The sequence below is a fragment of the Arachis hypogaea genome, chromosome 18, assembly GCF_003086295.3.
Source record: "Arachis hypogaea cultivar Tifrunner chromosome 18, arahy.Tifrunner.gnm2.J5K5, whole genome shotgun sequence".
NCBI classification, from domain to species: domain Eukaryota; kingdom Viridiplantae; phylum Streptophyta; class Magnoliopsida; order Fabales; family Fabaceae; genus Arachis; species Arachis hypogaea.
In genome coordinates this window covers 104,993,104-105,065,192 of record NC_092053.1, presented here as the reverse complement: position 1 = coordinate 105,065,192, position 72,089 = coordinate 104,993,104, and the positions used below count along the sequence as shown (strand labels likewise).

The 72,089-nt window shown below is 37.3% G+C and overlaps 1 protein-coding gene across 1 annotated transcript; it reads left to right on the top strand.

Annotated features, from left to right (window-relative positions):
- The first annotated feature begins 31,419 nt into the window (after nucleotides 1-31,419).
- LOC112770229 (uncharacterized) lies at nucleotides 31,420-38,839 on the top strand. Its single transcript, XM_025814623.1, has 7 exons — nucleotides 31,420-31,713; nucleotides 35,198-35,283; nucleotides 35,704-37,051; nucleotides 37,133-37,330; nucleotides 37,427-37,500; nucleotides 37,781-37,870; nucleotides 38,167-38,839. The coding sequence occupies exons 1-7, from the start codon at nucleotides 31,420-31,422 to the stop codon at nucleotides 38,837-38,839; spliced, it is 2,763 nt and encodes a 920-aa protein (XP_025670408.1).
- Nucleotides 38,840-72,089: the final 33,250 nt, after the last annotated feature.

Below are 72,089 nucleotides of genomic sequence, written 5' to 3'. Positions count from 1 at the left end.
TGAAAATCTACTCAATTAGCTTGCTTGTAGCTCAAGAAAGTGCATAATTCTAATGAAAACTAAAGAAAAAGATTAGCTAAAATGGGCTAAGATGACTTGTCATCACAACACCAAACTTAAAGCTTGCTTGTCCCCAAGCAAGAAATGAATTATTGAGAAGAAAGAATGAAATGGAAGAGAATGTTCATGCTAGCAGAGTATTATTGACAGTTCATGGGGTTTTGTGTGGAAAAGCAAATACTCACTTCTTATTGACTCCTAGGCCAGAAAGTCTCCTACAAGCTTCAAGTGACATAATGCTATGACCTCTCATTATTCCTTTATCCTTGGCTTTTACTTTATTCAAAAGCTTTAATTGAGTGTCATGTGTAGCAAGTTCATTTTCTTTTCTTTCTACTTGACACATTATTCACCATAGACACTTGGCTCACATTCCTTCTTGAAACATTGATGCCCAGCACCTCTTTGGGCTACTAAATGCTTTGTAGTTAGGTTGCCCTTGATAGTGGATTTTCAGCTGATGATCCCGGGTTAGTTAACCCAAGTCATCAAGTGTTGAGGCACTCCTAAGAGCTTACTAATCCAAGCAGATCCTAGTACAAAAACATCACAGGCATATATTTCAGAGTTCAAGCTATTGGTGTCCAGCTTTGTTTCTTTTTGTTTTTCTTTGTTTTGCCACTTTTTGGCTTTCTTTATTCTTTCTTTCTTTTTGTTTTTCTTTCTAACCAAGGAATCTTATTCAATTGAGATTCATAGACAGTAGGCCACTCTCTACTTAGAAGGAGATATCCTAGCTATTTATTCACTAAAAGTGAGCTATTATACAATCACACACACACCACCACTTACTTTTATTCTACTTCTAACTAACAGAGGCCATTATTCTTCACATTCAAACTGTTCTTTTATTGAATTAAAAGATGCAGGGGACAACATATGCTTCTTGTCAAGTGAAAATGAACACACAAGCCAACATAAAAAAAAACAGCCTACCTATAAAAAAATAAAAACATAATTGATGCATACTACACTAACAGTTTCTGTAAAATGGGCATATTCATACTTCCAAATCAGAGCAATTTACTACTGATGGAGTTAAGTGACAATACAACCTCTTGGTGGCTTCTTCTTCTTTCATCTCAGCTAATGGTGAGTAGTCCTCCCAGAAGAGTGATTGATTTTCTGCAGTGTTAATGGAAGTTGCTTGTTTCTCAAGCCCTTATGTGATTTGTTAGTGTGCAAGACTTTCTTGTAGGCGTTTGAACTTACTTTGGTGTGTGAACACCAAACTTAGTCTCTTGCCATGTTTCTTATCCATAACCATATGTGAAAGCCTAAATCTTTGCTAAAGGTAATAAAACTGAAAACTAGAAACAGACAATGCTTAAATGATTTGTCAGATTGCTTGGAGCTGGTAACTCTTTATATAGAAAGTGAGAATGTGCTTTTAAGTAAGATTTTGGTGGAACACCAAACTTAGAATCCTTCATTCTCCCTTAATATGTTTTGGTGTGAAACACCAAACTTAGCTCCTTGCAATACATACCACTCATTTAACCTTTTTATTGAACTAACTATGAAAAGAAACTACCTCAGGTTGGGTTGCCTCCCAACAAGCGCTCTTTTATTGTCACTAGCTTGACATCTTTCAATTCTTTTTAAGAGGGCTGTAGGTGTTGAACCTCTTTTTCCTTAACCCATTGTCCTCCCAAGTACAACTTTGCTCTGTGACCATTTACAGTGAATTGATTCTTTGTTGCCTCATCTAGCAGTTCAATATTCCCATAGGGAAAAATCTTTGTCACCAAGTATGGGCCAGTCCACTTAGACTTCAGTTTGCCAGGGAAGATTTTAAGCCTCGAATTATACAGGAGCACTTGTTGTCCTGGCTTGAATTCCTTCTTTGTGATCTTCTTGTCATGCCACTTCTTAGCTTTCTCCTTGTATATCTTCGCATTTTCATAAGCTTCCAGTCTGAATTCATCCAGTTCATTTAGTTGTAACAACCTTTTTTCTCCTGCAGCTTGGGGATCAAGGTTGAGGAGTTTAGTGGCCCAAAAAGCTCTGTGTTCAAGCTCTACAGGGAGGTGGCAGGATTTGCCATATAATAGCTGAAAGGGTGACTTGCCAATAGGAGTTTTAAAAGCTGTCCTATACGCCCACAATGCATCCTCTAGCTTTCTAGCCCAATCTTTTCTTGTGATTCCCACTGTTTTCTCTAGGATCTTCTTTAATTCTCTATTTGCAAGTTCAGCTTGGCCGTTCGTCTGAGGATGGTAAGGTGTGGCTACTTTGTGAATTACTCCATATTTGTGAAGGAGTTTCTCCATTTGTTTGTTGCAAAAGTGACCACCACCATCACTGATAAGACCTTTGGGCACTCCAAACCTAGTGAAGATGTGCTTTTTGAGGAATTGGAGGACGATCTGTGCATCACAGTGGTTGTGGCTATGGCTTCTACCCATTTTGAAACATATTCCACTGCTACCAGGATGTATCTAAAAGAATAGGAAGGAGGAAAAGGTCCCATGAAATCAATTCCCCACAGATCGAACAATTCTAATTCCAAGATAAAATTTTGAGGCATCTCATTCCTTCTTGTTAATCCTCCTGCTTTCTGGCATTCATTACATTGGTGTACATATTCTCTGGCATCTTTGAAAATAGTTGGCCAATAGAAGCCACTCTGCAGTATTTTTGCGGCTGTTTTTTCTGGGCCAAAGTGTCCACCATAAGCTGAACCATGACAATGCCACAAGATGTCCCTCACTTCACTTTCAGGAATACACCTCCTGATCACTCCATCAGAGCATCTCTTGAATAAGAAGGGTTCATCCCATGAAAATTTCCTTGCTTCTTTAATCAACTTCTTCACTTGTTGCTTAGAGAATTCTTGCGGTATCTTCCTTCCCACTTTGTAATTTGCTATGTCAGCAAACCAAGGTGCTTGCTGGATCTGCAGAAGGTGCTCATCTGGGAAGCTTTCATTTATGGGCTGGGATGCTTTTTGATTTGTTTCATGTGGTAGTCTTGACAGATGATCAGCGACCTGATTTTCAGTGCCCTTCCTATCTCTTATTTCAATGTCAAATTCTTGTAGGAGCAGTATCCACCTGATGAGTCTTGGTTTAGCATCCTGTTTTGACATCAAATACTTAAGTGCAGCATGATCAGTGTAAACTACAACCTTAGATTCTATCAGATATGATCTAAACTTATCAAATGCATAGACTACAGCTAGCAACTCTTTTTCTGTTGTAGTGTAATTTCTTTGGGCCTCATTCAACACTTTACTTGCATAATATATGACATGATGCAAATTCCCCTTCTTTTGCCCAAGTACAGCACCAATTGCAATGTCACTTGCATCACACATGAGTTCAAAAGGTAATCCCCAATCTGGGGGTGTGATTATTGGTGCTGTTGTGAGTTTATTTTTTAAAGTTTCAAATGCATGCTGACAGTTTTCATCAAAAACAAAAGGGTTATCAAGCATTAACAGATTACTTAAAGGTTTGGCTATTTTTGAAAAGTCCTTGATAAACCTTCTGTAAAATCCGGCATGCCCCAAGAAACTTCTAACAGATTTCACATTAATTGGTGGAGGGAGTTTTTCTATAATCTCAACCTTTGCCTTATCAACCTCTATCCCTTTTCTTGAGACTTTATGGCCAAGAACAATTCCTTCGGGTACCATAAAATGGCATTTCTCCCAGTTTAAAACCAAATTAGTTTCTTGGCACCGTTTCAAGACAAGAGTTAAATGGTTTAGGCAAGCATTGAAATTATCACCAAAAACCGAGAAGTCATCCATGAAGACTTCTAAAAATTTTTCGACCATATCAGAAAAAATGGAGAGCATACACCTTTGAAATGTGGCAGGGGCGTTGCAGAGCCCAAAAGGCATCCTTCTATACGCAAAAACTCCAAATGGACATGTGAAGGCAGTTTTCTCTTGGTCCTTGGGGTCTACCACGATTTGATTATACCCAGAATATCCGTCCAAAAAACAGTAATAAGCATGGCCGGCTAACCTTTCCAGCATCTGATCAATGAATGGGAGAGGGAAATGATCCTTCCTGGTGGCATCATTCAATCTTCTATAATCTATGCACATTCTCCACCCAGTCACTGTTCTAGTAGGGATCAACTCATTCTTCTCATTAGTGATGACTGTCATCCCTCCCTTCTTTGGTACAACTTGAACCGGGCTTACCCATGGGCTGTCAGATATTGGGAATATTATCCCTGCATTCCACAACTTCATTACTTCCTTCTGGACAACTTCCTTCATTGTAGGATTTAGCCTTCTTTGTGGTTGAACCACTGGTTTGGAATTATCTTCCAAGAGGATCTTATGCATACATACTGCAGGGCTGATTCCCTTCAGATCATCAATGGTCCATCCTAAAGCATCTTTGTGAGCTTTGAGTACATCAAGAAGTTCTCCTTCTTCCTTCTTTGACAGGGATGAATTAATGATTACTGGGAAGCTCTCCGATGTGCCAAGGAATGCATATTTGAGATGGGTGGGTAAAGGTTTCAATTCTTGTCTTCGTACATCTTCTTTCTTATCTTGCCTTTCATATTGCTCAGTAAAGGTCTCAACCACTTGTTCCTCTGTTGTTTCTTGATTTCCTTCTTGCTCTTGAAAATTCTCTTCCAAAGTTTCTTCCACCAAACTATCTATCATATCCAATCTCACATAATCTTCTTGCTCAGGAGCGTTTTGCATTGATTTGAACACATTTATAATCATTTGTTCATTATGGACCCTGAAGGTCATTTCTCCTTTTTCAACATCAATGATGGCCCTTGCTGTGTGTAGAAATGGCCTTCCCAAAATGATTGAGTCGTTTCCTTCTTCTTCAGTATCCAAAATTACAAAATCTGCTGGGAAGATAAACTCCCCAATCTTTACTAACAGATTCTCCACAATTCCATTAGGTGTCTTGATTGATCTGTCAGCCATGACTAGTGACATCCTGGTGGGTTTAAGTTCTTCTATGGCAAGTTTTCTCATCATTGAGAGAGGCATTAAGTTGATGCTGGCACCCAGGTCACAGAGGGCCTTGTTGAGAATTATCTTGCCAATAGTGCATGAGACTACAAAGCTTCCCGGATCCTTAAGTTTTGGTGGAATACCCCGTTGGATCACAGCACTGCATTCCTCTGTGAGTAATATGGTTTACCTTTCAAGCCAACTTCTTTTCTTGTTGATAAGATCCTTCAGAAACTTGGAATACAGAGGCATTTGCTCAAGTGCTTCAGCCAAGGGAATGTTGATTTCCAGCTTCTTAAAAATCTCAAGGAATTTGTGAAAATGCTTGTCATTAATTTCTTTGTTGAACCTCTGAGGGTAAGGCAGTGGAGGTGTGACACTTTTTCCTCTTTGTTGCTGCCCCTGAGTTACTTCCCTTGAGCTATGTGGCTGGTTGTTCTTCTCCTTGAGTTTCTCAGTGTCTTTGTTTGGCATCACATCTTGCTCCTTATCCTCATCTGCCTTTGTTTGCTTTTCATCCTCTGTTGGTTCTTTGATGTTTTCTGCTTGCTTCCTTGTAGTGTCATTGTTGCTTGTCAATGCTCTTCCACTCCTTAGTTGTATTGCCTTGCATTCTTCCTTGGGATTTGGAATTGTATCACTGGGCAGTGAGTTTGAAGGTCTCTCAACAGATACTTGCTTGGAGAGTTGCCCCATCTGTCTCTCTAGGCTCTTTATAGAGGCTTCCTGATTTTTGGCTACCATTTCTTGGTGTTTCAACATTTTGTCTATCATGGCCTCCAAGTGAGTGAGTCTTTGGGCTTCAGGTGATACTTGAGGTGGGTTATGAGATGTGGGTGGTGGATAGTAGGCATTTTGGTTGGTGGATTGGTTATTGGATTGGTATTGGTTGATGTTGGGGTAGTTGTTTTGAGGTTTTCTGAAGGAGTTTTGGTTAGTCTGCTGCTGGTTGTGATTTTGGTTGTTTCTTGGGTTGTGTTGGTTTGAGTTCCTCTGCCAAGGTTGTTGGTTTTGGGTATGGTTATCTCCCCATCTGAGGTTTGGGTGGTTCTTCCAGGATGGATTGTATGTATCACCATACACCTCATTTGGTCCTTGGTTGTGCATGTACTGGACTTGCTCTTGTTGTTGTTCTTCTTGAGTTTCTTCACTCTGTCCCCATGTGGTCGATGGTTGGCTGGTGTTGACTGCTGCAACTTGGAGACTATCAATCCTTTTGGCCATTTGCTCAAATTGTTGTTGAATTTGCTGCTGCATCATCTTGTTTTGAGCTAGGATTGAATCCACTCCTTCTAGTTCCATTACTCCTCTTCTTTGTGATGGTTGGTGGCTTCTTTGATGAGCAAAGAAATATTGGTTGTTGGCCACCATATCCACAAGATTCTGAGCTTCCTCAGCAGTTTTCATTAGTTGTAGTGAACCTCCAGCAGAATGATCTAATGCCTCCTGAGATTTCAATGTCAGGCCTTCATAGAAATTTTGCAGCACGTCCCATTCATTGAACATCTCTGGAGGACACTTTCTGATTAAGGCTTTGTACCTCTCCCATGCTTCATACAAGGATTCAGCATCTAATTGTGTGAATGTCTGCACCTCGGTTTTTAGCCTGATGACTCTCTGGGGTGGATAGAATTTGGCTAGAAATTTAGTCACCAAGTCATCCCAACTAGTGATACTTGCTTGGGGAAAAGTTTCAAGCCATTGTGCAGCCTTATCCCTTAATGAGAACGGGAATAGCAGAAGCTTGTAGGTTTCAGGATTCACACCATTGGATTTGACAGTGTCACAGATCCTCAAGAAGGTAGATAGATGTTGATTTGGATCCTCCAATGGTCCTCCTCCAAATGAGCAGTTGTTCTGGACCAATGTGATGAGTTGTGGCTTTAGTTCAAAGTTATTTGCATTGACATTAGGGGTGAGAATGCTGCTTCCACAATGTCTAGCATTTGCAAAAGTATAGGAAGCCAATACTCTTCTCTGTTGTGGTGGATTATTAACTCCTCCTCCTGGATTAGATGTATCTCCTTCCATCTCGTGGAATTCTTCGTCTGATTCTTCTTCTCCAACAATACTTTTCCCTCTTTCGGCTCTTCTTAACCTCCTGAGAGTTCTTTCGTCTTGTTCATGAAAATTGGGTATGACTCTTCTTGTACCTGACATACAAGCAGAACATAAGAGCACACAAACCAGTAGCACTTCAATCTATTGCTAGAATGAAGTTTTAGTTAGCTTAAGCAAAAAATCAAACAGTTAGTGGGTTAATCAAAATTAAAGAAAAAGTGCTTGATCTAGATTACCACCTCACTTAATCATTGTCAATCTAATCAATCCCCGGCAACGGCGCCAAAAACTTGATGAGATATTTTGGTGAGAAACGAATCTCTCCCAAAACACCCAAAACTAACCGGCAAGTGTACCGGGTCGTATCAAGTAATAAAAACTCACGGGAGTGAGGTCGATCCCACAGGGATTGAAGGATTGAGCAATTTTAGCTTAGTGGTTGATTTAGTCAAGCGAATCAAGTTTTGGTTGGGTGATTTGTGAATTGCAGAATGTAAATTGCATGAAATTAAAGAGAGCGGGAAAGTAAATTGCTGAAACTTAAAGAACAAGAAATTAAATGGCAGAAACTTAAAGTGCAAGAAATGTAAATTGCGGAATCTTAAAGTGCAAGAAATGTAAATTGCTTGAAATGTAAAGGGGATTGGGATGTGGATTTGCAGAATTTAAACAAGGAACAGTTGAATTGCATTAAACAGAAGAGGAAAAGGGAATTGGGGTTGAACCGGATCTTGAAGCAGTAAAGTAAATGAACATTAAAAGTAAGGAACAGAGAATTGAAATGAGAAATTCAGATCTCAGGACCCAGAGACTAGAAAACCAAGTCTAGATCTCAATGCCTTCCTAGATCCAATAAGAACAGTAGCAAGGAAATTGTAAATTGCAAAGAAAAGAGATGAAGAACAATGAACCGGAAATGAAATTCAATTAACAGTAAAGTAAAGAAACAGAGAGATCCAAGATTGAGATTGAAACAGAATTTCTTCAATTCTCCAATCCAAGATTCAAGACAAAAGTAAAATGAAATTGCAAGTAAAAGGAAACAAAGAAATTCAAGTTCACTCAGTAACAAAAGCTTCCCAAAAACTATTATGAAAATTCTGAAAGGAAAGCTCCCTCAATAACTTGAATTCTATCCTATTTATACACTTTCCAAAATGATCTTCAAGCCTTGAGTTGGGCCTTTGTTCTTGGTGGAATTGGGTTGAAAGAGGCCTTGGTTGATTGCTCTTGAAGATTGAAGAAGAACCGAAGTGAACCAATTGAACCGGTTTTTGAAGTTAGCCAAAGTTAGTCTCAACGTTAGGGTCAAAGTTAGGGGTCTAACTTTGACCCTAACTTTTCATATCAGCAAGCTAAATTCCCTGGTTTGGACGTTGGTGCCAACGTTAGGGGTCTAACTTTGACCCTAACGTTGGCAATGCTTGGTGCTAGTGGTGCCAACGTTAGCCTCCAAGTTAGGGGGCTAACGTTGGCGCAAACGTTGGCCTTCCTCCTTTGTGATTCAAGTGCCAACGTTAGCCTCCAAGTTAGGGGGCTAACGTTGGCGCAAACGTTGGTGCCCAGGGGAGAAACTCTCAAGTTCCAACGTTAGCCTCCAAGTTAGGGGGCTAACGTTGGAGCTAACGTTGGCCACTTCCAGGGAGTGATTTACATGCCCAACGTTAGCCTCCAAGTTAGGGGGCTAACGTTGGGGCTAACTTCATGCAACCCGGTTCAATTTTCACTTATTCCATTGTCCTTTCTTCACTCCTAGCCATTCCTCTTTGCTTCAACCTTTCTCCAAGCCTTCTTCACCTATCATTGATCAACCAAACTAATCAAAGCTTTGCTCAAAATCATGAGGTATTCAATCTTCCACAATATGCAACAAATATAGCTCAAAACCTCATGAAATGGCATGAATTCACATATGGTTGGTTCAATCAAAGGAAACATGAAAATCTACTCAATTAGCTTGCTTGTAGCTCAAGAAAGTGCATAATTCTAATGAAAACTAAAGAAAAAGATTAGCTAAAATGGGCTAAGATGACTTGTCATCAAGCCCACTGTCAAGCTATTGACATTAAAGAAGCGCTTGTTGGGAGGCAACCCAATTTTTATTTATCTAACTATATTTTTCTTAATTATATGTCTTTATAGGTTCATGATCATGTGGAGTCACAAAATAAATATAAAAATTGAAAACGGAATCAAAAACAGCAGAAGAAAAAAATCACACCCTGGAGGAGCATCTGTCTGGCGTTCAGCGCCAGAACAGAGCATGGTTCTGGCGCTGAACGCCCAAAATGGGCAGCTTCTGGGCGCTGAACGCCAGAACAGGCATGGTTCTGGCATTCAACGCCAGAAATGGCACACAAATGGGCGTTGAACGCCCAAAATGGCCACCAACCTGGCGCTGAACGCCCAGAGTTGGGTGCAAAGGCATTTTTTACATGCCTAATGGGTGCAGGGATGTAAATCCTTGAACACCTCAGGATCTGTGGACCCCACAAGATCCACTCAGGATCTGTGGACCCCAAAGGATCCACTCAGGATCTGTGGACCCCACAGGATCCCCACCCACCTCAAACTCTCTTCCCCATCACCTCTTCACCACTCACATCCATCCACTCTTCCCCATAAACCTACCTCATAAACTCCACCTACCTTCAAAATTCAAAACCAATTTCCCACCCAAACCCACCCATATGACCGAAACCTTTCCCCCCTCCCTTCACTATATAAAGACCTCCATTCTTCATCAAATTCACACAACACATCCCTCTACACTCCTCTTGGCCGAAACCACATCTCCCTCTCCCTCTCCATATTTCTTCTTCTTCTTCTTCTTCTATTCTTTTGTTTATTGCTCGAGGGCGAGCAATATTCTAAGTTTGGTGTGGTAAAAGCATAAGCTTTTTGTTTTTCCATTACCATTGATGGCACCTAAGACCGGAGAATCCTCTAGAAAGGGGAAAGGGAAGATAAAAGCTTCCACATCCGAGTCATGGGAGATGGAAAGGTTCATCTCCAAAGCCCATCAAGACCACTTCTATGATGTTGTGGCCAAGAAGAAGGTGATCCCCGAGGTCCCTTTCAAACTCAAAAGAAATGAGTATCCGGAGATCCGACATGAAATTCAAAGAAGAGGTTGGGAAGTTCTAACAAATCCCATCCAACAAGTCGGCATCCTAATGGTTCAAGAGTTCTATGCTAATGCATGGATCACCAAGAACCATGATCAAAGTAAGAACCCGGATCCAAAGAACTATGTTACAATGGTTCGGGAGAAATACTTAGATTTTAGTCCGGAGAATGTGAGGTTGGCGTTCAACTTGCCAAACATGGAAGAGAACGCACGCCCCTACACAAGGAGAGTCAAATTTGATCAAAGGTTGGACCAAGTCCTTATGGACATATGTGTAGAAGGAGCTCAATGGAAGATTGACTCCAAAGGCAAGCCGGTTCAACTAAGAAGATTGGGCCTCAAGCCTATAGATAGAGGATGGTTGGAGTTCATTCAATGCTCAATCATTCCCACTAGCAACCGGTCTGAAGTTACTATAGACCGGGCCATCATGATCTATAGCATCATGATTGGAGAAGAGGTGGAAGTTCATGAGATTATACCTCAAGAACTCTACAAGGTGGCTGACAAGTCCTCTACTATAGCAAGGTTAGCCTTTCCTCACCTCATCTGCCACCTATGCAATTCGGCTGGAATTGACATAAAGGGAGATATCCTCATTAAAGAGGACAAGCCCATCACTAAGAAAAAGATGGAGCAAGCAAGAGAGCCCATTTATGGAGCTCAAGAGGCGTATGAAGCTCATCACCATGAGATCCCGGAAATGCCTCAAATGCACTTTCCTCCACAAAACTACTGGGAGCAAATCAACACCTCCCTAGGAGAATTGAGTTCCAATATGGGACAACTAAGGGTGGAGCATCAAGAGCACTCCATCATGCTTCATGAAATAAGAGAAGATCAAAAAGCAATGAGGGAGGAGCAACAAAGACAAGGAAGAGACATAGAAGAGCTCAAGGACATCATGGGTTCCTCAAGAAGGAAACGCCACCATCACTAAGGTGGATTCATTCCTTGTTCTTGCTTTCTCTGTTTTTCGTTTTCTATGTTATGTGCTTATCTATGTTTGTGTCTTCATTACATGATCATTAGTAGTAGTAACTATGTCTTAAAGTTATGAATGTCCTATGAATCCATCACCTCTCTTAAATGAAAAATGTTTTAATTCAAAAGAACAAGAAGTACATGAGTTTCGAATTTATCCTTGAACTTAGCTTAATTATATTGATGTGGTGACAATGCTTCTTGTTTTCTGAATGTATGCTTGAACAGCGCATATGTCTTTTGAAGTTGTTGTTTAAGAATGTTAAATATGTTGGCTCTTGAAAGAATGATGACTAGGAGACATGTTATTTGATAATCTGAAAAATCATAAAAATGATTCTTGAAGCACGAAAAAGCAGCAAAGAACAAAGCTTGCAGAAAAAAAAATATAGAAAGAAAAAGAAAAAGCAAGCAGAAAAAGCCAAAAGCTCTTAAAACCAAGAGGCAAGAGCAAAAAGCCAATAACCCTTAAAACCAAAAGGCAAGGGCAAATAAAAAGGATCCCAAGGCTTTGAGCATCAGTGGATAGGAGGGCCTAAAGGAATAAAATCCTGGTCTAAGCGGCTAAACCAAAGCTGTCCCTAACCATGTGCTTGTGGCGTGTAGGTGTCAAGTGAAAACTTGAGACTGAGCGGTTAAAGTCAAGGTCCAAAGCAAAAAAAAGAGTGTGCTTAAGAACCATGGACACCTCTAATTGGGGACTTTAGCAAAGCTGAGTCACAATCTGAAAAGGTTCACCCAATTATGTGTCTGTGGCATTTATGTATCCGGTGGTAATACTGGTAAACAAAGTGCTTAGGGCCACGGCCAAGACTCATAAAGAAGCTATGTTCAAGAATCATCATACTGAACTAGGAGAATCAATAACACTATCTGAACTCTGAGTTCCTATAGATGCCAATCATTCTAAACCTCAATGGATAAAGTGAGATGCCAAAACTATTCAAGAGGCAAAAAGCTATAAGTCCCGCTCATATGATTGAAGCTATGTTTCATTGATAGTTTGGAATTTATAGTATATTCTCTTCTTTTTATCCTACTTGATTTTCAGTTGCTTGGGGACAAGCAACAATTTAAGTTTGGTGTTGTGATGAGCGGATAATTTATATGCTTTTTGACATTGTTTTTAGTATGTTTTTAGTACGATCTAGTTACTTTTAGGGATGTTTTCATTAGTTTTTATGTTAAATTCACATTTCTGGACTTTACTATGCGTTTGTGTGTTTTTCTGTGATTTCAGGTACTTTCTGGCTGAAATTGAGGGACTTGAGCAGAAATCAGATTCAGAGGTTGAAGAAGGACTGCTGATGCTGTTGGATTCTGACCTCCCTGCACTCAAAGTGGATTTTTTGGAGCTACAGAACTCGAAATGGCGCGCTTCCAATTGCGTTGGAAAGTAGACATCCAAAGCTTTCCAGAAATATTTAATAGTCTATACTTTGGCCAAGAATAGATGACGTAAACTGGCGTTCAATGCCAGCTTTCTGCCCAAATCTGGCGTCCAGCGCCAGAAAAGGAGCCAAAACCAGAGTTGAACGCCCAAACTGGCACAAAAGCTGGCGTTCAACTCCAAGAAGAACCTCTACACGTGCAACACTTAGGCTCAGCCCAAGCACACACCAAGTGGGCCCCGGAAGTAGATTTATGCATCAATTACTTACTTCTGTAAACCCTAGTAGCTAGCTTATTATAAATAGGACCTTTTACTATTGTATTAGGCATCTTTTGATCATCTTAGGATCTTAGGATCATATTTGGACGCCTGGTTCTTAGATCAGAGGGGCTGGCCTCTCGGCCATGCCTAAACCCTTCACTTATGTATTTTCATACGGTAGAGTTTCTACACTCCATAGATTAAGGTGTGGAGCTCTGCTGTTCCTCAAAGATTAATGCAAAGTACTACTGTTTTCTATTCAATTCATCTTATTTCGCTTCTAAGATATCCATTCACACCCAAGAACGTGATGAAGGTGATGATTATGTGTGACGCTCATCACCATTCTCCCCTATGAACACGTGCCTAACAAACACCTCCGTTCTACATGAAATAAGCTAGAATGAATATCTCTTAGATCTCCTAACCAGAATCTTCGTGGCGTAAGCTAGAATGATGGCGGCATTCAAGAGAATCCGGAAAGTCTAAACCTTGTCTGTGGTATTCTGAGTAGGATTCAATGATTGAATGACTGTGACGAGCTTCAAACTCGCGATTGTTGGGCGTTAGTGACAGACGCAAAAGGAGGGTGAATCCTATTCCAGCATGATCGAGAACCGACAGATGATTAGCCGTGCTGTGACAGAGCATGTGAGCATATTTTTCACTGAGAGGAGGGGATGTAGCCACTGACAACGGTGATGCCCTTGCATAAAGCCAGCCATGAAAAGGAGTAAGACTGATTGGATGAAGATAGCAGGAAAGCAGAGGTTCAGAGGAATGAAAAGTATCTCCATTCGCTTATCTGAAATTCCTACCAATGATTTACATAAGTACCTCTATCCCTATTCTATTATTTATTATTTGAAAACTCCATAATTATTTTATATCCGCCTGACTGAGATTTACAAGGTGACCATAACTTGCTTCATACCAACAATCTCCGTGGGATTCGACCCTTACTCACGTAAGGTATTACTTGGACGACCCAGTGCACTTGCTGGTTAGTTGTATCGAAGTTGTGAACCATGGCATTGGCACCATGTTCTTGGCGCCATTGCCAGGGAAAGAAAGAGCCATAAATTTTACATAATTAAAGTGTAATCACGATTACGCGTACCAAGTTGCTCACATTGCCAGGGATTGTTCGAGCCTGGACATCACAATTTCGTGCACCAAGTTTTTGGCGCCGTTGCCGGGGAAAGAAAGAGCCATGAATTTTACATAATTAAAGTGTAATCACGATTACGCGTACCAAGTTGCTCACGTTGCCAGGGATTGTTCGAGCCTGGACATCACAATTTCGTGCACCAATGGTGTTCAAGGTTCTTGACCCTCCATTATCCCCTGACAAGGGAGGCACTTTCATAAAGGATTCAGCATCCAAGCCTCCTCCCTTGGATGGAACTAATTCAATCCCTCCTAAGACCAAATGTACATTTGGTCTTGGACGTACACTATCCACAAAGGAGGAAGGCCCCAAAAGGAAGATACCTAGGGGCTAGAAAAACAAAAATATCCCTACTGAGGGCTTTTCACCATGGAATATGGTGGTACTCACTAATCTCATCATGGTATTCACCATGAAAGAGGGAAGTGGCACTAAGGGACACCAGCATATTGCTGGAAACCCAACCCTGGCTCAGGTAGTGAACAGGATCCTGTCTCTTGAGCGTATTACGCTATTCTATGAGAGCACAGGAAAAAAGCTCCCAATAAAGAGAAAGGATTTATTCCTCTATGACTACCTTCATCCTTGAAAGGAGCTATCCGTCAAGCTAATGACATTAAAGAAGTGCTTGTTGGAAGGCAACCCAAATTAATTAATTATTTATTCTTATTTTTATTTTTAGAGTCGTGATCATGTGCATCAGTCAAAACAGAGACATAATTCACATCAGTGAAAACAGAACCCTCTGGATGGAGTGTTAAAGTTGAACGCCAGCCAGGATATCCCTGCTGGGCGTTCAACACCCCTAATGGATAGCATTGCTAGCACTGAACGCCAGCCAGGGAGCAGCCCCTGGGCGTTCAAACGCCAGTTCAAGAGAGTAGGGAATCTGGAATTCCTAGCCTCTCAGGATCAGTGGGTCCCACAGCATCCTCATCTTCTCCACTGTTCATATTTGCTCGAGGACGAGCAAAACTCTTAAGTTTGGCGTTGCAAAAGCTTTGATTTATGACTTTTACCACTCTTAAGTATAGAAGAAAATCAAAAGGCTAAGAGGGACGAACAACAGAGACAAAGGAGTGACATGGAAGAGATCAAGCATTACATTGGGAGGAGTAGTAGCCATCATAATCAAGGTAGATTCGTTCTCTTTATCTCCTTTCCTATTGTATTTCTCTGTTTTCTATTATTTTTTATTTGTTCTCCTGTTCTAGCTGCATGATCATTTGCATCGATGTCTTAAAGATGTAAAATATTCCATATATTTCTCACCTTGCTTAAAAGAAAATTTTTTTATTTATTTGATAAAAATTAAAATATATGAATTTCAAGTTTATAATAAGAATAGTTTAATTATATTGATGTGGTGGCATTGCTTTTGTTCTCTGAATGTATGATTAAACAGTGCATATTTGAAGTTGAAATTCATGAATCTTGGCTCTTGAAAGAATAATGATGAAAATGAAATATTATTGATAATCTGAAAAATCTAAAAAATTGATTCTTGAAGCAAGAAAAAGCAGCAAAAAGAAAAAGAAAAAGCATGGTGCAAAAGAAAAAAAATTATATGCATGAAAAAAAAGAAAAAAATGGCGAAAAGAAAAAAAATAAAAAGCAGAAAAATCCATTAGTGCCCAAAAATGCAGGAAAAGGAAGGCAGATTGAAAAAGCCAATAACCTTTTAAACCAAAAGGCAAGGGTAAAAGGATACAAGGCTTTGAGCATCAATGGATAGGAGGACCCAAAGAAATAAAATCATGGTCTAAGCGGCTAAACCAAGCTGTCCCTAACCATGTGCTTGTGGCGTGAAGGTGCCAAGTGAAAAGCTTGAGACTGAGTGGTTAAAGTCATGATCCAAAGCAAAAGAGTGTGCTTAAGAACTCTAGACACCTCTATTTGGGGACTCTAGAAAATCTGAGTCACAATCAGAAAAGATTCACCCAGTTAAAGTGTCTGTGGCATGAATGTATCCTGTGGTAATACTGGAAAACAAAGTGCTTAGGGCCACGGCCAAGACTCTAAAAAGCTGTGTTCAAGAATAAAAAAGAACTTGACAAGGAGAATCAATAATATCATCTGGATTCTAAGTTCCTAAGGATGCCAGAGTTTCAATGGATAGTGAGATGCCAAAACTATTCAGAAGCAAAAAGCTACTAAGTCGCGCTCATCTGATTGTAACTCAGAAACTTAGAAATTTATTGTATCTTAATTTTCTTTTTATCCTACTATGTTTTTAGTTGCTTGGGGACAAGCAACAGTTTAAGTTTGGTGTTGTGATGAGCGGATATTTTATACGCTTTTTGGCATTGTTTTCATATAGTTTTAAGCATGTTTTACTTTAATTTTATTAAGTTTTTTTACTTTTTAGTGTTAAATTTACATTTTTGGATTTTACTATGATTTTTTGTGTTTTTGTACAATTTCAGGTAATTTCTGGCTGAAATTGAGGAGCTGGAGCAAAAGTCTGATTCAGAGACAGAAAAAGCACTGCAAATGCTATCCGGATCTGACCTACCTGCACTCGGAAGAGCTTTTCCGGAGCTACAGAAGTCTAAATGGAGCTCTCTTAACGGCTATGGAAAGCTGACTTCCAGAGCTTTCCAGAAATGTATAATAGAACATATTTTGCTTCGGATTAGAACGCCCAAAACTGGCATTCAATGCCAGCTTTCTGCCCCCTTCCAGGCGTCTAGCGCCCAAAGAGCAGAGACCGGCGTCCAAACGCCCAAAGAGGACCCCCTAGCCAGCGTTCAATGCCCAAGAAGTCCCCTAGCACGTGGATCACATCAAAGCACAGCCCAAACACTCACCAAGTGGGCCCCAAAAGTGGATTTTAGCACTAAATAGACTATTAAACCCTTACTAGTCATCTGTTTAGTATTTAAAGTGTATTTTACATAATCTACAAACATGACGCACATCATTCAGCCCTATTTTTCGTTTTCCCATTGTATTTTACATTAGTATGAGTTTCTAAACCTTCTAGGTTAAGGGAAGGAGCCCTGCTGAGTCCTATGAATGAATAAAAGTATTACTCTTTCTCTTCGATCCGTGATTGATTAATTCTAAGATGTATATTCGTTCTTCATCAATATGAATGCATTGAACTGGCATAAGGTTATCACATTCTACATGGGTTTAGAGTGCGTCTTTCATCGGACAATGATGAACTACCAGCTTAAATATATGTCACTTAGATAGCTAATCCACGACTTCGTTAGGGACTTCTCGAGACATCAGTTCAGCCGATTTCCTGGGAGATTAGGGTCTCTGTGGTAGAGGCTAGAATCTATAGATGCAGCATTCTCTGATCTGGAATATCCAACCTTGTCTGTGGCATTTTGAGTAGGATCATTAAGGAGAATGGAATGTACGAGCTTCACCCTCAATCAGAATAGATCCGCACTAAACATGGGGTTCAGATCTGGAGGAGTATTGGCAGCTGCTCAAACTAGTGTCAATCACATACAGCTTGCCATTGAAAAAATCACTCACAAGCAAAGAAGACAGTAATATCAGAGTTAATTCAGAAAGACAAAGCAACTCCAATCCTCAACTATATTCCTATTACTGATTATCCTTGTCTCAATCCAACTGAATTTATTTACAAATACAAATTATGAATAGTTTCCTCTAATCCATCAACCTTCTTATCTACCTGACTAAGACCTGCAAAATAACCGTAGCTTGCTTTAAACCAAAATCCTCGTGGGATCGACCCTGACTCACTCAGGTATTACTTTGACGACCCAGTGTACTTGTTGGTACAGCTGTACGAAAGTGTGGGGATTTATACACAAAGTAACAAGGACAAAGAATGAGATTGCAAAATAGGGACCCTTAGGGTTAACATTTTTATTTTTTCCCAAAGCTCACAAGCTGAATGTGGTAAATTAGGCAGGGTTCTTGGCCCGCCTTTTTTGGAGGTCTAAGTGGGTCGGCTTGCGCAGGATTTGACTCATTTTCCACGCATACGCATTGGGAGCTAAAATCAGATTTACCATCAACAAGTCTTAAAGGATTCTAATTAACCCTTGAGGCTTGCTTGTGGCTGCAACCGCTCTTCATCTATGTCATTTCGAACACCGACAACACGACATTCACATTGGATCAAGTGACCTTACTTTTAGTTCCCTTTTTTCTTTTACCCATTCACACCTCTCCAGACAGATTACTTGGTAATAAGAGGTTGCAATTAGATTTACTTTCCCATCCCATCCAATACAATAACTTTAATGACAAAGTGTACATTGCTTGACATGCAACTTATGCTGATTGATATACACACAACTCCTACCAGATGTGCAGATTAATTGCCACTTACACCATCACACTTTATGTTGCCCTCAACAAATCAATTAAAAAACCAAACTAAGCTCGAGAAATATATAGATGAGAAGCAAAAACCACTCTAAAAAGATTAACAGCAAAATCTAAAAGAAGGATCAAAATACCCAGCATAAATACCAGAATGAAAGTTAAAAAACCCAAGTATATTGGGCATCACCACCTTGATATTGGGGGAGGGGGGAGGGAAACATTGTTGGTGTGGGTATATCGGTAACGAGAAAGTAAACTTGTCCCATGATGCCCTCCAGAGAATTACTCATCACTATCTAAGGGCACCATGATAGTCTTCCAGGATGTTTGCCGTAGTAACCTCTACCTTTTTAGCTCAAAGCAATGTCGTGGTGAAGTCTCCCTCGAGCATCTTCATGCAAGCCTTGGAAGATTGGATAGACTCTTGGAAAGCCCAAATCTTTGCAGTAGTGTTCTCTACCTTTTCCTTTGGCAAACTATCAAGCTAATTCTGGTTCCTTATATAGTAGCTTCACATCCTTAGAAGCCTAGTGAAGGTGGGTTTTTAGGCAAGGAACCTCACTGGCGTCAGGGAAGCACTCCAACGCAGGCTTTAGAAAACTATCTACTTGGTAGAGTATATAGCCTCAAAAATTTTAATCCAAGGAGGAGAAAGGGCACCTTGAGTTGAGGAGGTGTGACCTCCTCACCAAAAGAAGAGTTGGTGGTATAAAGGTGGTTCTGGTAGAGTTGTAGGTTATTCCTTTGCTCTTCCATCTCTTCCTTAATAATCATCGAAGGAGGAACAATGTTGATATGAATAGCCACTATAAGAAAAAAGCTTGTTGCCACACTTTTTCTTTAAAGCGTGGCTAAAAGACATCAACAGCCACACTTTTATGATAGTGGTGATTGATTAGAGATTCGGCCAAGTTCTTTCTTGCCACACTTTAAAAGCGTCGCCAAAGGGATCAATGGCTACGCTTTTATGCGGGTGACGATTGAATAGAGAGTTGGCCACGCTTCAAAAGTGTACTCGATATATATATAAAATCCTAATTTTTCTCACCCTCCTCTACGCCTCCCTCCCTCACCAATGCTCTCTCTCTCTCACTCTCAACATACACTCAAGCACACACACTCTCTCTTAAGCCTCACCGCCAGTCACCGCCTCCTTCACTCACTCACATTGCCCTTCTCCATGGGCCCCTATTCCCCTTCGTCGTTCCTGTTCGTCGTTGGTCTCCCTTTCGCATCCTTGTTCGTTGCCGCATCTTGCAGTCATATTGCTGCCACCAGCAGAATCTTCTCCTCCAATAACAGCATCACCGCATCCTGCAAATTTCTCGCTGGCAGTCTCCCATCGCGTCGTATAAAGTATAGATGCGTGAAGGTGACCGTCTTGTCTTTGTTCGCCTCTCCTTCACTACGTATCTTCTTTCTTCTTCTTCTTCTTTAGTTAATTAACTAACCTAATAATAATAACAATAATGTTTCAGTTATGTAGGAAATTAAAGATTGGGAATAAGTTCTTCCTCCTCTTCTTCTTTTTTTTCTTCTTTTTTTTTTCTGTTTCTTCTTCTTTAGATAATTAACTAACTTAATAATAATAACAATAATATTTTTCTTACACAGAAAACTGAAGATTAGGAATAAGAACTACTCTTTCCAACTGTTAATCGAAACTCCCTTTGGTTCTCTCTTTCATCTCGATGGCACTTTTCTCTATCCTTTTATACCTTTCCCTCAAGGTATCTACCTATCAATGCTTATACATCATAGCATATTATAATAGCTTAGTGCTGATATAAGTTCTAGTTTCTAGATTCAATTCAGAAACTATTCTTAATTTATAATAACCTCTAGTTATTTTGTTCTGAGTGATGAGCGAAAAGTTAAGCGCACGGATACCGGCAAGTGTACCGGACCTTTCAAGTAATACCACGATGAGTGGATATCATTTCCACGAAGATTAAAGGATTGAGCATACAAATATCGAGTTAAATAACTAGTCAAATCAGTGAAACCTGGAGGTTTCTCTAAATTGTTGATGGAGGTTTCTTGGTTTTTAAAGTTTGTTCTTGTTTCTTGTATAAAATCTTAGGTTTCTTGAACAAACTTAGCAATGGCTTGGGATAATCTTTCTATTTTAATCACAAGAGAAAACTCAGCCACGGTATGAGCTACTTCCTCTACAGCAAGCTCAAGAGGGTTTTGGAATTACATCTGGCTCTCTTGTAGATGGTATGCAACACTGGAGAAGGCTTGTTCTTGATTCCACCAGCCATCATTAGGATACTCCCTCCATTCAGGGAAGTAGGGTTGTTCTTTGGCCTTGAGAATTGTCTAATGTATGCTCCTCCAAAGAAATCATAGCCAAAGGCTTGTGAAGCTTACAACTGTTGAAATTGTTTTACTTGTGTTGTAAGGAAATTTGTTGAAACATGCTATTGTTGAGTGTGAAGATTGTGTTCATGGGATCCATTGCTTTCTTATACACAAACACCAGACTTGATTAAAAGCAACATCTGGAATAAAGAAAATAAAGACGAAAGAAATAAAAAGAACAGAGAGGAAAATATATATTTTTTAAAAAATTAAAAAGTCAATGAAAAGAAAAGAAAAAATAAAATAAAATAAAATAAGGGATCTAATTTAGTATTCAACCCAACGTATGTTGTCAAGCTCAGTTAATCCCTGGCTACGACGCCAAAAATATGATGAGCGAAAAGGGAAGCTCGCGGATACCAGCATGTGCACCGAATTATTCAAGTAAAACCACGGTGAGTGAATATCATTCTCATGAGGGTTAAAGGATTGAGCACGTAAATATCAAGTTAAATAACTAATTAGATCAATAAAACCTAGAATGATTAGGGTTGAAAACTTGTCTTGCTGTAGTCTAGGAAATTGAATGCTTTTGAGGCAGGAAATGATGATGAATTGAGAGAAATCAGAAATGGATAATGTCAAAGGCTTCAGAGATGTTTAAGCCCTAGGAAGATTAAACCTTGTTTCCCTATTCTAAAGCAAGCTAAGATCTTTTCACGACAAATCTTAATTAACCGATTTCTAATGTCTTAATTCTTCGGTTTCTCTCCAATTAACCCACCGCCAGTGTCTTGGTCAATCAACTAATTGAAGAGGTAAAGTAAAAATCCGATTCAGTTCCTCATAGGAATCAAAAGTAGTCCTTAGGTCGGATTATATGTCACGTATCCAAGCTAGTCATGTCCGATTGACTTTTATAAGAAAACACAATTTTTAAAAGTTGTTCTAGTCTGAATTATATATCACGTATTCAAAACTAGAGTGATTGAAAATCATGTATATATCACACACTTTACAAACCACTATGTCTAGTCAATTCAAAAAATCATGTGAAAGAGTTTTCAAGCATAATTCGAATATTAGTTCTGTCGAAGCAATAAACAAATTCAAGACGGGATTAGCATACCTTTCGATACTACTAATCCTTTAAGGATGAAGAATGAATAACTCAATCATGAAATAGATCAATACAACACTTTAAAATAAAAGAAAACTTAGACTAATCCAAAGAAACATAAACAGAGTTCCCCTTTGACAAAGCGATTAGTGACTCATGGTGAATTCAAAAACAAAGCAAAAGAAAGGAAGAAGAAGAGAGATATGTGAGGGATCCGAAGATCCTCCCCTGGATGCCCTTTCTTGTGATCAATGTTCACTTATTTATATCCTAGATTTACCTAAAATCCAAATTCAAAACCAATTCTCATCTTAATCAAAATAAGATAACTCCTAATAATTCAAATCCTAGAATTAAAATAGAATTAAATCAAATTCAAATCTAATTATAACAAAATCTTCTTCAATCTTCAAATGGGAATCAAATATTTGAGGTTGAACCTTGTTAAAATCCTCATTGGCATTGCACGTTGGCTCACTGGCGTATAACTTGAGCTTAATCCTGGGCTTGGTTGTTGCACGCCACAAGTGAGGCGTGTTGATTACTCTTCCAGGATGTTTGGTATGGCACTTGGGTTGCTAGGCGTGGCACTTGGTGTTTGGGCATGTAACGCAACCCTTGGCCCTCTTCTAAGGCATTACATGCTAGTTTTGGATGTGACACACCATGTATTATTTTTCTTGGGGCATTATTTTGCGAGTTGAAAAGACGAGGGTCATGCACAGCTCAAACTAAACATCCATAATAGACATATGCATATCGTTTCGAAGCTCTAGATGTTAGATTTACAACACCATTAGAACTGTCTCATTTGGACACTCTAGCTCATGTTATGATCACTTGAGTATAAAGAGATCAGGTTGACAACATTTATAAATTTACTTCCTAGGGAATTTGTTGTCTTCATGGCGTGGCATGCCCTTCATGGGGTGGCACCCCTCCACCTAGTTCTAGGGTATGGCACGCCATTCACTCTTGTACCTAGGGCCTTGCACACTCTCTTCAAGGCGTGGCATGTAACATGCCACCAAACAGAGCTTTACGCCTAGGACGTAAACCAAAGGCCGTGAGGTGCTATGACCTTTAAAAATAAAATACTTACATAGATATATGTGAAGAATAGTTTAACTAGGAGCCTTGAAGGAAAAAGTCATGCGAAACCAAGACCAAACAAAAACATCACACTCAAAAAGCATTAAGCATAAAAGAAAAAGATATCAACGTATGGAAGCATAAGATACATATGATATAAAGTGCCAAAGATACAAATAGCAAGCTCTAGACTCGACCTGCGAAGCAAAGAACGGCTAAAGTATATATATAACCCAACCATATCCAAAAGACAAAATACAAATCCCAGTTCCCCAAAGTCAACCTCTAAGAGGGACAAAACATTTTTTTATACAAAATCAGAGAAGGTACACTTATATATAACTAGGTACATAATATAAAAATCCAAAATGTAGATCTTCGCTCCCAGAGAGTCTTCAGCATGCTCAGCAAGGTGCCTCACATCTTGCATTTGAAAAGCAACAACATGTATGGAATGAGAACTGGAGCTTCTCAGCATGGTAACAATGCCCAAAAGATAAGATATAAGGATCCGTGAAGCCAAAGGCAATCCTAAAACTTCTACGACCCAGATGAAAACCTAGAGTTTTCACTGAACCAGAATAACCGGTAATCTATCTAAGGGGATTCTAATTCAAATCTAACACTTCACCTCCTGTCTCCTTCAAACCTCCTAATCACCGGGTGGAAGAACCTTCTTCACACCTCCACCATAAGAGGGATCTTTCAAGGTCAAACACATACAAATCATACAAGTAATACACAATTAAAGAAACATATACAACATTTAAGTCATGTAGCATATAGATATATATACACAATTAGGCAAACCAAAATATCCATACTCAATCAATTCATACAAATGCACATGATGCATGTCTACCTATGGCCGATGATATCATCTGTTAGTTATCCAGCCAAATCCAACATGTTCAGTAGTGAACCCTGGACAGTCCCAGTGGTGCGAAACTCAAAGCATATGTATAGGTATAAATAATCAATCATCTATCACGCAGCTAGGTCAAAGAAATCTCAAATATCAATCTGAAGCCAGTGGGGGCGAGCCACTGCGTTTGTCCAGGGAGACTAACATCAATTATAAATACCATCATAGAGCAAGTGGAGCGACCACTGCATTTACTTAAGAAGCTCACAATCATCTCAACCCGGAGCAATCGGGGCGAACCACACCCTTACATTTACCTAAGAAACTCAAACCATCTCGACTCGGAGTAAGTGGGGTAAACCACACCCTTGCATCTACTCGGGGAGTCTCAACTAACCAACCTAGAGAAAGTGGGGTGAACCACAACCCTTGCGTCTACCTAAGAAATACATTCTCATATGTCCAAGAGGAACCGGAAGGGAATCCTAACCTTCCACTATCTCGCTGGAGGCAATTCTACAATATCAGGTGGAACAAAGAAGGGGATCCTCACCTTCCACCAACTCACTGGTGTCGCTCTTTAGAGAAAGAGTGCTCAAGATAAAATAGTTACATTTATAATCAAATCACGCCCAATATTGTATTTAAAATTAACATATAGTTCTTCAAACTTACATTCAAAAATTAAAAATTTCAAGAAAACAGGGGTCATGCGTACGCGAACCACCTACTGCGTATGCGAGACCATGTCCGTATACGTGAGTTCATGAAACAGGGAACAGTCCTCGCGTCGCGTGGCACTGTCGCATACACGAGATTTCAGTTCGTTCCTCAAATGTTATAAACATCACAGACCCAGTTTTTAATCAAAACAAGATTTGGAAGTTTGGAAGCCAAGTTATGGCCCGCTGAAGTTGGTTAAAAATTTAGTTTTTATCAAAAGTTACAAATCTTCTTGTTTTCCAAAATTATTAATCCAAAACACTTATAACTTTTTAATTGTCAACTCCAAATTATTACCAACCTACTCATACCAAATCTAAATTCATTTATCACAATCATCACTTGCAAACCAACATCGATAACCTACCATTACACAATTCCAAACCTTAACTACCAAGTAGTTTATAAACATACATGCACACATACACACTTAATCCACCATTTTCAACAAATTCTCCTACAACTCAAAATCCCACAAATACTCATCATCATTTACATTTTATCCACACACTAATTTAATTCTTTACTCAAATAATCAATTTATGCAGTTCAACCTATCTTAGGGGCAACTAGCCTAAGTTTCACATAGCATTACATATTAACTAAAGGAAACCGAAACCATACCTTGAACGATTTTCTCCAAAGCTCAAAACACCAAACCTTAAAGCTTCAAAGATTCCAAATTAATCCCAATAAATTCCAGCCACCCGAAGCTAAATTTCAAGCGCTCCAATTCACCGACTCAACTCCAATTCAACATAATTTCAATCTAATTCATACAATTCATCAAAATTAGTACTAGAGTTCACAAAATTGGACAATTCACAAGTTTTTAGATTTTTCTTACCTTACTCATTGATAATTGGGGTAACACATAACAATTATCCAAAGCATGATTGTATCTAAACCACCGAAATCATCATAATCACTTAATAACAAACCAAAAACATGAAAAATAAAGGGATGGAGAATTGGGAATGAAAATCAAAGTTTCTTATAGCTTTGTTCAGAAAAAATTGAAGAGCTCAATGAGACAAACGCGTGGCCACAAATAGCTCGTCAATTGGAGCTCTGGATTGAAAGTTATGAGCCAAACAAGTGAGTAGTGAATAGTGTTCATAAGGGTTCTCTTCCTCCTTAATGTCACCGTGGAACTCAAAATGGAAGGGGCTCAAGTGTTGAAGCTTGGCTAATTAATGGTTATATGGGTTGGGCTTGAGCCCAACTTGGGCCCGGTCCAACCGATTTGGCCCGTTGGCCAAATTTTGGACTAAAATCTTTGAAATTAGTGTTTTAATTCGCGTTTTAATTATTTTTAATTCTTCAAATTATAGAATTTAATTTCCTAGTTTTCTTGGCTCTTAATTAATATATTAGTTAATTATTTATTAATTTTTAGATTTTTACATCCTACCCACTTAATTAGGAATTTTGTCCCCAAAATTCAATTACTTAAAAAAAATGCGGTTAGTCCTTCCTCTTCTCCAATTCAAGCTCCAACACATGTTCCTCGAATCCGACTCGATTCCAAGCAACCTTTTTTAAATGAGACTTCCTTTCCTCAGAGTTTCTCAATGCTGACATTGTCGACCCTGACCAGAATCACTTGAAGCGTCAAATCTTCTTTCAACTAAACTGACTCGGGTTTTCAAATCATGGGTGGCATCCAAAGTCTACTTCCAAAGCTACAAAATATGAACTACGTTGTGCAGTTTTCAAAAGAAAAAGGGGTTAAAGTTATTTGATATGTCACTGACCACCAATCCTCTTCAGAATTTAAAATGGATCAATATCACGGGGTTTCTCAATCGCTTAGTTTTGATTGCTCTTCCAATCCCAATTATCGAAGTAAAATTCACGAATACAAGACTTCCTTCTTCAAACTTGAAAAGTTTTCTCCTCAGGTTTGCTAACTCTTCTATCGGCTTTGCACAGTTAGAATCTTCACTCAAATTCGCTTAGTTTTTCTCCGTTGTCTCAGCTATCAATTCGGGACCTAAGACGCTTGATTGTCCAGGTTCATTTCAACACAAAGGCGGTTAGCACACCGTGCAACCTCACTACCTTCTTGAGGTATAGTCTCGCCAATTCCTCCAGTGAATAGTTCATCTTCTAACATGTAAGACACTAAGTCACATGCACCGCCATGTCATTCTGCATCCTGGCCACCTAAAATATCTTCTTTGAATCATGTCACATTCTTGGTAACTTCAGGGTGAATTGAAAACCTGTTCTTGTGAGCTTCAAACAATACTTTATGTGTTAACTTCCGACATTAAGCATATTATTTCTCTTCTTATACCTCCAAATCCCTGTCCTTATCCCTTTAAGTTCCTTCCTTGTTTCCCTTGATTTTTTTCTTAATTCTCCTATTCAACAGACTTCAACATCCTTGGTAGCTCCTTATCGTCTTGCTGCGCTTCCTTGAGTTTTAGCCTATCCATTGTTCATAGTTGCACTTGATATAGTCTGACACCTCCAGCCACTTTTACAATACCCAACTTAAGACTATAACTTTACTTAACGGTTCTTTCTCCTTAATCGTCCTCCAAACAATACTCGAAGATTTCCTGCTGAGGGCATCCGTCACCACATCACGATGTTGCATTCACGCGCTGATAAACCACAATTTTATGGTTTATCTTGTATTGAATTTGGTGGGTTTTATTAACTTTTTCTATATTTATTCAATGAAATAGTATAGTTTTATTAATTCTTCCTAATTTGTGCTTAAGAGTGAAAACATGCTTTTTAGGATCTTAATTTACTAAATTTAATTTTCTTTAATTCCATTGGATGCCTTGATGTGTTTGTTAAGTGATTGCAGGCTTATAAGGAAAACATTGGATTGAAGAAGTGAAGAAAAAGCATGCAAAGTGGATAATTCATGAAGAAATGAGGATTTGGAGTGATTCACGATCATGCGTACGCATGCCTTGCACGTATGCGTGCATTGGAGATTTCGTCAGGTCATGCGTACGTATGCCCATGCGTACGCGCGACGTGGAACATGTGACTCACTTAAGGAAAACGTGATTGGCGATTTCTGGACCTCTCAAGCCCAAATCCAACACATTTTTGAAGTATTTTATACAATTCTCGAGGAGGATCAATGGGAGAGCAATTAGGTTTAGTTTAGCAACATGTTTTAAGTTATGTTCTAGAGAGAGAAGCTCTCTCTTCTCTCTAGAATTAGGGTAGATTTAGCTAAGTTACCTCTTAGATTTAGGTTTTGATGCTTATTTTGATTTAATTTCCTTTTCCCTTCCTTGTTGAATTGCCATAGTCCTCTTAGTTTTACTTGTAATTTTCTCATTCTTGTCACTTTTACTTTTATTAACACTTTTGTTACTTTTAATTTTTATTAATGCAATTTGAAGTTTCTATGTTTATTGTTGCTTAATTGAGTTGTTATCATTGTTATTTTACATTTGGTAGTTTTAAATTTTATTATCATTGCAATTTTACCATGCTTTTATTTTATGCCTTCCAAGTGTTTGTAGAAATGTCTCTCTTAGCTTTAGAGTAGATTTCTACACTCTTGGCTTGGAATTGAGTAATGAAAGTGACCTTGATGTCTTTGATGTCCGATATTGATTGGTGATTGAGGGTTGTTAGTTGTTCTTGTTTTCATTGACGAGTAAGACCTATGGATTAAGACTGTCTATGCCTATTTGAATTTTTGTAGATGTTAGAGATGACTAAATGTGATTAACTCTGGATAATCAACATGTTCGTGGTCAATGACTTCAAAAGTAAGCTTTGATTCTCAATCCTTGCCAGGAGTGTCTTTTAGCATTTATATCTTTCTAGTTGTTTTATTTTCTTCTCATTTACTTTCTTGCCTCTTTATCCGTAAACCCCCTTGTGTACTCATAACCGATAATACGCAGACCTCACTACAATTCCTTCAAGAGATGACCCAAGGTTTAAATACTCTTGGATTTTATTGGTTTGTATTCTGACAAACAAATAAACTTTGACAGAGAGTCATTTATCGGTTTGTAACAATACTTGCAAGGAAGAGATTCTTTTATTGAGGAAATTCAAGACCAACGATAATTCTCACGTCATGCACATCCTAGGCCCTTCGATAATGCATCGTAGTAATTCCAAATAGTTCATTAGGTTCAGGTATCATGAATACTGACACTGAGGTTGATCTTTCTCTCAAGGTTCAAAAGCTTTCTTCACATTCAAGTATCCATACAACCGGTGCATCCTAGCATGTCAACTTAATCACAGGCAATACGGTCGGCAAGAATTAAGGCTCCAAAACTCTTCTTGATGTCACATACTTACACGCTTCATCTCCCACATTCAAAAATCTTGCTTTAAGGAACTAACATCTTGTTGGTTATATCTAGGAATTGTACGAGACGCTAACTAAGCCTGAGTTGATTTTCAAAAAGATATTAAGCTCAAAGACAATCAAACAACTCAAATGATGTTCGTTAGAAAGTAGAAGGATGTTTTGTATGGTGATCAAACCAAGTCATAGAAAATAACGAGATGCATGGGGAGAAGAATTAAGGTGCATATCAAGAAAGGAATCCAAATAAAAAACTTTGATAGAAAGAACAAGGCATATTGAATCAAGTAAGTCTCAACCGATTTTTAGAAGAATACAATTTGCGAAAGAAAGCAACCCCACTTACAGCAAGTTCCCAAGATTCAAGGATTACGTGATTATACCAAAACAAGCTCAGCCTCACCCCAGAAGAGACAAGATTCAAGCAAGTAAGGAATAGAATTGGAAAGATGAACAAGTGGTTTTTCAAGAAGAAGTCTAATATAAAACCCCATGCTAGGTTCAAAAGAAACGCTAGATCGAATCACAAAGATTTGTTGGAACACTGATAAACCCCAATTGTGTGGTTTATCTTGTGTTGAATTTAGGGGATTTTATTAACTTATCCCACATTTATTCAATGAAATAGCATGGTTTCATTAATTCCTCCTAATTGTGCTTAATTGTTAAAAACATACTTTTTAGGCCTTTAATTTGCTAAATTTAATTCACTTTAATTCCATTCAATGCCTTGATATGTTTGTGAGTAATTTCAAGTTCATAAGGCAAGTATTGGATGGAAGAAGTGAAGAGAAAAGCATGCAAAGTGGAGAATTCATGAAGAAATAAGGATTTGGTGGATTCAACGCCACGCGCACGCGTCATCTACGCGTACGCGTGAGAAGGACATTTGCCAGGCCACGCGCACACGTCATCCACGCGTACGCGTGGGAGGAAATTTTTCGAGGCGACGCGCATGTGTCACCCACGCGTACGCGTGACAAGTGTCACGTGACCTCATTAAAGTGAATACGCTGGGGGCGATTTCTGAGCCATCCAGGCCCAAATCCAACTCATTTCTGGAGCTATTAGAGGCTGAATTCAAGATGGATCAAGGGGGAGCAATTACTGTAGCTTAGCATAATGTTTTAAGGTAGTTTTCTAGAGAGAGAAGCTCCCTCTTCTCTCTAAAATTATGGTAGAATTAGATTAGATCTCCTTTAGATTTAGGTTTCATTCTTGTTTTGATTTACATTTCCTATCAATTTCTTGTTGCTACATCCTTGCTCTCTTAGTTTTATTTGCCATTTCCTTTATTTTGTTGCTTTTATGTTTATGACTCTTGTTGATTTTAATTTCCTTTAATGCAATTTGATGTTTTATGTTCTTTTCTTGCTTGTTTGAGTTATTGTTTTTAATTTCCTGCATTTGATAGTTTAGATTTTATATTTCTTGCAATTTAATATGCTTTTACTTTTATGCACACCAAGTGTTTGATAAAATGCTTGGCATTAGGTTTAGAGTAGGATTTTGTGCATTCTTTGCTTGGAAAGAGAAATTGGGCAAACTTGAGTCATTAATACTGAATTTAGATTGGTGATCTAGAGTGATTAGTTAGTCTTGTATCCATTAACATTACTTATGGATTGGGCTTAACTAGTCCTATTTAACTATCTCTCAATGTGAAGATAACATTATACCTTCTTCCGATGTTGGAGATGACGAAATAAGATTAGCTCTTGACAACTATTGTATGATAATTAATGACTAGGATAGAAAGCCTTGATTCGCTACAACAAATATGGCCTTTAGCAACGCCAAATTTTGCAACACCTTAAAACTGTTCTCTTAGATAGTTTGGACAACGGTTTTTTGTAGTGTTATTGTTGAATTCAATTTTTCATTATTTTATAGCAACAAATTAAAACCATTCTCTTTGACTATTTTAAAGAACGGTTTTATAACCGTTACTATGATTTATTTTTAAGCAACGGTTTTTTGTTGTTGTTTAAAGAATTGTACAAAAGAAATGCATTAAAACTGTTGCCGAAATGCTACACTTTAAAACCGTTCTATTAGATGGTCTTAGACAACGGTTTTTACAGTGTTGCTGTTGAAGTTCATTTTTTCATTACGCAATAGTAACAAAATAAAACCGTTCTCTTTGACTATTTTAAAGAACGGTTTTACAACCACTACAATAATTGTTTATGAAACAACCATTATCTAATATTATTTAAATAATTATACAAATTAAACAATACCAATAAAAATAATTTCATATAATTATATAAATTTAAACTATTTTTTCTATAAATACTGAATTTATAAAATACTCAAAAACTATTGTTATAAATAAATAACAAATATTATTTTAAAAAATTAAAATAAATTTATAATAAATATTATATATTATTATTATAAATTATAAAAAATATTATATTTTGAAAACATAAAGTTAAAATAAATTTATAATAAATATTATTTATTTTTATTATAAATATATAACAAATATTAATATAAAAAATAAAATTAAAATAATTTTAGAATAGATATATTATATATCTATTGTTTATTAATTCTTTCTCACAAATAAGCACAGCAAATAAGAAAGCCCTTACGCGACGTCAACCCTAACCCACGCGACGTCGTCGAACCGCAGCTCACCAGGAAGCCCGAAATCTTACCATCATCGCATGTCACCAGGAAGCCCTAAATCGCAACTCACCATCGTCACACCATCATCGTCGCTGCGTCCTTCCCGAAATCGTCAATGCCTCTTCCTTCCCAGCGTCGCTGAGTTTCTCCTCTCCGCGGCGTCGCTGCTTCTCCCCCCTCCGTGGCTTCAGTGCTTCTTCGTTCTCCGCGGCGTCCTTACGTCTCCCCTGTTCTGCTTTTGCTTCGCTGCTTCTGCTTCACTGGGTTGTGCTTCGCTGCTTCTGTTTTGCTGCTGCTTCACTGCATCGGCCGTTTGTGGGTTGTCATCTGTGGTAAGTATTCTTCTCTGATTTTCTGTTGCTTAGTTAGGGCTTTGGCTGTTGGGTATTTTTGTTGGATTTAAGAAGAAGAAAGGAAAGTGGTGATGTTTGTGCATTGTTCAAAAACTGTTTTGAGGCTTTATTTGGCTAATAAGATAGAAAGGAAAATTTGTATTTGGCCGTTTGTGCATTGTTCAAATTTGTATTGTTCAAAAACTGTTTGTGCATTCTTCATCAATTTGAGTTCTAGTTAGCAAAACTCATCATTATACTAATTGTTTTAGATTTTTTCTTGGGGATAGAGTGTCGTAGAAGAAACATATGATGATGCTGTCTATTTGAAGATGAACACGTTTTGTTATTGCATTGTGTTCTGGATTTCTGTGTTGCTAAACTTGATTGATTTCCTTACATTATATTTTCCTACAAAGTTGGTTCCAAAGCGAAGCCAAGTTTCTCAAGTCATGATTTGTAGCAGTAACAACAGCTGTCTTTTGCTCTCTAATTTGAAACTAATATCTTTGATTGGGTTGTTGAGTTTTTTAAGCATATAATATCTGATGAGTATTTTGGAGGAAAAATAAATTTCTCCCAAAACACACCAATCTAACCGGCAAGTGTACCGGGTCGCATCAAGTAATAAAAACTCACGGGAGTGAGGTTGATCCCACAGGGATTGAAGGATTGAGCAATTTTAGTTTAGTGGTTGATTTAGTCAAGCGAATCGAGTGTTGGTTGGGTGATTTGTGATTTGCAGAATGTAAATTGCATGAAAGTAAAGAGAGCAGGAAATTAAATTGCTGAATCTTAAGGAACAAGAAATTGAATGGCAGAAACTTAAAGTGCAAGAAATGTAAATTGCGAAATCTTAAAGTGCAAGGAATGTAAATTGCTTGAAATGTAAAGGGGATTGGGACGTGGATTTGCAGAAGTTAAACAAGGAAAAGTTAAATTGCATCAAACAGAAGAGTAAAAGGGAATTGGGATTGGATCGGATCTTATAGCAGAAAAGTAAATAAACATGGAAAGCAAGAAACAGAATGTAAATTGGAGATTTCGATCTCAGGACCCAGAGACTAGAAAACCAAGTCTAGATCTCAATGCCTTCCTAGATCCAATAAGAACAATTGCAAGGGAATTGTAAATTGCAAAGAGAATAGATGAAGAACAATTAACCGGAATTGAAATTCAATTAACAGTAAAGAAACAGAGAGATCCAAGATTGAGATTGAAACAGAATTTCTTCAATTCTCCAATCCAAGATCCAAGACAAGTGTAATTGAAATTGAAAGCAATTAAAACAAGGAAATTAAAGATCATTCTATGCCAAAAGCTATGAAAATTCCAAAGAAAAACTCTTCCGGAAAAAGCTCTCCGAAGAACTTGAATTCTATCCTATTTATACACTTTCAAAAATGATCTTCAAGCCTTGAGTTGGGCCTTTGCTCTTGGTGGAATTGGGTTGAAAGAGGCCTTGGTTGATTGCTCTTGAAGTTTGGAGAAGAACCGAAGTGAACCAATTGAACCGGTTTGGAGTTTTGCTAAAGTTGGACCAAAAGTTTGAGCCAAAGTTAGGGGTCTAACTTTGGCCCCAACTTTTCATATCAGCTAGCATATTTTGCTGATACCAATGTTGGTGCCAAAGTTAGGGGTCTAACTTTGGCTCCAACGTTGGCCCTTTCTAGTGCACTCATGCGCCAACGTTAGCCTCCAAGTTAGGGGTCTAACGTTGGCGCAAACTTTTGCTCCTCTCCCTTATATTTTCATGTGCCAACGTTAGCCTCCAAGTTAGGGGTCTAACGTTGGCGCAAATGTTAGGTAGCCAGGGGGGAGTTTTTCATGCCAACGTTAGCCTCCAAGTTAGGGGGCTAACGTTGGCGCAAACTTTTGGTGCCCAGGGGAGAAATTCATGTGCCAACGTTAGCCTCAAAGTTAGGGGGCTAACGTTGGCGCAAACTTTTGAAGCCCAGGGGAGAATTTTCAAGTTCCAACGTTAGCCTCCAAGTTAGGGGGCTAACGTTGGGGCTAACTTTTCAACCAAAAGTTTGTGCAAAAGTTTGATGCTAACTTTAGGTCCAGCTTCTTGCTTCCTGGTTCAATTTCACTTATTCCATTGTCCTCTCTTCACTCCTAGCCATTCCTTCTTGCTTCAACCTTTCTCCAAGCTTTCTTCACCTATCATTAATCAACCAAACACATCAAAGCTATGCCCATAATCATGAGATATTCATTCTTTCATAATATGCAACAAATATAGCATAAAACCTCATGAAATGGCATGAATTCATATATGGTTGATTCAATCAAGGGAAACATGAAAATCTACTCAATTAGCTTGCTTGTAGCTCAAGAAAGTGCATAATTCTAATGAAAACAAAAGAAAAAGACTAGTTAAAATAGGCTAGGATGACTTGTCATCAATATCTAGAAGGGAAAATCTAGTTGTACTCTCTAATAGATATTCATGTTTAAACACCTAATTTTGTAGTCTTCTCATTTGTTTCAACCTTTTCTTTATTTTAGAAAATAGAAAATGTTCTGTATATATTGAAAATTAATCATTATCTATTTGTGTATATTTATGCATTTTTTCAACAAAAGAATGAGTAAGCAAAACTATTAAATTTATCATAATAGAATAATTAAATTTGTTACAGTTGAGTAATAAAATTTATTTATATAAGCTTAGTCATTATTTACAAACAGTAAATACTTTTTTTTAGTGAGTGATTTTTGATATGTATGTAGCATGATCATTTAACACATCGATTAATTCTCTCGTTATGTGTTAGGCGAACATTGGTCATAGAATATTTTCTATGTCTAAGATGGGATTCAAACTTCCAACTTCTTAGTTAAAGAATCATAATAAGTAATCAGATTATACTTATGTGGTTAAATAATTAAGAACTTTAACTATGTGAGTTAGAAACTGAAACAAAAAGAGTTGAGAACCTATGTTTGGTGTTAAATGTGTGGTTTCAATAGCATTATTCTACCTAGAAAAAGAAAATAGGGACTTAAAAGGATGTGGCAATATGCATGATAACATGTAGTAAAGGACTAAAGGGATTTTTCTTTCTGTTTTTTTTTTTTAATGCTCAAAAGGGGGATTTAGTAATAGTTTCCTTCTTTCTACTGTGCTTAACTGCTTATCCATTTTTCTAGTACATAAATTTTCTTTTGAGATAACTGAGGCAACTCTATTGCCAACCAGTGTGTGGTTTTGACCCTGTTCGGGTAGCAATACAAGCAAATTTATATAATATTGGGCAGTTGCAATTTTTAACACATACTGTGATCTGTATTGTTTGGGTGGGTGCTAAAAAGTCTTGTTTTCTTAAAAGACTAGATTTTGATAATTCTATTATTTGATTTTTTAGTTATATATCACTTTTGAAATTAAGATTTCTAAAACTGGTTTTAAAAGTGAATTTTTTTGTTAAAAAATCTGGTTATGAATTACTTATATTTTTATTCTTTGTTGCTATTTTAGTTTGTCTCTTTAAAACCAGAAAAAGAGAATCAAATAGCGGGACTCTCTGTAGCTGTGACTACCTTAGACATTGAGCTACACTATAGGTAAATCATTTAATATATTATCTTTTTAAATTTGTTTGAACATGTAATTGTTAAGAATATTTACTGATTAATTGATTGCTTAAGCTTCTTTGCATAGTTTGTTAGATACAAATTGTTAGTCTCATGATTGGTTGAGATGTTCTCTTTTGAATATGTGTGGTTGACTTCTAGAAATTCTTTAGATGCAATAAGCTCTTGATTGAAAAAATCACTTATAGTTAGTCTAAAACATATGTCTGTGTCTTTTATTTTAGTTGACAAAGTAACGGACAAATGGTAGACTAGTTTACCAAGACATACTGAGGGTTACCAACATGGTGTTAATTCATTTTTTGATTTTGCCTTTTCTAAAGGTAGACCATAAGGACAAGAAATTCTTTGTCCTTATTCTATATGTAATAATTTTAGTTGGGGGTGAAGGGATGAAGTTTATGATCATTTAATAAGTAAGGAATTTCAAAAAGGTTACACTGTGTGGGTTCATCACAGCGAAAGGATAAGTGACATGGATAGTGAATCCGATGAGAGTGAAGTCCATGAAGGATTTGTCGACGACATTCATGGGCTGCTAAACGAGACGTTTCGGCATGTGCTTGAAGGAGATAAAGATGGTGATGGGCCAAACGAAGATGTAAAAAAGTTTTATAACTTGCTTGAAGAAGGAAAACAAGAGTTATATCCTGGCTGTAAAAAATTTTCGACATTATCATTCATTATCCGATTGTATTTGTTGAAGACTCTTAATGGTTGGAGCAACGCATCCTTTACTGCTCTACTTGAATTACTGAAAGAAGTGATTCCTCATTTGAATATTCCTGATTCTTTTAATAAAATCAAGGCCATGGTAAAAGATTTAGGACTTGGTTATAATAAAATTCATGCTTGTCCCAACGATTGTGTTCTGTTCTGGGATACATATGAAGACGATGAATTTTGTCCAATTTGTGGAGCTTCCAAGTACATAGAAAATGTTGAGGTAGATATAAAAGTTGATAAGTTGAAGAAAAAACCTGTGCCTACGAAGGTTTTGAGGCATTTTCCACTGATTCCAAGGCTTAAGAAGCTATTCTTGTGTTCAAAAACAGCTGAATCATTAAGGTGGCACGATGAAAATCGTTCAAAGGATGGAAAGTTAAGACACCCAGCTGATGGCCAATCATGGAAGGACTTTGACAGGCTTCATCCCGATTTTGCTAAAGAATCTCGTAACATAAGATTAGGGCTAGCTAGCGATGGATTTAATCTATTTAGAACCATGAGCATCTCCCATAGTACATGGCCGGTAGTTTTGGTCGCATACAATCTTCCTTTATGGTGTTGCATGAAACCAGAGTATGTCATGATGTCCTTGCTCATCCCTGGACCATGTTCACCTGGAAAAAGCATTAATGTCTATCTTCAGCCATTAATTAAAGAGTTGAAGGTTTTATGGGAAGTTGGAGTGGAAACATATGATGCTTCAAAGAATAAAACTTTTCAACTACATGCAGCACTTTTATGGACCATAAGTGACTTTTCAGCTTATGCTATGTTATCCGGTTGGAGCACAAAGGGAAAGTTAGCATGTCCTTGTTGTAATTATGACACCTTCTCTTGTTATTTAAAACATAGCCGGAAGATATGCTACATGGATCACCGTAAATTTTTGGCTATGGATCATCCATATAGGATGGACAAAAGATCTTTCAATGGCGATGTTGAATTGAGGTCTTCACCAGCTTTATTATATGAGGAACAAATTTTTGAAGATTTGAAAGATTTTGATAATGTATTTGGAAAGAAGCAAAAAAATAAAATTGATGGTCCATGGAAGAAAAGGTCCATTTTCTTTGAATTGCCATAATGGAAGCAAAATACATTGCGCCATTGTCTTGATGTTATGCACATCGAGAAAAACATATGTGATAACATACTTGGAACTTTATTAGACATTCCAGGAAAGTCCAAAGATCATGCAAATGCTCGTTATGATCTCAAAGATATGGGCATAAGAAAAAAACTTCAACCAAAGGAGATAGATGGTGGAAAGAAAGCAAAAATTTCTAAGGCTTGTTTTAACCTTACTAATCAAGAAAAAACCATTTTTTGTGATATTTTGAAGTTAGTAAAATTGCCATCTGGTTGTGTCTCAAATATTTCTCAGTGTGTTCATGTTGCTGAGAAAAAGATATCATGCTACAAAAGTCATGATGCTTATTTTATGTTGCATTATTTGTTGTAAGTAGCTATAAAATGCACAATGCAGAATCAAGTAGCTAGCCCTTTAATTTAACTAGGTTCATTTTTTCGTTCCTTGTGCCAAAAAATTGTTGAAAATGATACAATAGATCATTTGGAAGTAGATATTAGAGAAATTTTGTGCCAATTGGAAAGAATATTTCCTCCTAGTTTCTTTGATATAATGGTACATTTGCCTATTCATCTGGTAAACGAGTTGAGGTTGGGTGGCCCAGTTCAATTTAGGTTGATGTACCCCCATCGAGAGATATCTGTGTAGGTTAAAGTCCTACGTTCGCAATAAGAGCTGCCCCGAAGGTTCAATTGCTGAAGGATATTTAGCCGAGGAATGCTTGACATTTTGCTCAAGGTATTTAAGTCCTAATGTGGATACAAGGCTGAGTAGGAGGACACAAAATTATGATAATTGTAGTGAAGCTGACGTATGTCATGATAGCTATTTTGTATGCTTGGGGCGACCAATTGGTGGAAAGAGGAAAGGGCAACCTTTTTCTCTAGATACCAACTCAAAATATACAAGCTCATCGGTACATCTTATTCAATTGTGATAAAGTTAAAGACTACATTAGATATTTTTCTTATATATTTTCCAATTACCAATTCTCTATTAGCAAATTTAACTTATTCTCTTTTTACTTACTTTAGAGAGTATGAGGGACATGTCAACAATCAAACTAAAGGTAGAAAATGGAAGAAGGCAAAAACTCTAAGCCATGATTTTAGTGAATGGTTCAAAGAACGTGCTTCTCATGAAGATGTTCCGAAACAACTTAAAGATTTGTCTAGAGGCCTAAACACAGTTGCAAAACGATTTTCTAGTTATGTAATCAATGGCTACAAATTTCAAACTAGAGAACATGATGCAAGCCACACAACTCAAAACAGTGGTGTGACTTTGGTGTGCGAAACACCAAGCTTTGCTAGTGCCAAAGACAACAACCCAATGACAAAATCCGTAACATATTTTAGTGAAATAAATGACATAATTGAGTTAGACTATTATGCATGTTTCAAATTTGTTCTCTTCAATTGTGATTGGTTTGAAGTTAAAGAAGAGAATTTTGGTCTAACTTCAGTTCATTTTAATAAAAGATGTTCTCGGGATGATTCTTTTGTATTAGCTTCACAAGTCCACCAATGCTTTTATATTCAAGACCCTTTTAACAAAGACAAGCATTATGTCTTGGACACAATGCCAAGGAATTTATTCAATATGTATGATGGGTATGATGTTGAAGCCGAAGAGTCTAATCAGAAGGACCCCTTTGATCAAGCGAATAATTTGTTTGTGCCAAAGGATAATTGTGAAGTTCAATAGACTAGAGAAAACATGCCAAATACAATCATTGAGCAACCTTCACTTGTTCTACAACAAGCTGAATATGATGATGATTCTAATCTTCAAGGAGATTTCTCTTCTTAACATAGAATATTTTTTTTTACTTTTATTTTTGGTGTAATTATTTATGAACAGGTGCATTTCTTATAGATTCTTAGTTCTTTTAATATGTGATTTGGTTTTTTACTATTATGTTAATAGATTTTTTACGATGTATACTAATCTCATTAGTTTATTTCCTTTTTCAGAAAATGTTCAAAAAATTCATTGAACATGAGATAGATTCAAAGTCAAGTGCTGAATTGTGTGTAAAGTTCTTCAAAAATATGGAAGTTAAGCGAGAAAAGATGTCTTCTGGTCAGCAGCAACATCAACTACCTCCACTACTTAAGTGGATAAAAACCCTTAGTGATAGGGAAAGGGTGAAGAAGTTAAGAAAAAATGGTGTCCAAGCAAATGATAAGCAGAATTTTGTAGAAAAGCCAAAAGTTGCAAAAGAAAAAGGGTAGAATTTGAAGAAAAGTAAAGTACAGATGGAAACAAGTATGACTTACTCACAAGGATCAACATGTAGACAAGAAAAAGAACTTCCTTCTAAATCTACTGCAATGGCTCACAAGAATACTATAGAAGTAAATTCTAGAATGAGTCAAGATTTGAAGAGAAAAGAGACCACAATTGAAGATGATATTGAAAAGTGTGGCAGCTTGCAAGAAAGGCCAACTAAGAAGGGAAAAACACGTCAATTTGCTTCAATACCGATTGATACATTTCTTAAACTTAACAATGAACCTGATGGTGAAGAGCAATTGGATGAGAATGAAGGAGATATTATAGAGGAGCAGGACAAGGATTATATTAATCCAACTGAGGCTGAGAACATAGACAATACTTTGAAAGGTAAACTTTTTGCAGGTTCTCAATTTTTTTCCTATTTACATTTTCTTAGTTTAATTAGTTTGTTCAGTTTTTGTTAGATTAGTCAGTTTAGTTATGCATGCTTAGTGGATTATAGGTGGTAAGGAAGTTATATCTGATTTGTAATTGATTTAGGTTGAACTTTTTGGTTGCTGTTGATGCTTTGAATGAACGGTTTCAAATCATATAGTGCTGTTTTATCCTTGTTAATGGCTGAGAACATGCCTTGTTTTGATTGAGCAATGATGATGATAGCCTTATTATGCTAATTTTTATATTGCTGCTGATTGCCATTTTCGCTTGCTATCGTTTAATTCATATAAATTGATCCTGATTAGTGCTGATTTGATTTTAGTGAGTTCATATGGGTTGATTTTGCTGTTTGTTTAAATTCAGAAATATTCTATTTACTACCAGAATGCTGCCGAAATTTCTAAAAATTTGTGTTAATTGAATTCCAATTTGTTAATTGAATTTGGTAATTTGTTACTTTAGTTTTGTTTCGTGACTAAATTCAACTCAATAGGTTACATTAATTTGTTCTTTTTTTTCAATTAAATATATTATAAATCAATAAGAGGGATGGTATATAATTAGTATCTTTGTATAGAGACAACAGTGAAAAAAACACGAGGACCTACACAATGCTTGAAGATTCATGGAAGACAGTTGGAAGATAGAGAAGAAATTACTCTAGATATTGAAGGAGAGGCAATTGGTCCTACTGATGAAGTTGTAAACAACTTGAGCAAATTTTTTGGCACAGTGGCAAGGAATTCAGATTTTTGTCCATTAATTTACACAAATTGGAAGGGGATTAAAGATAAATAAGCCATTTGGGAATATGTTCAAGTGAGAACTTTAGTCTTGTTTCTTTTAGAAAGTATCTGGAAATGTACACATGTATTTTATTCTTACTAGCAAGTAATATTTGTGTTTTATAAGCTAAATTCATTATTCCAACTGAAGGAAAGAGGATGGTCCTTACTCGTATCAATGATAACTAGAGAAGGTATAAGACCACAATAAATCAAACTCATTTTCTGCCATACAAATGTGTTAATGAGATGTTGAAAAATCATCTTAAGAGCATACCTGAGAGTCATTTTTGCAAGTTAATTGCTTATTGGAGAACTGAGAAAGTTAAGGTAAGACATGTGAAACTTAGTGTAATTATTTATGCAATTATATTATATACACATATGAGTGAAGTATGATGATTTGTTGATAATACTTGTCTCTTGTTATGTAGAAAATGTCTGCACAGAATAAGAAAAATAGGGCACAACAGAAATTTAGGCATCGAAAGGGACCAATAAATTTTGTAAGAATACGTGTAAGATTGGTACAATTTTTAATTCTTTGTGAATTTGTATGTTTATGTGTAGTGTGCCTTTTAACTCTATATAAATGCTATTTGAATTGGATTTATAGGCTGCTTCTAAGGAAAATAATGAACCACCTACTCAAGCAGAAATATTTGTTGAGACTCGCCAAAGCACAAAGGGAAAATCATTGGATGAAGACACTCTGGATGTTATTGTAAGTATTAGGAGTTAATTTGGTTAAAATAGGTTATGGATTTCTTGTGTCTTGGCAATTTGTCCATCACTTGTGGTTACTTTTATGCTTGCGTTCAGTTAAAGAATCTTGACATTATTCTTAATCTCTATTATTTGTTTCGATGTTGTCAAATGATATATGCTTTTAGTCCAATTGTGTATTTACTCTTATTTTATTACTATTATTTTTCTTCACGTTAATATAGGCACAATTGTAAGCTGAGAATAAAAAGTCTAAAGAATCAGCAATTAGAGCTTTCAAATCCATATTTGGGAAAGAGAAGGCAGGGAGAGTGCGATGTCACGGAAGAGTTACCACACCTACTTTGTTGAAGAAAAATGAAGAAATTGCCACCCTTAAGCAGCAACATGCAACTGAGAAAACAACATTAGAGAATAAGGTTGATGTGATGCAAAAAGAAGTAGATGAACTAAAATCGCTTGTTAAGATGATGCTGCAACAAAAAAGCTCAGGAGTGGACCTTGACATGTTAGCTGCTCAATTAGGAAGCACTTTAGGCAATTCGAACAATGATGCGCATGAAGAGGTATTATTTGTTGTTAAAGTTTCTATATGTTATCATATCTTAAATAATGGTTGATTATGATGATGTTGATTCAATTGTTTTGTGTATCTAAATAGAAGAATGTTATGATATATATGTTTGTCCTCTCTCTCTCAAACATTTTTATTTAACATTATTAGTATTAAAGATGTGTAGTTTTATATTTGATTTTTTTTTTGTTTACAGGAAAACTATGTTGAAGGGGAAATCGAACTTGATTAAGGTCAAATTTTTAAAAGCAAATGTTACAAAGTAAAAGTCGTGAACTTGTGGACATGATGACTATTTGCTACTTAGCTATTCAACTCTCTTTTGTTATTATATTTTTTGCAAACTTAGATAATATTGTGGATCTTACAACAATTTTTATAAGTTAAATTTGATGGAAAATATTCAATTATTTTTCTTTAGTGACTTGATTCAAATAGTTTAGATTATTTATTGACACTAAATAATTAAAAAAACTAAAATTAATTTCATTCACGAGAAAACTATTGTAAACAAAAAATTATATATTACAAAAATATCGTTGTCAATAGTTACAAAAGACAATGGTATTAAAACCATTGTCAAAGATGACTACATAATAAAACTGTTGCCAAAATACGACTCCAACGGTAACGTTTTAAAACCGTTGTCCTAGATGACTATAAACTAGAAATGGTTTTAAAACCGTTGCCAAAACCTAGCACCAACAGTAACGGTTTAAAACCGTTGGCTATGTGAATAATAAAACCATAACAGTTTAAAACCGTTGTCATATTAATAGGAACAATTCTAAACCGTTGCTTATTGAGTAACGGATCAAAACTGTTGTTTAAAATTTTCCGTCAAAACAGTTGTCTATGCCACTAACTGTGGCAACGGTTTTTCTGTTACCGTTGCCTTAGGTAAAAAACCGTTGCCTTTGAGCATTGGTAACGGCCGCATATACCACAGGTCAAAAATTGTTGCCAAAATGTTGCCTAAAGTTTTGGGAACGGTTTTTCAATCTACTGCAACGGTTTTTGACCGTTGCGAAAAGCCTTATTTGTTGTAGTTTCTCAATTCTTGTCATGAATGCCTCTTTTAGTAATTGCTTTCTTTAGTTGTTTTCTTTATTTTATTGTCATTTAAAATCTTGCCTTTTTAAGTTCTTGTTTTATCAACCCAACCCCTTGAACCTCATAACCAATAATTGAGCACTTGATTGTAATTCCTAGGGAGAACGACCCAAGACTAATACTCTCGGTTATTTTTATTGGGTTGAACTTGTGACAACCAAAATTAAACTTTGATTGAGTGTTATTTGTTGGTTTGGAACTATACTTGCAACGAAGATATTTTCTTATTGAGAAGAAATTTCTATGCCGACGATTCCCCTCTTTCAAGTTTTTGGCGCCGTTGCCGGGAAATTGCAATGTGTGCTTATTATTGGTTATTGTTCATATGTGAATATTGTGAATAGTCTGCTTTTTGTTGGTTTACTAGTTTTGGTTTAGGAGTTTGTTTTCTTTATCTCTTCTTTATTTTTGTTTTTGTTTCCCTTTTTCTACTATGAATTCTCATCCCTTTGGCTATGAGTTTAGTTTAAACTATGTTGTAGGAAATGTAAGCTTTAATGGAGGTTTGCATTAAGGATTTGGTAATCCAAGGTAGGAGGAGCCTCAAGCGTATAGACAACCTTCGTGGCAACAACCTCCTCCAGTTTCTTATAGGTATAATCTAACTCCTAATGCTTACCAACCTAATGGATGTGGTGACCCGTATTGTCCTCAACATAGCCCTCAACAACCCTACTCACAAGCTCCATACCACCATTCACCTCCATATAATCCTAACTCGTGTCCACCATACCAACAACCATATGAACCATACCTAGAGCCACCACCATTCCAACACCAATATTCCCAAGAACCACCATTTTCTTATACACTACCTCAAGACTTTCACCAATATGAACCACCTTCCAACTACAATACCTTTCTCCTAAATAATGAACCCTCACTTCCACCACCTTCTTCAATGGATGAAGCTCTCCATACATTCTTACAAGAATAACAAAGAGAAATCTACTCTTATATCCAAAAGCAAAAAGAGGAGCAAAAGGAGCTAAGGAAGCTAGAAATCATGGTTGCTACCATGGCAGAAGCCGTTAACCACATTGCTTCCTACCTAAGCTCATGCAATCTAGACACTCCCAATGTTGAATGTAGAAGACTAGTTAAGGAGTGTAATGAGGGAGTGAATTTGAAGCTTCAAGATGAAGAAAAAGAGTTGAAGCAAGAATTGCAACAAGAGGAGGAAGTAGAGATAATTGAAACGGAAGAAGTGGTTAAAGATGTAGGAGATGTTGAATGCAAGGAGGAATCTAAAGTTGTAGAACCCTCTTCCAAGCAGTTTAAAAGTGATGTTGAGGAGGATAGTGCACAACTTCCAAGTCATATTGTGAATGAAGAATTGGAAGAGATGGGGCAAGCAACCAACCCACTTATTTATGATGATTCCGCATCAACATATGATCCTTTTGAGCCTGACGAGTCCTTCCCCATTGAACTTGGATTTGATGTTGAGGTAGATTTAACTCAACCTCCAAGATATGATTTGAGTGATGGGAAAGATCTAGAAGAAATTTATGAGGAAGCATTTGAACTTGAGGAAGCTTGGCAAGAGGTAGAGCTTGAAAATCTTGTCAAGTGGTGAAAGCCCTTAGAAGAGGATGGACGGGAGTGAAATGTGCTTTATCAAGATCATTGAAAACTTTTCTACCTAGGCCGCCATCTAATTCTTCATTTGAGTGGGTAAAACTTATTACTCTAAGTGGTTGGCGTTGTAAATAGGCCCATTATGGTTGAGGCTTCAAGGATTAGATGCAAGGGTTGGACTAGTGCTCAATTAGATGGGTCTAGGAGGATAGTTTGGTGCCTAATCGAGAATTCTAAGGTGAGCATGCCACCCAGAGGGAATTAACATGATCAACTTGAAGACGGGTGTGAAAACAAGGTTTGGGATCCCGGATTACAAGAGGAGGATCAACTTTGGGAGCTCCAAGCTTGTGGAGAACTTCACCAAGGTTTAGTGCACTTGATTGGGAATTCTAGCAATCATTTAAAATCCAAGCATTGGTGGATGTTCAAAGATGAATTCAAGCACAAGCCTCCTTGATTAAAGCTCCCCATAAGTCCAACTTAAGGACAATAAATAAAAGTGTTAGGTGGGAGACACCCCACCATGGTAACATCTTTTCATTTTCCTTTTTGTATATATTGGTAAATAAGTTTAATTTCATGTTTAGCTTTGTTTATTAACACTACAAGAAAAATACCCATTCAGCCGCACTTTTTTTAAGCTACATTTAAAGCGTAGCCTATTCTAGGAATAGGCTACGCTTTTCTCCGTGTTTCCTTTTTGTAGGAGAATAGGAAACACATTTGTGGCATCACTTGAAAAGTGATGCCTTAGATATTATAAAGATCACTTATAAAGCATAGCCTTAACTTAAGAGTTATGGGTTCACTTTTTACACCAAAGAGAGCACTTTTAAAGTGTAGCTTATTTGTCATGTTTCAGGTGCATTTTAAAAGTGTTGCCTAATGTATTTCAAGTCAAACATCTACTAACACTTAGTAAAATTTTTTCACCTTTCACCAAATGATACACGCACGCGTACAGACACTTAGGCAAATAAAAAAAACAACTTGGCCAGTGAAAACATAACACTCGCGATCCCTAGCTACGATTTCCTTCATCATCACCCCCAAATCAGAGAAGACCACTCACGGCGTCACTGCTCACGGCATCACCATCTCCACCACTCACCTTCATCACTCACCACTCACCACTCACCACGCCGCCATTCATCTTCATCGCCGGTTCTCTTCGCTGCGTGTTGACATCAGGAAGACTCTAAGCTCGACTGAAACCCTCTCTTTATTCGCTCACCTTTTTACAAGAAGGTATGTATTCACCTTCTTTTGGTTTCTAAAATCTGAGATGGTAGGGTTCCAATTTTAGGGTTGCAATTTGGGGGGTTTGATACAAAAACCTGTGAATTAATGAATTGACGAACATGCATGCTAATGTTGCGGCGCAGGAGAACTCATAATTTGCGGGTTTCATTTCGTTATTGTTGCGGCGCAGCAGAACTCGTGAATTTGGGATTGTTGCGGCACAGGAGAACTCATGAATTTGGGATTGGGGTTTCATTCCGTTTACGCAGGTGAGTGATGTATAGTTCGTAAGCCAACTTTCATTTTAATTCCTTGTTGATATACATTATCTTTCAGTATAACACAAGAACAACTTCACATTGTTATTACGATTTTAGTTCCTAAGTTCCTACCTGAATCTACATTATAATAATTCTTATGATCCAGCAGAACAATACCACTAATAATTGCTAAAACAATGCATATTTGTTCAACTTACATCTTATCTTATAATGAATAATTTCAAAATATATGGATGCCTGGATCTAGGTGGATATATTATGTTTACACTAATTGCTTCATAAATATCTTATTAAAAGAATCATGTAACCAGTTCCACAGATACCAATACATAAATGGTACTCTAAATTGATATGGGAATTAGGTAGTGAAAGCTATTAAAATATTATGGTGGATTTGAATTCTTTTTCTGTGGTACCAACAATAACCACTTTAGAGATGAGTGTAAAATGGTGGCTTTTGGTCCTCTTATTTTGGCTTTAGTCAATGGATGGAAGATGGATTTTTGGTAATAATAACAAGAGTGTAGAATTTGGGGATTTCATATGAGTGCAAAAGAGGAGTTAAAATCAAGGGTTTTTAGTTTAATTATAGCAAAGGTGCAGTGGTGAAATTTTTGGATGCAATTGCAATAATGCCCCTTGTGACTTGACTTTATTTCCTAAATTATAATTATTTCATGAATTTACAAATCAGAACATAACATTGTGTCTCTGTCTGTCTCCCTCATGGACTTGGTACTAATTTATAGTTTCTTTTTCTTTCAATTCTATCCTTTCAAGATTCATACATATGTATATATATAGATAGCAGATTCATTTGTTGGAACTATATATATATATATATATATATATATATATATATATATATATTACAATTTGTCAACTACTGTAATAACCAATTCATCACAATATGCATGTTGTAACTATATCACTTACACGGTTACACCAATACTGCACCTTTTGCTGACCAGTCCAAAACCGCATTGGTTGTTAACCGTAGTTACTAGCTAGTAACATTTTGCTGTATTAGTCATGTCAACCCTATTTAAAAAACATTAAAATCCACTATTAAAATTAATTATTAATATAAAAATATATATTTAAAAAATTAAATAATATATATATATATATAGACAAATATATAATAATTAATTTTAATATATAAATAATATTTTTATAGTCATGCATCTACTAATTAACGCCAAGTATACTCAAAATTAACTTGTATACTATCTTTTGTGAGAGTTGGAATTAAACCTTGCTTGTTTAGGCCAAGTCAGGAATGTTTAACCCAAAAAAGAATTATTTTATAAGTTTAGCAGCATAATCATACTGTTATTTTCTTAAGGAGTGACATGATAATGGCAAATTGATGCACTGGAATGTCCTATTTAAAGATACTTGGTTATGAGGAGCGGACAAATACTAAAAAATTTAAAATATAAAAACAAATAAAATAGAAGGGTGGCAACCCAGCTGAGTCACTTTGTCTCTCTCAATAAATTGAACGCACACACTCATTACTTACTCATTTCAATTTGTCAACTACTGTAATAACCAATTGCAATATATATTAGCTTGTTATATTATTTTATTTTATTTTAATTATGGTAACAACAACAGGTTGCTCTACCATTTTTTACTATTTAATTTTTTTTCTTACATTTTAAATATATCAGTTTAGAATTTATAAAAATAAATCAAGACTAAATATGATTATACTTTAATATCTTAGAATTTTATTTGGTAACAAACAGATTGGAGTTTTTGGTTAAAGCTCCCAAGTGAATTTTGTCAAAACGTTGATCATGTCATGGCAAGGTACAATACATACTTTTTCTTTTCACTTTATGATTATATATTAATTCATGTGTAGCTTCACCTCGATGTTTTATTAGTTTGAAGTTACAATTTAACTTAATATTTATGCACAATAAATTCTTTTTTTTCCTTTATTTGCTTTACTTCAATGAGTTTCTAGTAAAATATTTAGAGAATTACTTCTAAGATTAGGAACTATTTCCCAACCTAACTACAAGGCTATGAAAGTCCTTTTCATTGCCCATTTTCCTTATATTTCATAACACCCTTCCTCCTCTATTCTTGTTATCTTCACTTTGCGACCCCTTATAAATTTTCCTCCTAAAAAATTTATAAATTATCGGTTAGGTTTTGTGATATGCCAAAGGATTGGATGGATCTACCGAGGTATAGTGAAGAGTATATCAATGGTGTTATTAGTTTCTTAGACTTTGCATACTCTGAGGGAGAACTGGAAGGACAACAAATTCATTGTCCTTGTAAGAGGTGTTATAACATTGAGTGGTATAGAAGAGATGTGCTATTTGACCATTTAGTCGCCGACGAATTTGTTAAGGGATATAGAACATGGATTAATCACGGGGAATGGACAATCCCAATGGTGGTTGATGATGACACGGATGATGAAGAAGGTGCATGCGATGACATCGAAGGACTGCTTAATGATGCATTTGGAGATGTGCCTCACGCTGAGGGTGTTACTGTAGGCCAAAATGAAGAGGCTAAAAAGTTTTACAATTTAATAGATGGGGCAAGTCAAGAGTTATACCCGGGTTGCAAGAAATTTTCTAAATTATCTTTTACCATCCGTCTGTACTTATTAAAGTGTTTGCACGGTTGGAGCAATGCATCCTTCACTTCCCTTCTTGAGCTATTGAAAGAGGCAATACCTAACATTAACATACCTTCATATTTCCATAAGACGAAGGCTATGATAAGAGATTTAGGTCTAGATTATCAAAAAATCGATGCTTGTCCAAATGATTGCCTCCTGTATAGGAAAGAACTAAAGGATGAAAAACAATGTCGTGTATGAGGAACTTTTCGATATACCGAAAATTCTAGTGATAGTAGCAAGAACCAACCTCACAAGAAAGGTCGTCCTATTCTTGCAAAGACTCTGAGATACTTTCCTATAATTCCGATACTTCAAAGATTATTTATGTGCTCAAAGACGGCAGCTAGTCTGAGGTGGCATGATGAGGAGCGCATTAAAGATGGGACGTTAAAGCATCCTGCTGATGGCCTGGCATGGAAGAACTTTAATGAAATGGATGAAGACTTTGCAAAAGAATCACACAATATTAGACTAGGCTTGTCAAGTGATGGGTTCAACCCATTTCGTAGCATGAACATTTCATGGAGCACGTGGCCTATGATGTTGATGGTATACAACTTGCCTCCGTGGATGTGAATAAAACCTGAATATTGTATGCTTTCTTTGCTTATTCCTGGGCCACAATCACCTGGTAAAGATATTAATGTGTATCTACAACCATTGATAGAAGACTTGAAGTTGTTGTGGGAAATAGGGGTCGAAACTTATGATGCATCAAAGAATGAGACCTTTCAAATACGGACAGCTCTTTTGTGGACAATCAATGATTTTCCTGCATATGCTATGTTGTCTGGGTGAAGTACAAAGGGAAAATTGGCTTGCCCTTGTTGCAACAAAAATACCTCTTATCTACAACTAAAACATAGTCGGAAGACAGTTTATATTGACCATCGTGTCTTTTTAACCATGGATCATCCATGGAGAACCAATACAAGGTCTTTTAATGGGAAACAGGAATTAAGACCCCCTCCACCTGTTATTGAAGGAACGAAAATTTTTGAGCTGCTACAAAATGTTGATAATGTTTTTAGGAAGAAGCAAAGTACATCAAATAGTTTCCCATGGAATTGGAAAAAAAGATCAATTTTCTTTGAATTGCCTTACTAGCACAAGAACCCACTGCATCACAACTTAGATGTCATGCACATAGAGAAGAACATACTTGACAGTGTAATTGGAAATCTCTTGGATATCCCAAGCAAGACAAAGGACCATTTGAATGCTCGATATGACTTAAAAGATTTGGGGATCTGGAAAAATCTTCAACCAAAGGAAGTGAATAATGGCAAGAGAACAAAGTTGGCAAAGGCATGCTTTTCTATGACTGCTGCAGAGAAGTCAATTTTTTGTGGCATTTTGAAGACAACAAAGCTACTTGATGGTAGTACTTTTAATATATCACGGTGTGTACATCTAGGAGAAAGAAAAGTTTCTGGCTATAAGACCCACGATGCTCATTTTTTGCTACACTATTTACTACCAATACTGATTAAAAGCATCCTTCCGGATCATGTGGCCATTCTGTTGATTCGACTAAGTTCTTTTTTTCGTCGCTTATGCAAAAAGTTCATCACACTGGAAGAGATAGATCGACTAGAGTTAGAGATTGTGGAAACATTATGCCACCTTGAGAGGATCTTTTCCCCTAGTTTTTTTGACATAATGGTTCATCTTCCAATTCATTTAGCAAATGAGGTGAGATTGGGTGGTCCAGTGCAGTTTCGTTGGATGTATCCTCCAGAAAGGTACATGTGTACATTAAAGTCGTATGTACGCAACAAAAGTCACCTCAAAGGTTCTATTGTGGAGGCATATCTGGCTGAAGAGTGCTTAACTTTCTGCTCAAGATACTTGCATGAAGGTGTGCGAACAAGACTTAATAAGCGACCTCAAAATGATGATGATCTTAATGACGACGAAGTTGTGCCATCAAAGTTGTTTTCTAACAAAGGCCATTCATTAGGCGTGGGAAACGGAGAACCAATTAATCTCGATGACATTTCAAGTGCTCAAGCCCATGTGTATGTATTACACAATTGTGAAGAAGTCATAGATTATGTTAGGTAACTTAATACAACTTATGTTTATTCACTAAATCAAGTGCATTTAGATTTTTTCAATCAAACATAACTATTTTTAACTACAGAGAGCATGAGGATGAGGTTAACAATCAGCGAGGAACAAAATGGAGAAAAGTAAAAGTTCACAGTAAAACCTTCTCGCAGTGGTTTGAAACTCGGGCAAGGGATCCAGATGTGCCTGTTTGGCTAAAAGAATTATCACGAGGTCCAAGCTCTGTTGCAAGAAAATTTTCTGGATATATAATTAATGGATACAGGTTTCACACTGTGGAGCGTGAGGCAAGGAGAAACAAAAAATAGTGGTGTCACATTAACTGCTTTAACTTCAAGCTTTGCAAGTGCTAAAGATAAAAGTCCAATTCAAGACATTGTAGCTTATTATGGTAGATTGTTTGAGATAGTAGAGTTAGACTATTTTGGGCATTTTAAGGTTGTATTATTTCGGTGTGAGTGGTACGATGCTGGGAGAGATAAATATGGTCTTACATTTGTTCACTTCAATAAGAAATGCTACCAGAATGAACCCTTCATACTAGCATCTCAAGCACATCAATGTTTTTATGTGCAAGATCCATATGAACATAACAAACATTATGTTATGGAAATTGTCCCAAGAAACTTATTCAAAACAAGTGACGAATCTGAGTCTGAGGCTCGTCAAACCTTCTATAATGAACAAAACGAGCATATAACGAGCCTTGCCATACCAGCTAATGATGGTGAACTTATTCTGGAGAGGATTGATCTACGACCTACAGTTATTGAAATGGTTCCCCAGGTGACTTCTGCCCAAGAATATGAGGCAGATTTCATTGGATATTCTGATTCTGATGGGTCAACCTAAGCAATTTGTTGCTTAATATGTACATATGTATAACTAAGTTTTCTTCACATTTTTATTTGTAAGTCATATTTTTGTTTTAATTTCTCAAGTTTCTAGTGTTTCTTATAGGATATATCACTTTAGTGCTTATATTAACTCGAGTTAACTAATTTGTTTGTGTAGGAATAAAGAATTTATTGATCTTAAAGCAACATCAAGTAAGAATTTGCTTCATCAATTTGAAGCCAAGAGACAAAAGATTGTAAATGAACGCAAGCAATATGAGATGCAAGGTGCAGCACCTAATGACAAGGAGGAAACTATGCCAAGGTTGGATGTAGTCAAAAGTAAAAAAGAGTTGAGTGCAACCAAAGGAGTGAAGACTTCTACGTCAAAGAAGCTGGATTTTACTCATTTACAAAGCACACTCGATACAATAAGAAAAAGGACGGATTTCAAGCCTAAAACCTTGGAAGTACAGCCGAGCCTTCCTGCGCAACAGCCAAAAAATAAAAAAAGAAAGAATCACTTGACTGTGACTATGGCTGAGAAAAGAAGCATGAAGTGCAAGGTGAACCGCCAACACAAGGCTTGAATAATTCTAAGATTATAAAGGTGGGTGCAGATGAACTTAAAAGGAAGCTCGATGCAATTTGTAGTATGAATAATAGCGTGCCAACAAGTGTAAGCCAACAACAGAGTTGTGCAAATTCTACTCAGCCTACAGTCAACCAAGGGCAGCAGCAGATCATTCAATTCACACATGATAGGACTCAAAAAAGGCAACATGACACTACTTTGCCTAGTTCAAACACTACCCCACAAGCTGAAGATTTAATGTCGGAGCAAGATGGATCAAGAAAGGAAAAGAGCAAGCCAAGGGTAAGGGCTACAACTATTGATGAATTCTTAAAAGAAAATGGGATAGTTGTAGAAATTGACGGACTAAGCTCTAAACTAAGTGATGATGTGGGAGATAGCTTACCACTTGATGAAAATTATTATTCACATGTGATGGAGGACATTGATGATGACGAAGGTAAGAAATTTCTATCAAAATTTTTTATATTCTTTTGTAAATCATAATGCTTAATTTTTCAGTTGGCATCACTAATTACTCCCTAATTTTTTCCCTAATGCATGAAACTAGGAGAGCCAAAGAAGAAGAAAACCTGGAAAAAAATAACTTGCAAAGAGATTTATGCAAGAACTATAGAACAGTGGGAAGAAGTTATTTTTTATATTGGACAGCCAGTAGGACCCACCGATCAAAGTGTGTCTAATTTAACTAGTTTTGTAGGAACAATTGGTAGAAATAAAAGATTTGTTAGTCTTTTATACACTAGCTGGCATGCTGTAACTCCTAAAGCTAAGAAATTTATGTGGAACTACGTTAACGTAGGACTCTTCTATTATTATTGAATGTCGATTTTTTTGAATAATTTAGGAAGGTGCATATAACACTGTTGATATCATACAGACCAAGTTTATCCTCCCAGATAGTGGAGAAAAGTGGGTGATCCAAGCAATTCGGGATGCTTGGAAGCGGTTCAAGGGAAAGATTAAGCAGAAGCACTTTGTTCCCTTTGATACTATCGAAGATATGGTGAAAAATTGACCGACACAAGTACCAGAAGGTCATTTCATAAAATTGATCTATTATTGGAGTCATCCTACAATCCAGGTGAAATAGTTGGTACTATAATTGCAAATATATTACTGTTTGTTAAGACATAAGAAAAATACTGAAAATTGGATTGATAATGTGGGAATCTGTCCTCTCTCATGCTGTACAAACACATATTCTACCCTAAATTGCAAATATATTATTACTGTTCGAATTGCTACTGGGTTCCTAAACTGAATTGAATTTTCTTTGGATATATTTCCTTTGGTGTGACCTGAAAGGAGGTAACTCTTATCACTGTAATTGATGCTGCGTCCTGTAGGAAATTCTATCATGTATAAAGCTTTAGATTGCTATTCTATTTTTGCTGAATTAACTTTTTTTTGGACTTGGAAGCAGCGAGTAATTAAGTTGGGCATAATTAGATTGCTATTCTATTTTTGCTGTGATTCTGATTTGCTGCAATTCTATTTTCTGTTCTGTTTTGTGCAATTTTATTTTCTGGAATTTTATTTTGTGCAATTATATATACTGCTATTCTGTATGGTGTAATTTTGTTTATTGAAGAAAAATTTAATTATATTGTTCTCTGTTTCTATGTGCTAACTTTTTATTCAATTATAGTCAATGAGTGAAAAGAATAAGAAACACAAAGAACACCAAAAGTTTCCACATCGCATGGGGCCAATTAATTTTGGAAGAGTACGAGTGGCTCTGGTATACTTATTTAATATTCGTGCTGGCATTTGTTTAGTTAATTTTAGTTATGTTGTTATAGTCTTACTTATTTAAGACTTTATTTTGTAGCGCGCGACAAAGGAAACAAGTGACGAACTAAAAAGGTTTGAAATGTTCATTGTTACTCGAACAAGTCGGAAAAGGAAAGAAGTTGATCAGGAAACACGAGATGCAATTGTATAAGAGTTCATTTAATTATTAATGATTATAAATCAAATTTGGGATATGGTAACTAATTCCATTTTAAATGTTTCTTCTAATCAGGAAGACTTCCAAAACCGGTAAGCTGTTGGTGAAACAGATGAGGAAGCTTTTGAGTCTTTATTTGGAAAAGACCTACCAGGTTGGGTTAGGTGCTATGGAAGATCTGTTACACGAAGTGATTTAAAAAAGCATGCAGAAATTTCTGAACTCAAGCAAGAGCACCAAGATCAAGTCACATCTTTGAAAGCTGAACTTGGAGACATGAAGGCCAAACAGCAGCACTAAGATGCCAAACAGCAACACCAAGATGCTGAGCTTCATGGATTGCGAAACATGATTAAGTTACTAGTTCAGCGATCTGAACCTGGAATGAGGCCGGAAGAAATTGAGGCTTTGTTACAAAACGCCCAACACTCTCCAATTGATGCGAATAGCGCTCATGGATCAACTCATATTCCAAACATAGATATGGTATGAGCAGTTTTTTCTTATTCCATTATATTTGTTAATATATTGTTAATTGTTAATTAGGATTCTGAATATCTGCCGTTGAGTTTAAAATTTGTATTTGTTAGAACTTAGGAGGCTGCCAAATCTTTTTAATTTGATTTGAAATTTAAGGAGCTGTGATTTGGTTTCTCTGGTTTTGTTTTTTCATTATGTTATTTTATTATTATTATTATCAGGGTGGACCAATATTTGTGGCTTTTGTTGTGCTTTTGTGTTGCTCCGAGATCATTATTCTGTTAATATACTGTTGGATACCCTGTTTTTGTGCCTCCTTATCCATACTGGACAAAGTTTGAGCTTCTTATAATGTTAAAACCAAAAAGGAAGAAAAATGTATTGCTTGTCACTTGCACAATGCACTTGAGTTTCCGATTTTACTTCTCATTTAGTATGAAGTTGTGTTATGATTCGGTTTTTTATTTCTTTTATGATGACTTATAGTATCCCCTTGAATGTGATTGTTGTTTTAAGCAAAAGGGTATACAGTTTTTAGTTTTTATGATTCGGTTTCTTGTACTTTTTCAAAACATAATTATTTTTTTATATAATTATGCAGGCTAATTCTGAAGATGTGAGTGAAGATTGAGATGCCTATCATGATGGTTTATTAGCAAAGATGGAGCTAGTATTGGAAATTGAAAGATGTATGGTTGATGATTATGTCTTTTATTAGAAGATACATTTGAATGATATAATATTTTGGTTTTTCCTAGTTTATTAGTAGTAAACTCTAAGTGTGCGGTCTCATGCATATTTTGATTTATATGAGTATGCTTATTCTAGTGTGAGATGTATGAATACTTAAAATTACGATCATCTCAATATTATATATTCATTATATAAATATATTTTGTTTCAGGATAATTTTTATTATTTAAAGATTATTGTATGCATGGTATTATTATATATATGTATTTGTTTATTTTTATTTTATAATAATTAACTAATTTAATTAAAAATATAGCATTATATATATAATTATATATATTCTCAAATATTATATTTAGATAAAAATATTATTAGAAATTACTGTTTATATATATATATGGTGAATTCTACTCTACCCTTCCTATAATAACATGTAATTTACCCTCTGTGACATGTCATCTTTTAATTGGTTGCTATGTTAACTATGGTTAAACTATTAGTAATTAAATTATAGCCCAAAGTAGGTGATTATGTAATTTTCTAAAAATTCAATCTTTTAATTTTTCCCCAAATCAAGCTCCCACACACCTAATCCTCTGTATCTCCTTCCCCATCTCCGTTTGTCCTTCTGTCTCCTCTCTCCGCCGCCATGGATCCATACTTTCATCACTACCGTCGCCCAAATTCTTCCCCAAATCAAGCTCCCACACAATGAACCCTAATCTTCTGTATCTCCTTCCTCCATCTCCGTTTGTCCTTTTGTCTCCTCTCTCCGCCGCCATGGATCCCTTCTTTCATCACTCCCGTCGCCCAAATACGTACATTCCTCTTCCTCCGCCGTATAACCACCACCATCTCCGTCAGGTTCCCAACCACGTTCTTGTGAACCCTACCGCATTCAATTTCAACCCTCCCGTTTTTTTACCAGCCAATCCACTCTTTGTTCCTCAGGTTCCTGTTCTTTTCGAACATGATTCACGTCACCGTAGTTCAATGCTATCGCATTCTCCTTCAAATTCTAACCCTCGCCGCAGTGCTTCCAGGTTCAGTAAGAAGTGCTTTGGCGGAGCAAACCGCCGTTGCCGTGTGGTTGTTCCTCCGAATTCCGGTATCGAATCGAAAACTTGCTCGGAAGAGGCGCGAGACTCTTCTCTCGAGACAACGGCTTTGGAACTGGATAGGTACGATTACGATAGAGCAGATAGGGTTCATGAATATAATGGCATTCCAAAGAAACAGGTTAAGAGTAAGAGTGTTTTTCTTAGAATCCAGGCGCCAAAATTGAACAATGGTAAGAATGAGGATGATGAACAATTACATTGTGATGATTGTGCTGTTGTTGACTCATTGGTTATTTTAACACTAAAAAAATTATTTGGATAAGTTTTGCAAAGGAACACACTTAGATGCTCACACCCAGTAAGATTGTTTTTGATACACTGGCTTGATGGTAATAGTTTCTTGTGATTTGGAATTTTGTTTCCCCCTAAAGGATGTAATGCTACATGATCTGGATTCTGCCAATGCACAACCTCAAGGTGGGCAAGAATCGATTGATGAGTGCAAACAGTGGATATGGTGGCTTAGGAGTACAGGAACAGAATCGATTGATGAGTGTTGTGCTTCCACAAGGTACGTATTTTTATGGATGTCCATTATAATGGTGTTGAACAATACTTATCCACAAAGATGTTCTCATGCAATGACCCCTAATTGCATTTGCTTTGTGCAAGTGCAACCATAGAGAAGATGACTTTATTTTCTGTTTGCATTGGTTCAGCTTGTCCAACTAGTTGGCCTTCTTCTATGCAACCACATTGTTCGCTTCCACATGTTGAAAACTGTTAAAGAACTGATGGTTGTTTTAGATTTGTATGTAATATGCTTGATGAAATCATTTATATTTGTTTTCATGCATGTTGAATGCACAAATATTTTTCTTACGATTGATACTCATTTGAGCTTATGATAGGTATTGAAGTATTTCTTTGTGGTGACAAGAGCTTCTTGATTCAGGATCTCCGTAGGTGATTTCAATGTTAGGGAACTCTTATCCCAATGCTGGTGGTCCACTTTCACAAAGCCATGTTATGGATATGTTGAATGATGTAAACTCAAGTGATAATTCTCGTTTTGACATGAATGACTTCCCTCAACTGACTAGTCGACCTAGTTCTGCTGGAGGGCCTCAAGCACAATTAGGTGCAAACGAAGATTTCCAGCTTTGCCAGGATTCAAAGGTGTAGTAACTGGAGAAGATATGTGACCTGATTGGCTGTTATGCATTTCTTTCTAGCAATTTTGGCTGTTTTATGTTATCAAATGGTTTTTTTGTATAGTTGCCTTATGATTTGTTGTTTAAAGAGTCTCTTCTTACAGAGTTGAGTTGTAGACTGAATTATGCACTTTCTCTTATGAAAAGTTTTATGGATTTACGTGCATATCTACCTTAGTTCCTTTGGTGCTTGGTTTAATTGCTTTGTTTATTATATTCTGAAATTGTAAGTCATGTATGGTGTTAAATAAGCATATGGTTTCCTGGTTTGTATCTCATCAAGTGTTTGTAGGTTGGAACTACTTAATGTTGTCTTTTTATAACAAAATGTAGAATCACTGATGACAAGTCATCCTAGCCCATTTTAGCTAGTCTTTTTCTTTTGTTTTCATTAGAATTATGCACTTTCTTGAGCTACAAGCAAGCTAATTGAGTAGATTTCCATGTTTCCCTTGATTGAACCAACCATATATGAATTCATGCCATTTCATGAGGTTTTGTGCTATATTTGTTGCATATTGTGAAAGATTGAATATCTCATGATTTTGAGCATAGCTTTGATGAGTTTGGTTGATTTATGATAGGTGAAGAAAGCTTGGAGAAAGGTTGAAGCAAAGAGGAATGGCTAGAAGTGAAGAATGGAATAAGTAAAATTGAACCGGGTTGCATGAAGTTAGCCCCAACGTTAGCCCCCTAACTTGGAGGCTAACGTTGGGCATGAAAATCACTCCCTGGGCTCCCCACGTTTGAGCCAACGTTAGCCCCCTAACTTGGAGGCTAACGTTGGCACATGACATTGCAAGGAAGTGGCCAACGTTAGCTCCAACGTTAGCCCCCTAACTTGGAGGCTAACGTTGGAACTTGAGAGTTTCTCCCCTGGGCACCAACGTTTGCGCCAACGTTAGCCCCCTAACTTGGAGGCTAACGTTGGCACTTAAAATACAAAGGGGGAAGGCCAACGTTTGCGCCAACGTTAGCCCCCTAACTTGGAGGCTAACGTTGGCACTTGAACCACAAAGGGAGGGGTACCAACGTTTGCGCCAACGTTAGCCCCCTAACTTGGAGGCTAACGTTGGCGCCACTAGCACTAAGCAAGGCCAACGTTAGGGTCAAAGTTAGACCCCTAACGTTGGCACCAACGTCCACACCAGGAAATCATGCTTGCTGCCATGAAAAGTTAGGGGCAAAGTTAGACCCCTAACTTTGGCCCTAACGTTGGGACCAACTTAGCCAACTTCAAAAACCGGTTCAATTGGTTCACTTCGGTTCTTCTTCAAACTTCAAGAGCAATCAACCAAGGCCTCTTTCAACCCAATTCCACCAAGAACAAAGGCCCAACTCAAGGCTTGAAGATCATTTTGGAAAGTGTATAAATAGGATAGAATTCAAGTTATTAAGGGAGCTTTCCTTTTAGAATTTTCATAATAGTTTTTGGGAAGCTTTTGTTACTAAGTGAACTTGAATTTCTTTGTTTCCTTTTACTTGCAATTTCATTTTATTTTTGTCTTGGATCTTGGATTGGAGAATTGAAGAAATTCTGTTTCAATCTCAATCTTGGATCTCTCTGTTTCTTTACTTTACTGTTAATTGAACTTCATTTCCGGTTCATTGTTCTTCATCTCTTTTCTTTGCAATTTACAATTTCCTTGCTATTGTTCTTGTTGGATCTAGGAAGGCATTGAGATCTAGACTTGGTTTTCTAGTCTCTGGGTCCTGAGATCTAAATTTCTCATTTCAATTCCCTGTTTATTGCTTTTTCTGTTCATTTACTTTACTGCTTCAAGATCCGGTTCAATTCCAATTCCTTTTCCCTCTTCTGTTTGATGCAATTTAATTTTTCCTTGTTTAAATTCTGCAAATCCATTCCCCAATTCCCTTTACATTTCAAGCAATTTATATTCCTTGCACTTTAAGATTCCGCAATTTACATTTCTTGCACTTTAAGTTTCTGCCATTTAATTTCTTGTTCTTTAAGTTTCAGCAATTTATTTCTTGTTCTCTTTACTTCAATGCAATTTACATTCTGCAAGCCACACAATCATCAACCAAATCTTGATTCGCTTGACTAAATCAACCACTAAACTAAAATTGCTCAATCCTTCAATCCCTGTGGGATCGACCTCACTCCCGTGAGTTTTTATTACTTGATACGACCCGGTACACTTGCCGGTTGGATTGTGATGTTTAGTGAGAGATTCGTTTCTCACCAAAATATCTCATCAAGTTTTTGGCGCCGTTGCCGGGGATTGATTAGATTGACAATGATTAAGTGAGGTGGCGATCTAGATCAAGCACTTTTTCTTTAATTTTGACTAACCCACTAACTGTTTGAATTTTTGCTTAAGCTAACTAAAACTTCATTCTAGCAATAGATTGAAGTGTCACTGGTTTGTGTGCTCTTATGTTCTGCTTGTATGTCAAGTACAAGAGGAGCCATACCCAATTTTCATGAACAAGATGAAAGAACTCTCAGGAGGTTAAGAAGAGCCGAAAGAGGGAAAAGTATTGTTGGAGAAGAGGAATCAGACGAAGAATTCCACGAGATGGAAGGAGATACATCTAATCCAGGAGGAGGAGTCAATAATCCACCACAACAGAGGAGAGTATTGGCTTCCTACACCTTTGCAAATGCTAGACATTGTGGAAGTAGCATTCTCACCCCTAATGTCAATGCAAATAACTTTGAACTAAAGCCACAACTCATCACATTGGTCCAGAACAATTGTTCATTTGGGGGAGGACCATTGGAGGATCCAAATCAACATCTATCTACCTTCTTAAGGATCTGTGACACTGTCAAATCCAATGGTGTGAACCCTGAAACCTACAAGCTTCTGCTGTTCCCATTCTCATTAAGGGATAAGGCTGCACAATGGCTTGAAACTTTTCCCCAAGGAAGTATCACTAGTTGGGATGACTTGGTGACCAAATTTCTAGCCAAATTCTATCCACCCCAAAGGGTCATCAGGTTGAAAACCAAGGTGCAAACATTCACACAACTAGATGCCGAATCCTTGTATGAAGCATGGGAGAGGTACAAAGCCTTAATCAGAAAGTGTCCTCCAGAAATGTTCAATGAATGGGACGTGCTGCAAAATTTCTATGAAGGCCTGACATTGAAATCTCAGGAGGCATTGGATCATTCTGCTGGAGGTTCACTACAACTGATGAAAACTGCTGAGGAAGCTCAGAATCTTGTGGACATGGTGGCCAACAACCAATATTTCTTTGCTCATCAAAGAAGTCGCCAACCATCACAAAGAAGAGGAGTAATGGAACTAGAGGGAGTGGACTCAATCCTAGCTCAAAACAAGATGATGCAGCAGCAAATTCAACAACAATTTGAGCAAATGGCCAAGAGGATTGATAGTCTCCAAGTTGCAGCAGTCAACACTAGCCAACCATCAACCACATGGGGACAGAGTGAAGAAACTCAAGAAGAACAACAACAAGAGCAAGTTCAGTATATGCATAACCAAGGACCAAATGAAGTGTATGGTGATACATACAATCCATCCTGGAAGAACCACCCAAACCTCAGATGGGGAGATAACCATACCCAAAACCAACAACCATGGCAGAGGAACTCAAACCAACACAATCCAAGAAACAACCAAAATCACAACCAGCAGCAGACTAACCAGAACCCCTTCAGAAAACCTCAAAACAACTACCCCAACATCAACCAATACCAATCTAATAACCAATCCACCAACCAAAATGCCTACCATCCACCATCCACATCTCATAACCCACCTCAAATATCACCTGAAGCCCAAAGAATCACTCACTTGGAAGCCATGATAGACAAAATGTTGAAACACCAAGAAATGGTAGCAAAGAATCAGGAAGCCTCTATAAAGAGCCTAGAGAGACAGATGGGGCAAATCTCCAAGCAAGTATCTGTTGAGAGATCTTCAAACGCACTGCCCAGTGACACAATTCCAAATCCCAAGGAGGAATGCAAGATAATACAATTAAGGAGTGGAAGAGCATTGACAAGCAACAATGACACTACAAGGAAGCAAGCAGAAAACATCAAAGAACCAACAGAGGATGAGAATCAAACAAAGGCAGATGAGGATAAGGAGCAAGATGTGATGCCAAACAAAGACACTGAGAAACTCAAAGAGAAGAATAACCAGCCACATAGCTCAAAGGAAGTAGCTCAGGGGCAGCTGCAAATGGAAAAAAACATCACACCTCCACTGCCTTACCCTCAGAGGTTCAATAAAGAGGTTAAAGACCAGCATTTTTACAAATTCCTTGAGATCTTTAAGAAGCTGGAAATTAATATCCCCTTTTCTGAAGCACTTGAGCAAATGCCTCTATACTCCAAGTTTCTGAAGGATCTCATCAACAAGAAAAGAAGCTGGGATGAGAAAGAAACCATAAGGATTACTGAGGAATGCAGGGCCTTGATTCAAAAGGGGCTTCCCCCCAAGCTTGAGGACCCAGGGAGCTTCTTGTTGCCTTGCACCATTGGGGAATTAACCATCACTAAAGCAATGTGCGATCTCGGGGCGAGTATTAACTTAATACCATCCTCCTTGGTGAAAAAGCTGAATATAGAGGAGGTCAAACCAGTACAAATGTCTTTGGAGCTGGTAGACAAGTCTATGGTATACCCCAGGGGTGTAATTGAAAATCTTTTGGTCAAGGTGGACAGTTTTATTTACCCTGCTGATTTTGTGGTTCTGGAATCAAATGATGATAATGGTGACTCTGTTATACTGGGAAGGCCATTCTTGGCCACTGCTAGAGCTATCATAGACGTAGAGGAAGGGGAACTAACTCTCAGGATGCATGACCAGAGCATCACTCTGAAGGTATTACCAGAGGCACAATTCAGCAAAGAGAAGAAAGACTATATGAAGAGTGATCAGGAAAGTCACAGCAACATCCCAATGCTAAGGACTGTGCAGACTGATGAAAAAGCCCAAAAAGATGTTAAAGTACTGACCACTGAGAAGAGAGGTCCCCAAGGAAAGCCTACAGCCAGAAAAGAAAGATCAACAAAAGGAAAGATGAAGCGCAGGAACAAAGCAAAAAGGGGCTGGAAGAATAGAAAGATTCCAACAGAGGGGCTTTCTAAAGGTGACAAAGTGCAACTGATTTATCAACAGCTGGGGGCAAATCAACAAACCGAGGACTACTACACGGTCAGCAACATACTGTCATTAGAGCACGCTGAGATTGAACACCAGAAAACAAAGAAGAGGATCACGGTCAGAGGAGACAAGTTGAGGCCCTACAAGCACCAGCCACCATAAAAGAAAGCCTCAATGTCAAGCTAGTGACAATAAAAGAGCGCTCCATGGGAGGCAACCCATGCTTTAAGATTTATGTCATTTTACATTCAATAAAGTATGATCACGTGATGCATGAATTCTTTTCTCTTTTCATGAACATGTCCATTTATTGCATGCACTATTTTGAAACATATGCTAAGTTTGGTGTGTCTTCAAGCACACTCAACCAAATATTACAAAGGATTTTGTTTCACATGTTTAAAATATTTTGATAGAGCATATGGCCGAACACTAAGTTTGGTGTCCACATAGCTTCATGAAAATCTGAAATTCATGCATCAATAATCATACATTTGTTATTTTTCAAAACCTTATAAATAGAATTTTTTTTATAATGAAGGCATTAATTGTGATGAACCCTTTGACAAGAAACAAGTTTGGTGTTCATCAAACCTTGATGCACCAATTCAAGGATACAATTAATTCTTCATGAAAAAAAAAAAAGAGAGAAAAAGAAAGTATGATGAAAACAATTCTTATGAATATTTAAACTTCACTAATTGGAGGAAGAAACTCATTTTCTTTATATATTACCAAACATCAAGTTTGGTGTCCTCCAAAGGAAGTGTCACGGTTCACATGAAGATAAGAATTGATAGTTCACATACTTTTACTAAAAAGAACAATATTGCTACGGTAGGATAAGACTAATGTATGTGTCTTGTTGTGATGACTAGAAAGTCAAAGAATCTTCAATGAAAAAGACAAGACAAAGGAAAGCATAGCATAAGGACAAAATCCTATCACATGCTTCAAGGAAGAAATCTGCCACTCCTTGAGAATGGTCACGGCAAAGGCAAGGGAAGGAGCAAATTTTGTCTTCATTCATCCATACATGCACACCCTTGATCCCCATAGTGTCTAATTGCATCCTAGCCCTTCATTGCTCATTTAAAAGCATACCACCATCAAGCCATGCACATGACCGAATCACTCCTCAACATTACAAGCCTTGTGCAACTTTTTCTTTTACTTTAAACTCCAAACACTTAATCTTCTCTTCATAACTCCCTAGCAAGTCCGAACCTAATCTCTTTTTCCTCCAAACACACATCAAACTCCCCAACATTCTTCACATTCCCTCTCAACTAACCAAGTAATCATGGCATCTTCCTCAAGAACCAAAAGACGAAAAGGAAAAGATCCAATAGTAGAGGAAGAAACTTATGAATATGACCAATGGAAGTTCAAGTCTTGGTCTCATCAAATGCAAATTCAATGGATGAACGAGAAAAAAATCTATCCTGAGATTCCATTCATGTTGCCGGATGATGGATGTCAAGAAATAAAGAACAAGATCCGGAAGAGGAGATGGGAGGAACTTACATCACCAGCCACCCGAGTTAACACCAATATCATAAGAGAGTTCTATGCAAATGTCCCAAGGATTGACATGCGTGAACCCCCAACGTACAAGAGTTATGTGCGTGGGGTGGAAGTAGACTTTGGCCCGGATGCAATCAAGAAAGTCTTGAAACTAAAGTCAGTACGCTTTGATGAACCGGGATACCAACAAAGATTGACTGAGGATCAAGATTATGAAGAGATTGCAAGAGACATTTGTTTTGAGAACTCAGAATGGGAGGGAGATAATAAGAACAGATACAAGTTCCTGAAGAGATGTAACCTCATTCCGGAGGCAAAAGGATGGTATGAGTTGATGAAAAGGTCAATTCTGGGGACGGTGAACACCTCAGAAGTTAACAAGGAGAGAGCCTTAATGCTGCATTGTATCATGGTGGGTGGAGAGATAAGAGTTCATGAGATCCTGGCAAGAGACATTCTAAAGATAGCTGAAAAGAATTCGGCCGGATCTTGTTGTACTATCCGAGCACCATTTGGAAGTTGTGCGCAAAGGCCAAGGTCCCATTGGAAGAGGAGAATCCAATGTGGTTAAGCCAAGGCATGCCCATAACTATTGAAAGAATGATGATACCCCTTGAAGCACACCAAGGCCGAAGGCCACATGGAGGAAGGGAAAGAGAAGAGCAAATGGAAGAAGATGAGCCACACATGGAAGAAGAGCCACAAGAGGAGGAGGAGCAGCCACACTTTTTCCCACATGGCAATATAGATATGACTCAAATGCAAGAAGCAATAGGGAGGTTATCTCAACAATACACAAGAATCCAAGCAAGGCAAGAGGAATATCATTCTTTGTACATGCAAAACCAACAAGCACAAGAAGAAAGAGAGCTAAGAATAATAAACAAACAAAATGAATTCGAGTCAAGATTTCTTGCAATGCAAGAAGAACATGCCTTTCAATCGCATGAATCTTTTGGGAAGCTGGAACAAATGCAAGCTGAAAGTTTGAAGGCTTTCAAGGAGTTCACAACACTCCAAGAAGCAAGGTATGAAGTGCAAGCCGATTACAACGTCAATAGCCAAATCAAACTAAACTATATTGGAGAACATTTGCATAATATGGATCCGGCATTCCCAACTTTTGATGAATTCTTCAAAATGAGAAGTGAAATGGAAGTGACCAGGGCTATGAGACTTGAAGATAGAGTGGAGGAGGCTATGAATAATGCTGGCTTTTGGCAAGATCAACAAGCACCAAACAAGGATGGTGGGAACACTAGCAGCCAAGTGTATGAAAGGAGGAAGAAGAGGCATGACAAATGAAAGGTGGACTTGCTCCTTGTTCAAAGAAAAAGCATGCATTCTATCTTTTCTAAATTGTCTTTGCATTTCTAAGTAGTCCATTTTAAAATCTTTGCATTGTGTGTGTTTCTTTTAAAATAAATAGGCTAGTTTATGTGTGTACTTGTGTGTTCATTTTTCACTTAACAAGAAGCATATGTTATCCCCTGCATCTTTTGATTCAATAAAAGAACAGTTTGAATGTGAAGAATAATAGTCTCTGTTAGTTAGAAGTGGAATAAAAGTAAGTGGTGGTATGTGTGTGATTGTATAATAGCTCACTTTTAGTGAATAAAGAGCTAAGATATCTCCTTCTAAGTAAAGAGTGGCCTACTGTCTATGAATCTCAATTGAATTGAATTCCTTGGTTAGAAAGAAAAACAAAAAGAAAGAAAGAACAAAGAAGAGCCAAAAAGTGGCAGAACAAAAGAAAAACAAAAAGAAACAAAGCTGGACACCAATAGCTTGAACTCTAAAATACATGCCTGTGATGTTTTTGTATTAGGATCTGCTTGGATTAGTAAGCTCTTAGGAGTGCCTCAACACTTGGTGACTTGGGTTAACTAACTCGGGATCATCAGCTGAAAATCCACTATCAAGAGCAACCTAACTACAAAGCATTTAGTAGCCCAAAGAGGTGCTGGGCATCAATGTTTTAAGAAGGAATGTGAGCCAAGTGTCTTTGGTGAATAATGTGTCAAGTATAAAGAAAAGAAAATGAACTTGCTACACATGACACTCAAATAAAGCTTTTGAATAAAGTAAAAGCCAAGGATAAAGGAATAATGAGAGGTCATAGCAGTATGTCACTTGAAGCTTGAAGGAGACTTTCTAGGCCAAGGAGTCAATAAGAAGTGAGTATTTGCATATCCACATAAAACCCCATGAACTATCAATAACACTTTGCTAGCTAGCATGAACTTCCTCTTCCATTTCATTCTTTCTTCTTAATAATTCATTTCTTGCTTGGGGACAAGCAAGCTTTAAGTTTGGTGTTGTGATGACAAGTCATCCTAGCCCATTTTAGCTAGTCTTTTTCTTTTGTTTTCATTAGAATTATGCACTTTCTTGAGCTACAAGCAAGCTAATTGAGTAGATTTCCATGTTTCCCTTGATTGAACCAACCATATATGAATTCATGCCATTTCATGAGGTTTTGTGCTATATTTGTTGCATATTGTGAAAGATTGAATATCTCATGATTTTGAGCATAGCTTTGATGAGTTTGGTTGATTTATGATAGGTGAAGAAAGCTTGGAGAAAGGTTGAAGCAAAGAGGAATGGCTAGAAGTGAAGAATGGAATAAGTAAAATTGAACCGGGTTGCATGAAGTTAGCCCCAACGTTAGCCCCCTAACTTGGAGGCTAACGTTGGGCATGAAAATCACTCCCTGGGCTCCCCACGTTTGAGCCAACGTTAGCCCCCTAACTTGGAGGCTAACGTTGGCACATGACATTGCAAGGAAGTGGCCAACGTTAGCTCCAACGTTAGCCCCCTAACTTGGAGGCTAACGTTGGCACTTAAAATACAAAGGGGGAAGGCCAACGTTTGCGCCAACGTTAGCCCCCTAACTTGGAGGCTAACGTTGGCACTTGAACCACAAAGGGAGGGGTACCAACGTTTGCGCCAACGTTAGCCCCCTAACTTGGAGGCTAACGTTGGCGCCACTAGCACTAAGCAAGGCCAACGTTAGGGTCAAAGTTAGACCCCTAACGTTGGCACCAACGTCCACACCAGGAAATCATGCTTGCTGCCATGAAAAGTTAGGGGCAAAGTTAGACCCCTAACTTTGGCCCTAACGTTGGGACCAACTTAGCCAACTTCAAAAACCGGTTCAATTGGTTCACTTCGGTTCTTCTTCAAACTTCAAGAGCAATCAACCAAGGCCTCTTTCAACCCAATTCCACCAAGAACAAAGGCCCAACTCAAGGCTTGAAGATCATTTTGGAAAGTGTATAAATAGGATAGAATTCAAGTTATTAAGGGAGCTTTCCTTTTAGAATTTTCATAATAGTTTTTGGGAAGCTTTTGTTACTAAGTGAACTTGAATTTCTTTGTTTCCTTTTACTTGCAATTTCATTTTATTTTTGTCTTGGATCTTGGATTGGAGAATTGAAGAAATTCTGTTTCAATCTCAATCTTGGATCTCTCTGTTTCTTTACTTTACTGTTAATTGAACTTCATTTCCGGTTCATTGTTCTTCATCTCTTTTCTTTGCAATTTACAATTTCCTTGCTATTGTTCTTGTTGGATCTAGGAAGGCATTGAGATCTAGACTTGGTTTTCTAGTCTCTGGGTCCTGAGATCTAAATTTCTCATTTCAATTCCCTGTTTATTGCTTTTTCTGTTCATTTACTTTACTGCTTCAAGATCCGGTTCAATTCCAATTCCCTTTCCCTCTTCTGTTTGATGCAATTTAATTTTTCCTTGTTTAAATTCTGCAAATCCATTCCCCAATTCCCTTTACATTTCAAGCAATTTATATTCCTTGCACTTTAAGATTCCGCAATTTACATTTCTTGCACTTTAAGTTTCTGCCATTTAATTTCTTGTTCTTTAAGTTTCAGCAATTTATTTCTTGTTCTCTTTACTTCAATGCAATTTACATTCTGCAAGTCACACAATCATCAACCAAATCTTGATTCGCTTGACTAAATCAACCACTAAACTAAAATTGCTCAATCCTTCAATCCCTGTGGGATCGACCTCACTCCCGTGAGTTTTTATTACTTGATACGACCCGGTACACTTGCCGGTTGGATTGTGATGTTTAGTGAGAGATTCGTTTCTCACCAAAATATCTCATCAATCACCATTAATAGATTGTTCCTACTCTTACTTCCTTGTGCAATTTGATTTTAACATGCTGATTTTTTATGTTGTAAGATATGATTCTGATTGGACTAAAAAAAATATTTTTTGCAAATCCTTGTTTGGACACAGAACAGCATAGTGAGTTCAAATTCATAATGATTAATGAGATCTGATAAATAAATGTCCTACTCCCTCCGCAAGTGAATTATGGTTAATATTAATAAACATGGCATAGAGAGTTCGGAATAATTAAAGAAAGGGAACCAAGGAATTTTCACGGTTCTTCCGGATTTTAAGAATTTGTTTAAAGATAGGTTTAGAGCAATGATTGAGTTGTCTTTGTGTGCATAAAAGTAATTAGCTTATACATTTTCCTTTAACGTTGAGTGTTTCTTATTTTAGAGGATCTTGATTGCCTGAAACTTGAATTTAAGTAAACGGTGGAAATGTGTATAGTAAAGTGGATTTTTTTTACTTCTTTTCATTATATTCCTCTAATACTTGAAATCTTAGTTCATAATCATTAGCAACTGCTCCATTGTAGATTGATTTAAGAATTTCGAAGCTAAGACAATTCATCTGCAAGAAAGAAACAAGGCAACATCTACCTCAGTTTAAGGAAAACACACACAGGATTAAATAAAACTAATGCAGATGCTTATAATTTCTATATCTATTTAGTTGGAACCTAACACAATGGACATTTTGAATTCCATCTTGCCTCAAAGAGAAACACAATGTTCAAAACATACATCCCGAGAGAGGCAATGGCTTGATGAGTGTCAATGGCTGAAGCCATTTTACTTATGGAATACCCTTCTAAAGCTTTTAAATATTATAGAATTAACTACTATATTAGACATGATTCCACATAAAAATGTGACTATATTTGTAGAACTCCAAAGTGTGAAACAACTTGTCGGTTGCCACCATTCAAAATTCACCTTTGCCTTAAGATTACATTATGGTCTTGCTTTCCATCTCAATCTTCATGGCTATCTTTATCTTCTGAATCTGCACAATGGAAATGAAGCAATTTGAAATCAAATAATCAGTTGGAAGAAATTCATATTAAGCTTTTGAAACTTTTACAGGCTGAAGCTACTACTGAAAATAAAGCAATATAGTTGACGTAAATCCATCAAGATTTATTGAATAAAAGTAAACTGCAGACAGCAATGTGTTAAGGCACAAAGATGTCCTACAATCATATACAATTACATTGAAGGAAGCAATTTAAGGGGGAGAAGTCAACCAAAACCTAGCTACCATATCAATACAGATACCAGATTCAGATGACACATTAATAACTCATGCCAGAACTTCTAAAGCATGTCTACTTCCATGAACATACTAAGCATGCAAAACATATTGAGAACAATGCTCTTTGAATCAAGAGTTTACATTAGCAAGCCAGGATCTTTCAACTTACCAGATCGAACATCATCACTAATTTTTCCTCTTGCTTGAATTTGTCTAACAAGCATCCGAAATATCAGCACCCAGCCACCCACCAGTATATATGCAGAACAAGCAAGAAATATAGAAGACTGTTGAACACATAATAATATTTTCGACCCTCCACTTTGTGCTTTTCCTTATCCAATGTGAGCAAAACTTCATAGCTGGCAAAGAAAGATGTAAAACTACTGAGCATCGAAAAACAAGATTATACAGACAACCAACAACTGTAATATTACACTTCGTAATCAATTGTTGAAATTTATGCATGGAAAGATCTTTCTAATTTAGTGAATCTTTTATATGAGCTATTATTTGATAGGAAGGGGAAAATACAACAGAGGATAAAAGATTACCGAAAAGAAACCACAAAGCTAAAGGAAAACAAATGATACCCCGACCCCCCTCCCCCTTTTATTCTTTTTTCTTCCGCCAAAAAAACACACAAATTATTCACAAATGCATTGTTAGGAGGACTGGAGCAAGTTATTATTCACAAATGCATTGTTAGCAGCAACAACTAATCCCTAGTCACACTGAACTTGAAATTTCAACAGCAGCAAGTACAGCAACAAGTAATCCCTAATCACACTGAACCTGAAATTTCAACAGCAGCAAGTAATCCCTAATCACACATTCACACTAAACCTAAAATTTCAACAAACATTACAACACAGTAACAAGTAATCCCTAGTCACACTGAACTTGAAATTTCGACAGCAGCAAGTAATCCCTAATCACACTAAACCTGAAATTTCAACAAACATTACAAAACAGCAACAAGTAATCCCTAATCCCTAAACAAAAATGTCAACAATGATTTGATTTTCAATTTTAGCAGCAACAAAAAAATTTCAACAAAAATTTCATGAAGTAAAGAAACAGCAGCATCACAGAATCAGCAAAAATTAGCAATTTCACAGTTTCACATTAAAAATCAGCAAACAGAGGCTATGGGGAGAGAAGACTGAGACACGAACTGAAGAACTGAAGAACTGACGAATTGAAGAAGTGAAATCAGCAAACAGAGGCTCCGGGGAGAGAAGACTGAGACACGAACAAGAACTGAAGAAGATAGCTGTGACACTAACCTTCGACGGAGACACGAACGGCGATCGGGGAGACGACGGCGAGCGACGACACGGCAAGCTGCTCCAAGCCAACAAAATAGAGAAGCCACGGAGGACGGACGGAGGACAGGGGGAAGGAGGACGCTGAGCTACAAGAGAGGGCTTGGCCACAGACGATGCCGACAGCACGAACGGCGGCAGCAGTGCGGTAGAAATGTTGCAGGGAGGACCTAGGGTTTTGGTTTGGGGATTTAACTTTGCTTCAGAGTAGAGTGATTCACGAATTGGTAGGGGGTTGTTGGGGGAAGGGGTGAGGGTGTAAACTGTAAACGCATTAACGCAACGTTGGGTTTTTTTTCCTCAAAAAAATCAAAACAGGGTCGTTTATCAAGAACCGGAGAGTTACCGGTCCTGTAGAACCGGCCGGTTTTTGGCCGGTTCGACGGTTTGATAGCGATTTTCTAAGAAGAGGTTATTAGAAGTGGATCGGATCGTTTTTACTGCCGGTTCTCGATTGGACCGATTCAACTGGCCAGTCCGGTCCGATTTTCAGAACATTGGTAATTAGCATGATTTAATCAAGAATCCTCACAGATATAAGTATATAACCATTTCAGTTTGAATTTTGCGAAAAATAAACAAACACAAACAAATTAAGAAAATTATAGATTTGTATCTCCAAAGAAATTACAATTAAAAAACAAAAAAAAATTTGCATGACAAGACAATAATAAATTAACACACCTAACAATGTAAGACAGCACAATGAGAATGAAAGTAGCCACATGGTGACCCATGGACACCCCAAAGTCAGAGCGCCGTGTCTCCCAAAATATTAAAGCAAAGAAGGATTAGGAATATAATCCAGCAGCATACATGTAGAGTGCCTTCAGTTTCAACCTGAAATGTTTAGAGCTTACAACTCTATCACCAGACTTAATTTGAACACAAAATTTATAGCAAGGGAAAATGATTGATGAAAGATATTAAACATTACAACTGGATAACTATAATAATTGGGCTTGTAAGCAAATAATCTTACTTAATCTTTTGATCTGGCCAGACCTGGCTCCCTGGCCCCACCCAAAAATTTCTTGTATTA

Bases quoted from the DNA above. Each gene is read 5' to 3' on its own strand.
- LOC112770229 (XM_025814623.1), top strand. From the start codon at position 31,420: ATGTCACCAGGAAGCCCTAAATCGCAACTCACCATCGTCACACCATCA. The intron at 37,501-37,780 runs GTAAGTAGCTAT...ATATCTGTGTAG, and splicing joins TTTATGTTGCATTATTTGTT to GTTAAAGTCCTACGTTCGCA. The intron at 37,871-38,166 runs GTATTTAAGTCC...TACTTACTTTAG, and splicing joins TGCTTGACATTTTGCTCAAG to AGAGTATGAGGGACATGTCA.